This window comes from Prionailurus viverrinus, chromosome B1, assembly GCF_022837055.1.
Source record: "Prionailurus viverrinus isolate Anna chromosome B1, UM_Priviv_1.0, whole genome shotgun sequence".
Lineage (NCBI taxonomy): Eukaryota > Metazoa > Chordata > Mammalia > Carnivora > Felidae > Prionailurus > Prionailurus viverrinus.
The window spans coordinates 35627565-35687518 of NC_062564.1; the positions used below are offsets into that span (position 1 = coordinate 35627565).

At 45.1% G+C, this 59954-nt stretch overlaps 1 protein-coding gene across 3 annotated transcripts; it reads right to left on the reverse strand.

Moving 5' to 3' along the window:
• Positions 1-13814: 13814 nt before the first annotated feature.
• SLC39A14 (solute carrier family 39 member 14) lies at positions 13815-57204 on the reverse strand. Of its 3 annotated transcripts, none has more exons than XM_047856496.1 (9): positions 57055-57204; positions 25237-25517; positions 23286-23472; positions 20148-20317; positions 18055-18177; positions 17126-17314; positions 16800-17007; positions 15578-15762; positions 13815-14087 (listed from the first exon to the last, which is right to left on the reverse strand). In XM_047856496.1, the coding sequence occupies exons 2-9, from the start codon at positions 25501-25503 to the stop codon at positions 13941-13943; spliced, it is 1476 nt and encodes a 491-aa protein (XP_047712452.1). In that variant the 5' UTR covers positions 25504-25517; positions 57055-57204; the 3' UTR covers positions 13815-13940. The 3 variants fall into 3 exon arrangements, with proteins under 3 accessions (XP_047712452.1, XP_047712454.1, XP_047712453.1); XM_047856498.1 differs by lacking the exon at positions 20148-20317 and adding an exon at positions 22323-22492; XM_047856497.1 differs by lacking the exon at positions 18055-18177.
• Between the last annotated feature and the right edge of the window lie 2750 nt (positions 57205-59954).

Genomic DNA, 59954 nt, shown 5'->3' on the forward strand with positions numbered 1-59954 from the left:
CCTCTCTCAAAAACAGATAAACATTTTTAAAAGAGAAAGAATCTTTAAAAAAAAAAAAGTAAAAGTAAAAGAAAGTAAAAAAAGCAAAAAGCAAAAAAAAAAAAGCAAAAGTAAAAGAAAAAAACCTGGAAGATGGGGCGCCTGGGTGGCGCAGTCGGTTAAGCGTCCGACTTCAGCCAGGTCACGATCTCGCGGTCCGTGAGTTCGAGCCCCGCGTCGGGCTCTGGGCTGATGGCTCAGAGCCTAGAGCCTGTTTCCGATTCTGTGTCTCCCTCTCTCTCTGCCCCTCCCCCGTTCATGCTCTGTCTCTCTCTGTCCCAAAAATAAATAAACGTTGAAAAAAACCTGGAAGAAAATGAAGTTATCCTACTTGGTTGATTGGCGTAACTCCAGAGCTAATAGATGCCAACAGAGACTGATGCTCCCTCCCCCCATTTATCAGATCAAAAACAACTTAGTTAATTCAGATAAGGACTTTCTAAGCTTAAAAGTACTGAAAGGAATCACAAAGGAATGTTTGACTACTTGAAAAAGATAAACACAATTAAAAGGCACAAAAGCAGGAAGATATTTGCATCTCGGAAGTCAAGATAAAGAACTTTCACTATTCAAAAGAACTCGGCAAGTATGGGTAAAGGCCATAAGCAAAGAGTTTATAAAAGAATAAACATTAAAAATGTTCAACTTCAGAAGAAATTTAAAAAATCAATTTAAAACAAGATGCCATTTTTCACATAGCAAATAGGAAAACATTTTGAAAAGGTGACACTGTTAGCAGAATTACAAATTAGCACAACTTCTCTAGAAAGGGATTTGTCAGTATCAATAAAGAAGAGATTACATATGGCCAATGAAAAGATTCTGTCAACATCATTTGTCATCAAGAAAATGTAAAATAGGCCATATTGAGATACCACTTCACTAGCCTACTAGAGTAATTGAAACTAAAGATTCTCAATACTGGGGTGTCTGGCTGGCTCAGTCGGTAGACCATGTGACTTTTGATCTCAAGGTCATGAGTTAAAGCCCTTTAAAAATAAACAAATAAAATACAGCAGTTAAAAAAAAAAAACTTTTTATTTATTTAAGTGATCTCTACACCCGACAGACATGGTGCTTGAACTCATGACCCCAAGATCAAGCATCGCATACTTTTCAGACTGAGCCAGCCAGGTGCCCCACCAAAAAAAGATTCTCAGTGCCAAGTGTTGGGCAAGGGTGAGAGCAACTGCAACTTTCCCACGTTACTGATGGGAAAGTAAAATGCTATACCTACTTTGGAAAACCGTTGGGAAGTTTCTTATAAAGTTAAATATACACCTACTCTATGACTCAGTAATTCTGTTCTTAGGTGTTTTACCTGACAGCAGTGATTATTCAAACAATGAAATACTACTCAGCTAATAAAAGAAATAATTACTGGTACATACAACAATATGGATGAATCTCAAAAACATTATGGGGAACAAAAGAAGCGAGATACAAAATAAGACATACTATATTATTTCATTTGCATAGGAAAATGGTTAAACGAAATATGATATCGGATGGAACATTATGTTTTAAGAAAAACCAACATATTTTTAAAATTTTGGGGGAGTGCCTGGGTGGCTCAGTCGGTGACTTCGGCTCAGGTCATGATCTGGAGGTTCATGAGTTCAAGCCCCGCATTGGCCTCTGTGCTGACAGCTCGGAGCCTGGAGCCTGTTTCAGATCTTGTGTCTCCCTCTCTCTCTCTCTCAAAAATAAACATTTAAAAAAATGAAATTTTTTTTTTTGTTATCTGTACATCGCATGTGGGACTTGTACTCACAACCCCCGGGATCAAGAGTGGCATGCTCCTCTGACGGAGCCAGCCAGGCACCCCCCAAAAACAGCATATTTTAGACTACAAAGATATTTGATATGAGAAAAGCCTCAGGAAATAATAGAATATAATAATGTACAGTATGGACCCCCTTTGTTAACAAACAAGCAAATGTATGCATAAAAAGGCTAGAAGGAAATATTTGTTCGTTCAATAAACATTAATCAAATGCCAACTGTGCCTGCTGGCCCTATGCTAGGCTGTAGGATACAGTGATGAACTAAAATTGACACAGTTCAAACCCTCATGGAGCATTGTCTGTTGTGGAAAAGAATGTTAATAGTAGCCATCTCTGGGTAGTGTGACTTAGGAGAAGGGTGGCTTAGGAGAAACAAATGAACAATAATTTCTGCATTTTACAAATTGTCTATGCTGAGGAAGTATTACTTTATAACTAGATGAAAATAAAGAGCTCTTTTCTTTCAAAGACCTATTGTCCTGGCCTATTTCCAGTAGTGTTACATACTCATTTGGGGTATTTTCTGACAGATTTCTCTGATCAGAGCCACTCAATGAAAATATGAAAAGAAAACTCTAAGCTCCTTCCCAAATAATTTTTTTAAATAAATGAGATTCAAGCTTATTGGTAGTGGTGATGATTTTTTTTAGTCATGACTTATTAAGAGTTTCCAGCAACAATCAAATGTTCTATTTCATTCAGTTTGTACACCCATTCACCTGGCCAGGGTGTGTGGTATTTTTATATAACTAGCAAATCTGGTTCTCTTTCTTTTTGCTTTCTGCATTGGTTATGATTGACTATTAGAAATCACCAAGTTCCAGGGCCCCTGGGTGGGTGGCTCAGTTGGTTAAGCATCTAACTTCAGCCCAGGTCATGATCTCACAGTTTGTGAGTTTGAGCCCCGCATCCAGTTCTGTGCTGACAGCTCAGAGCCTGGAGCCTGCCTCGAATTCTGTCTCCCTCTCTCTCTGTTCATCATCTGTTCATGCTCTGTTTCTCTCTCTCTCCTTCAAAAATAAAAACATTAAAAAAATTTTTTTTAGAAATCACCAAGATCCATGTGTAATTGGCATTTCTACTAATCTCTTCAAATCTAGGTTTCCATTTTACAGAGCTTGTGAGATTTGGTGTATTTCCTTATGAAACTCCCAAGACACTTCATAAATCTTAATTAATTACCAGCCCTTCTGAGAAATAATTATTAATGCTTTCAATTTAACAAATGTACAGGGAATCCTAGTTTCCATTGTTGTATAAAAGTAACCTGGTTTCAGTTTTGATTTGTATGAAGCCATTAAATATTAAACTTCTGTGTTAAATGCAGGTAAGAGAACTATAGAATTTTTTTAAAATTAGAGTAAAATGAAGGTTTCTAAAATGGCTACACAAGGGTGCCTAAGTGGCTCCATCAGTTGAGTATCCAAATTCAGCTCAGGTCATGATCTCTTAGTTCATGGTTTCGAGCCCTGCATGAGGCTCTGTGCTGACAGCTCAGAGCCTGGAGCCTGCTTTAGATTCTCTACCTCTCTCTCTGCCCCTCCTCCACTCATGCTCTGTCTCTCTCTTTCTCTCAAAAATAAATAAACATTAAGAAATATTTCAAAATGTCTACACAGAAAAGGTCTTTTATGGTGTATACTTCCTAAATTTATATGAAAAGCACTGCATAATTTTTTTAAAGCAGTCTCTATGCCCAATGGGGGCTCAACCTGAGATCAAAAATTGCATGCTCTACTGACTGAGCCAGCCAGGCACCCCAGTTAGTAATACATATGGTATAGACATCATATACTGTATTATATTTAATTCATATCTTCCTGAGTATGCTTAGTTTCGATTAAATTACCTTGGTATGGAAACTCCACAGTCTTGATGTCTAAAAAAATTAGTGAATCAAAAAATATATATATTTATATATTTTGTAATGGAAAAAACACAGTCCAAAGCAACATCCTACTAATTATGATAGCCTGATATCAAATTAGGAACCCCTCTAGACAGCTGTAAGTAAAATCTCATGAAAGTTCTGCTGACTGTGTAATGTGTGATATGTATTCATAGGTTGATATTCAGCCCATTTTGGGGGGCAGTATGCAAACGTCTTAGCAGTGGTCTTCCTGGACCAAGGTCTCCCTTGGTCTTCCTGAGAGACTCCAACACTGTGAGAACTGTGATGTGACAAGGAGCCCCAAAGCTGCCATCATTCCCTATTACTTTTGTTTATATCATTACAAAGCAGGAGATAATGGTGATAGTCATTATTGGCTACATAATACAATCGTCTAGGAGAGCGGAATTTAATACCTCTCTCACATCTGGGCCCCACAAGGGAAATGACACTGACATTCATCAAGTCACTTGTGCCAGAAATGTAGAATGGGCGGGCTGTTGGAGGAGGAGGCAAGGTCCCTCACAGGACATATCCTGTCAACTGATGCCCTCTACAGTCCATTTTGCCACACAACAAATCTTCCCAAACTGAAAACATAAATCTGATTTATGTCATTCCTCTGCCTGAAACCCTCAAGTGCTTCTTCCTTTCTCCAAAGTGGCCTGTCTCTTTGAACTCAGCTCCAACCTCATTCCCTATGGCTGCTGAAGTTCAAACATGGTGGCCTTGTTTATACTGTATATACTAGATTTATACAAACTGGCCTCACACAGACCAAGCTCCTTTCTGTCCCAGAGCTGTTGCATTTGCCATCTCTTTTGCTTAGAACATTCTCACAAAGCTGCCTCTTCATTGTTTATGGCCAGCTCAAATGTCTCCTCTGATTATGGCTAGCTCTAATGCCCCTCCTCTGATCACTGTGCTAACTAAAGCTAGGGCACCTCCACCACTCTCTTACCTCATTACCCTAATTTACCTGTAGCACTTGTTTCTTTGGGTCTACCCTCACTCCTTAAGGGAAGCGCCTTCTTCTGTCTGTTCACTGGCACTGCCATTGTCATTGCTGTGGCATGAAGTCGGAGCTCAGTAATTTGTTGAGTGGGCGGATATCTTACTCTTGCCTGGAGCAGAAGTTCTTTTTTATTTTTTGAAGCTTATTTATTTGGAGGGAGAGAGACAGAGAGAGAGCAAGCGGGGGAGGAGCAGAGAGAGGGAGAGACAGAATCCCAAGCAGGTTCTGTGCTGTCAGCATAAAACCTGATGTGGGGCTTGAACTCACAAACTGTGAGATCATGACCTGAGCCGAGATCAAGAGTCAGACGCTTAACCGACTGAGCAGCTCAGGCACCCCTGTAGCAGAAGGTCTTAACCTGTGGTGCAAGGCTTTCAAATCATTCCTTCCCAACTGTAAATGAAATTAAGGGTTCGAGTGCATTTGCAAGTGCTTTTGGGAGTGTGTGAGAGAAATGTTGGAAAACCTTTATTTTTCAGATTCTCAGAGGAATCCAAACAGCAAAATGTTAATTACCACTGGTATAGAGTTATAATTTATAAAGCACTTTTTCATATGTTTAGTTCTCATTCCATCTATGGAGATAGATAGGATAGAAATGGTAGTTTCTACTTGACAGATAAAGGCATTGAGGTGCAGTTCACATAGCTGGTCAATAACAGAATGACAAATCCATTCTTTTGGCCTAAACATCTTGTGCTCTTTCACGTGAAGACAAAGACAGAATCCAGAATCCTGGGCTAGTAGTTTTGCATTCATTCTTGCTCATCTTCATTGGCTTTAAAAAGCACCAAACTTAACGCTTTTTTAAAGACTTCCTTATTTAAACTAGCATATGAGGCTGCATTAAAATTTTCAATGAAAAATTATTACCATCAGCTAGATCAAGGCAGTTTTCAGGGAAAATTTTAATGTATGAACCAAGGAATGCAAAATAGTTTTCTGCTAGGCTAAGTAGAGCATAATTAGGAAAATCAGTTTGCAGGAATAAATATAACAACCCTTAAAATCAAATGAAAACAATGTTGAGATCTCTAATGTTTCAATTTTATCTACTCTTTTAGTTATGATACACAATTGAACCATCTATCTTGAAAAATCAGTTTAATCTAATTTTTTTTTAAATCAGTTATTCCAGGGGCACCTGGCTGGCTCTATCCATAGAGCATGTGACTCTAATCTCAGGGTTGTGAGTTCAAGCCCCATTTTGGGTGTGGAGCCTGCTGGAAAAAAAAAAGTCAGTTTTTCTAGAAAAAAGGCAAATCTGAATTAAAAATTTTTTCAACGTTAATTCATTTTTGAGAGACAGAGACAGAACACAAGCGGGGGAGGGGCAGAGAGAGAGGGAGACACAGAATCCGAAGCAGGCTCCAGGCTCCGAGCTGTCAGCACAGTGCTTGATGCAGGGCTCGAACCCACAAACTGTGAGATCATGACCTGAGCCGAAGTCAGACACTAAACCAACTGAGCCACCCAGGTGCCCCAGGAAAATCTGAATTTAATCTCTTTTCTGCTCACGCAATTTTCAAGAGAAGGGGTGGGGATGTGGAAACTACATTATTTGGAGAATTAATACAAAATGTTTAAACTATGTGAATTTAGCAGCCTGAGAGAGTTCTTCTCAGGGGCCACGTCTCTACGATGCAACCAGCCACTGGCTTCAAAAGAGCTTGTTTTATTAACCCCAAGAAGTTATAGAAAACATGCCACTTGAAAGAATTTCCTATTCTGGGAAGATACACTAGATCAAAGAAACTTTTTTCCCTCCTCTCTAGCATCTGTAATTAAAGACCTAAACCTTTATTTTAAGCAACAATAACAAGAAGTCTTTATTGAATTAGTTGTTTCCCTTAAAACCCACAGGGTTAACATCATGTTTGGCAGGAATTTTCATTTAACCGGCTTGGGTGTCATTCTTAGATTTTGTTGCATTTTAAACGGTTAGTCAAGCAGAACACACGTTCTTCCCCTGGGCCCTGCCCCGCTCTGTGTCCAGTCTCTGCTTTCCGGGCAGCCTGAGCACAGCGCAGGACTCAAGCAGGACACTCCCATCTTCCATGTTGGCAGCCATGGAAGGGAGAAGACCAAACCTGCCAGCTAGCAGCAGCAGCAGCATCGTGGTAGCAGACAACCACCACCAAAGTATCCAGATTTTCTCTGGTGAAGGCCAGTTCTGGGAAGATGTGCTCTGGGATTTGAGAGCATCACCTGGGCAGCTTCAGTGCCTTCTACTGTGGCAGTGGACACCAAGGGAGATGGTAGTGTGGCTGTGACAACCACTGGGGCAGCATCTTCGTTTAAGACAAAGATCAGTGCTGGCTCACAGGCCCCCGGAGTGGCCGCCGCATCGTGGCCGGCAAGTTCTGTCTTTACCTCCCAGCCCAATGGCACTTTGTAGGGCCCCATCTTGTAAACAGGAATGCAGTTGTAGTGAAGGATTTCCAGTCATTCATTGGGGGTGTACAGTGCCAGTGGAGAGTTCCTTTTCAAGTTTGGCTCCCGTGGGAGTAGCTGTGGACCCCAGAGGGATTGTGGCTGATCCAAGCATTCGACAGCTCCTTCTGCTCCTAGATCAACAAGACTGCAGAACCAGTGCAGGGGCCATCGGGATAGGCACTGGCCACATGGTAGTGGCTTCGGCTGATGATCACTGATTTAAGACCTAGTAGCTACATCGGGGTCCTGCCTGGCTCCAAGGGATGGAGGTAGGGGTGGCCAGTCAAGAGGGTCTAGGCCAGGAGGTGGGCCAGACCCGGCAGCACTGAATGTGGGCTGCACATGTGTCCGGTGCCTTCCCTTTCCTGCCTCCCAACACCGGGGTTGCACTTGTTGTATTCGATTCTTGCTTCGGTGACAGAGTGGGCCTGGACTGTGGTCCAAGGATGTGTGCGGAGCTTTACCACCCTACCCACCCCGTCCCCTCAGTCCGCATCCTTCTCCCCAGCCTGGGGCCAGAACAGCTTCTTACTCTCTGGTTGTCTCCCTACCACCCTATACACACTGACAGAGACAGTAGTACCCCACTCCTCATATTAAATGTGCACACACAGAAAACCAAATGCAGGGCAATATGTATTTTAAGAGCACATCTCACAGTTACAATTTCTTCATCAAAAGAGGTCTTGTCAGGGGTCTCCAATAAGAATTGCCTGGGGGCGCCTGGGTGGCGCAGTCAGTTAAGCGTCCGACTTCAGCCAGGTCACGATCTCGCGGTCCGTGAGTTCGAGCCCCGCGTCGGGCTCTGGGCTGATGGCTCAGAGCCTGGAGCCTGTTTCCGATTCTGTGTCTCCCTCTCTCTCTGCCCCTCCCCCGTTCATGCTCTGTCTCTCTCTGTCCCAAAATAAATAAAAAGCGTTGAAAAAAAAAATTAAAAAAAAAAAAAAGAATTGCCTGATGGCTTTCTAGGATGTGTATAGTCTTTGTAAAAACCCTTATGGATTATTGCCTGAGTTTATTCTTAGTGTTCCAAAACAACTATAAACAAACCACAGACAGAGAAAAAAAATCGAGAGCCCAGTGGAAGAAAGAACTACTTCTTGGCTTGTGATTGCCAGAGTCAGAACACTTTTGGGTTATTCCTTAACTGTAATTGATGCTACCATCACGGAATCCCACCTACTGCCAGGGTCAAAGATTGCTGTTATACAGGGTGGATAGTCTCTATTAACTTCCTTCCTTCATTTAAAACAAACCGTGAGTGGGGGCACCTGGGTGGCTTATTTGCTAAGCATCCAACTCTTGATTTCTGCCTAGGTCATGATCTCACAGTTAGTTCATGAGATTAAGCCCCACGTCAAGCTCTATGCTGACAGGGCAGAGCCTGCTTGGGATTCTTTCTCTCCTCCCTCTCAAAAACTGTTTAAATAAACATTACAAAAATTCTAGGTTGAAAATAAATAAAAATAAACCATGATGGGTTCCTGGCTGGGCCCGGTCAGTAGAGAATGAAACTCCTGATCTTGAGGATGTGAGTTCAAGTTCCACGTTGGGTGTAGAGCTTACTCAAACAATTACAAAACAAAAAAACCACCATGAATGGGCATCTGGCAAGAAGGTGCTGTGATGTTGGTAAGAAAAATGATTTTTTTGACCAGCAGTTCTAAACATACTTAGCCAAAGGCCGATAAGGACCTATGAATCTTTTCCAACCACTAATATTTTTTGCTGTAAATGGAATGTTAACCCATTTTATTCCCGAAGGATGAAAGGGATTCACTTCTGCTGGTATTTGAACCTATCATTCTTCATAAGTTTAGGTATTTCACACTAAAGCATTAAGAATAATAAAAAAAAAAATCTTAAAAAAAAGAATAAAAAAATCTTTAAAACAGATGAGCATTGGGGTATCTGGCTGGCTGGAGCATATGACTCTTGATCTCGGGATTGTAGGCTTGAGCCCCATGTTGGGTGTAGAGATTACTTAAAAACGCTTTGTCCACATTTGGTGTCTCTATTATTTCTTAAAGGGGGCTTTGCTCAGATCACATCTCAGCATCACTGCATGATAAAGAGTGTGCTTCTAGAAGCAAGGCAATAGAAAAGCATTTACCTTCCACCAAAAATGTCCCAAATGGCCTAGCTGGTTAAGAACATTACAAAGAATGGTCTAATATCTAACTTTTAACCTCCTGAAGGACTTGTTTACTCTGCTTAGCTCTGTTCCACCTGGGTCACAAATTCATCTCTCAAACTTGTTTCTAAATGAAGGAGGACCAGGGGTACCTGGTTGGCTCAGTTGTTACAGCAACTCTTGATCTTGGGGTCATGAGTTTGAGCCCCACATTGGGCATGGATATTACTTTTAAAAGTAAAAGCTTAAAAATGTTAAGGAAAAAAAAGGAGGGGGGACCTGGGTGGCTCAGCCGGTTAAGCATCTGACTTCGGCTCAGGTCCTAATCTCGCAGTTCACGAGTTCGAGCCCCACGTAGGACTCTGTGCTGATAGCTCACAGCCTGGAGCCTGCTTCTGATTCTGTGTCTCCCTCTTTCTCTACCCCTCTCCTGCTTGTGTGATCTCTCTCAAAAATAAATTAAAACATTAAAAAAACATTAAGAAAAAAAATGAGTAATAAGAAGACATAAGCAAAACCAACACCAAAGATAGAAAAACACCAATGGAATAGCTGCTGGTGGAAAAAGATTGTTTTCACAGACCTTTGAGACGTTTCTTTTTTTTTTTTTTCCCATTCATTCCTATGTGGCAGGTGCTGAAATCACAACAAGAAACCAGATATAGCCTCCACCCAGTAGGAACTTGGTGTCTGAAGACAGATTACAGCGCAAGCCCACTGACTGGGATATGTACAGGGAGGCACCAATGCCAACCCAGGAAAGCTTTCCACAGGAGGCATACAAGCTGAAGAGTGGAGTGAATGTCATTTTGAAGAACTCTGGCAGATGGCAGCCCCATAGAGTAGCTGGTTAATGCAACTTAGAAGACCAGCATGAGCTACATAATTTTTGAGTTTTAAATAATGGAAGGGTTGAGCAATAGGCATTTGGGATTTTCTAGTGTGGTAATAAGGTCACATCAATTCTTATACCTTACTGCTCATTTTTGTTGTGGAAGAAAAACAACAGCCCTGGCCCTATGACTAAACTGGAGAACAGGTTTAAACTTTTAGGTCCCATGACAGGATTTTTCCCTGTTAAGACATACAGGAGGTGTGGTCTAAATGAACCAAGCATACTCTATGAGTTTCAAATCGTACAATTACACATGGGGAAACAGCATTGACAGAAAGTTCTTCTTAGGAAACACAACAGTTCTATCATGCAACAGCAGTCAAGTCATAGGCTCCATAGAAGATAAATTAAAAATTATTTTTTAAGATTTTAAATAATCTCTACATCCAACATGGGGCTCAGACCTACAACCCCAGATCAAGAGTTGCATACTCTATCGACTGAGCCAGCCAGGTACCCCGCCTAAATCATTTTAAAGTGAGCAGGTTATACCTAAGGTTCCTCCTAAAATCTCCCCTCCAAATGTAAGGCGGGGCAGTAAAACAAAGCTTTAGAAATCAGTGAGACACCATCGCCACCTTGTGTCCCTCAGCCTCCATTACACCCACATTCCTTTAAAAAAATCACACTTGGGATTCAGCAGTATAGAATATAGCTTTATTTATAGAATCTTACAAATAAAACATTTACAGTCCACATAAGTTATTTTCTTTTCTAATTTATCTCATAACACCTGAGTTATTTAAAAAAATACTGTGATGGAACTGCAGAACTGTAAAAGGAAATATGAATAAAAACCTCACCTCTCTTTTGCAAAAATCAGACAGCTTTTAGTCTTTTAAGCAGATTTCCACAATACTACCATCTCTTTGGAAGAGGACTTACCAAAAACAAGTCTTAGGATACCCAAACAGAGATGCATTCTCTTTTAAACCCAGGGTGAAGGACCAAACGAGGGAAAGCCCCAAGCTGACACTAGACACAAAAGACACTGAACACCTCAGGGGGCAAGGACAGAAGGCAACCCGCACTCCAGGGCAAGAGTAAGAAGCAGCACAACCCTGCTCCTGGGTCACTGCTCCCGCATGGGACATGTGCTTTCCTTGCTGATGTTAGGAGCTGGTCATCTGGGGAAAGACGCTGAAGAGGACAATGCCGGGGGCAAACAAGACCTCACAACTTGCTACTCCTCAGACTTCTAATATGTACAAATGCTTAAAACAGCAAATCTAACACTTAAAAGTCAAAAAGGAATCGCCACAAACTTCTACGCCTGAGGCAACTCTGCTGCCAATGGCAACATTTGCTCGCTTGTACTAGCTTGTACTATCCGAGCGCCTCCACCCCTGAGTTCCAGCCAGCACTGGCCTCTGGGCCAACTACAGTTTAAAGAGAATTTCCCTTTGAGGCAGCGGTCTATAAAAGGAAAGTTCTTAAGTTAACATGGATGTGCATGAAAAGGGAAAGCACCCTACTACTTCGTATTTTATTTTTTAATTTGTTAAAGATTACATTTTCAAGCTCTTCTCCTAAAACTAGAAACCCACTAACTCTAACTTAGTATTTTACTCCAAGAATAACGGTATTTGTTAGGAATGGCAGATCTACAGGGAATGCTAAAATTATACATTTCATCTATCAATGTGAATTAGGGAAAGAAAAATCTTGTAAAGTCTGAAAGTTTGAGGGTTATTTGCTACTAGCTCCTGAAAGCAATGTCAGACACTGAGGAAAATAAAACAGAAGACAAAGAACCGTTTTAAAACAGTAACAACAATAATAAAAATAATGATAATATAAAAATTAGATTCCAACATTCAAGGAATTGGTTCTTTGGTAAAATTGGACCATTAATCCTATCAGGAGTCAGTCCTGATATTTACTCTAGAATCTTGAGAACTCAAGTTTTCCTTCTTCTTCAGCCCATTCTCAAATCTATCAAAGTCAACAGCAAGAGAAGGAGACAAACTTATAAAGCATCACCAGCAATTTTCCCACGCATACTCTTTTTCAAGACTATTCCTGGTTTGAGGGCCATTTCCCAAGAAGAAAAAAAAAAACAAAATAGATGCTGCTTTTAATTACTGTATAGTGGAAAGTCTTCCTGTGTAAGAACAGAAAAACTCACAGGTGTTGGCCACGACCAGCACTCGTCAGTCATGCACACAAATCAGTCAGTGAACACAGCCCCTGGGCTGCAACTGTGGGCACCACTAAGAAAGGCTTCTGGAGAGACTGGCTCCCCAAAGTGGCTAAAGAATCTCACATTATCAATATGATAATAATAAATCAATTCACCTAGTGAACCTGGAGATGAGCTCCCCTTGAAGCCAGAGTTCTGAGGAGAGGGCTCCACAGTGCCTGAGGCTGGCCTACAGTCTCTCGGACAAGTCTAAAAATCCATCTTCTGAAGAGGGTTAGAGCAATTAATATTCAGTTCGGTACAGGACCCGCCCTTTCTTGTTCGGGGTGAGGAAGGAAGGGGAACCCAGGCCATGCTGCTAACACGTACTCTCAGCGTCATCAGGAAGCCCCTATTCTGCAAGCATCTGCAGTGCCCCACCCAAGTTCTGGACCTTCCATCTCAGAATTCTATTGCTCATACTTTTATTTATGTAATTAGCAGATCCTAAATTGTGCCCACACCGATTCCATTGCTGATCACCTCTGTCTAAGAAGCCCATAAGCTGCACTCCATAAGTGCACAAGTAAACTTGCCACTTTGCAGCGGAAGTGTTGACTGGGGGAGGGACATTTGTGCAGTCTCCCCTCTAATACAAGATTGTAAATGTGCTCCAAATGTGCTTCTAGGGAGGCAGCTAAAGTTGCTCAGAAGATGGGAGAGGGGAAGGGGAGGTGGAAATGACAATGAAACCAATGGATTTCTTGCAGGTCTCCATTCTCCACCTTCCATTCTGTCAGTGTCATTGTGAAAGAAGGGGACGTCCAGGCAACAGAACCCGCACAGCAGCTCACCAGCAGCGAGCCCTAGCTCACCCATACAGCCGTGAAGCGCCAGCTGCAGCCACAAAATCAACATCACAGCCCAGTGGGAACAAGTGACTGCCACAACAGGACACACACTGTCAGTTATCCTCGTCCCCCCCCCCCCCCCCCCCCCAACTTCGGGATGATCCTTGCCTCCTCTTGCCCTACACATGTGTTCTAACTTTCAGGTCTTTTTGAGAAAACAGGCAACTGAACAGACCTTGAAAAAATAGGAGGGATTCTTGTCTCCTGTACCTTTTCTGTAAAAACAGGTGAATTTATTCCAAAATGGGTCATCTTGAGGTCTAGGACACACATTTAGATTCACAGGCCCTTAAACTACAGATTCACCTCCTGGTATTTCTAACCAAGTCATGAGCACTGGCTATATTTTTGCATTGTAGGGCAAGGATTAAAAAATTTCTCAGTGCTGGTTCAAAGAGAAAGAGGCCAGGGTAACCAGGGAAAAAAGTTAGGCTTGTCTGCTAAGTAAGCTGCATTCAGGTTCCAGGGTCACTCTGAGAAAGGGGGAGGAAAGGCAGAGAGGCACTATCTAGAGACTGGTTACCGGGGCAGCTTATTCCTAGGATTGAGCATGTTTAAAAACAGCTGACATCTGAATGCGGGAATACAGTCTGTGTCACAGTTTTTAATACAATTGCCTCTTCTGAGGTGCGTCGTGGTTGCCGAGTCCTTGGGCCAGGGATTGGGCAGCCAAGGGCCAACTTCCAATCCCAGAGGCTCCTGGCAGGGCCCTACCCAATCTGGATCTGCCCTGAATACATAGTGAGGACCAGCATGATGGTGAAACCAGTCAGGAGGCCCAGGTTCTGGATGACAAAGGGGATCAAGATGCTGCCATTTCTTTCATCCTCCTGGCAGACCTCATTCATCTCAGGGAACTGAGAAAGAGGAGAAAAACAAGAGAGCTGCAGTTTTTCTCAACCTGGTACATCCAGGACGACTCAGCAAGAGAGAGATAGTATACCGAATCATCGTTATGAGACGTATCCTAAAAATATTTGTTAGAACATTAACACAACAATTGCCATATGATTATAACTTAATATATACCATTATATAATATACAATTATTATATAGAGACTATGTAGTTAAGATATATGACTATTAGCAGCAATAGCCTTCACAGCGTTTGCCCACGGTGGCTACCACTACTTTTCAACTATTGAGGTAAAACAGTATTATACGTGCATGTAGCCCTGTAAAGGTTTAGATGCTGGCTAAAAAATTACTGCTTTGATAAAAATAAATTTTTTTGCTGTTGACTTTAAAAACATTTGAGAAGGTCTTTTTGTTACCAAAATGCTGCTGCCACCTCTTTGGGAAATTGAGCAACTGTGGAAGGAACCAGAGCTTGGGGCTGTAACACTCCTAGGACTCAAGGGCCCCACTGCTGGCCAGTAAGGCAGGGGACAGAGAGCGGACCTGCTCATTCAAGCAATACAGAAAAATGTCTTAACCGTGGGGGTGGGGGGGTCGGGGGGTGGGGAGCTCCCCACAAGAGAGGAGAGAATCTAAAATGCTTCCAGGGAGTGAGAATGGGTCATGGTGGTCAGCACTCTTATCACTGCAACAAAAGTATTATTTTCGAGGGACATGGAAAATAATTCTTGCAAAATATGACCTCAAAGAACAGGTCATGCCAACAAACAAGAAGTCAACCTCGTTATGCAAAATATAATGAATAATGAAATACCAATCAGGTATTTCATTAGCCAACTCAAAGCCACTTAACGGGGCTACACCAAACATCAGCAGGTACCGTTATAATGCATGCTTTCAGGCACCGCTGACACTGGCAACACTCATTAAGAAGTGTTGAGTTGGGTTCAAGCATCTTCTTTAATAACATATGCTGGTAAGTTTTTTTGTCCTTTAAAAGCTAATGTCCTCCAAATGAGTGTGCTTCAATCCTGAGGCAAGGTAATGAAATGTTTTTCATCTTATCAAGAAAATAACGGACTATTTTAAGTTTTTATTCTACTCTTATATGCTGGACCACATTTATACACAGCATGAGGTAAGTCAGGTTCTTTACAAATGGTATTTTGATAGATACTGTATTATGTCTGTGCCATATGTGTGCCTACTTTTTTAAGGACAATGTTATATTATATTCATTTGGATAAAATGTGATTTGACAACTGATTTAAATAAAATACTTGCTTCACTTAAAAAAATAAAATAAAATCTAATGTCCTCTTAAAAAGCATTGAACTATATGCCTTAAATAGGTGACCTGTGTGGTATATGAATGATTCCTCAATAAGCTATTATGAACAAACTAACTCATGTCCTCTTAGCTGCCTCCCCTCCAAAGAATAACCTAGTGCAATTCTGCCTACATGGCATGAACTATGGAAGACTTACCATATCAGCCAGAGCAATATACAAAAACATTCCTCCAGCCAGTGCAAAGATCCAGTTGGCAGAGAAGTGGCTGCCAGCCAGGATGCCAAAGGCCAGACCCACGTAACAGCAGCAGGCAGAAAGGAAGTTGAAGAAGAGAGCCTGCTGGATACTCATCCCAGCATTCAGCAGGATGACAAAGTCTCCTAAGGCGGGATAACAAGAGGGAACGGGTGTGGAAGAGTTACACCAGGTCACGGACAGAGAGCACAGTGAGGACAGACTGCTTGAACTATACATAACATCTGGGTGAAAATCAAGACAGCCTCAGACCTGAGAGCGCAGGGACAAGTCTAAGGCACCCCTCTTCTTCACCTCTTCACATCTAGGAGTGGTCTCCATTTGCAAAACTTAGCCGCATACTTTCAGCCTAGAGGCTGAAAATGCACAGGATTTTCAACATAGCCAACCAACTAGCAGTTGCTAGCAATTGCTCTTTTGCTTGATGGTGAAGTAGAAGTTTTTTCCTCACAACTATACTGAATGATGTTTTTAGGAAACAAAATGGAGACTGAGAGAAGTTAAGTAATTTGCCCAACGTTACAAGCCAGTAAACTGGCAAAGGTAGAACTTGACCTTGAGTCCCTGAGCCTCCAAAGTCTAGGTCTTTTATACTCTTGCTCTGCTAAAACTAACCCCCTAACTCCAGGTTCATCTACTTCTTCCACCCACCAGACCTCTAACAGACATCTCAGCCTCTGGAAGACTAATAGGATGAGAGCTGCCTGGGTGGCTCAGTCAGTTAAGCGCCCCTCTTCGGCTCAGGTCATGATCTCATGGTTCATGAGTTCAAGCCCCACGTCAGGCTCTGTGCTGACAGCTCAGAGCCTGGAGCCTGCTTTGAATTCTGTGTCTCTCTCTCCGTCCCTTCTTCGCTCACGCTCTGTCTCTCTCAAAAATAAATGAAAAATCTATGAGGTAAGTATTGTTATTAACCCCATTATAGAGGTGAGGAAATAGCACAGGATATGGACTGGGAAGGGAAACAAACATCCCAATAAAAATCTTCATCATTTTCAATGATCAATTTTCAATTATGAATTCAACTGGTAAGAATTGGTGGTTAGATTTTACCACAGAGAATGTGTTAAGCAGTTACAACAAGCATTCTGAAGTTGGGGGCGGGGGCAGTGGGACACATGAAGGGTGCTGCAGGGGACGCCAGCAGTGCAGGCACACTCACCTAGCTCATGTGGGAACTCCTCGCACAGGATGGCTACCGAGGTACTGATGCCTTGGAAAACAGACACGGTGAAGGAGGCACCAATAGCCAGGCCATCGATGAAATTGTGGAGGCCGTCACTCAGGGTGATCATCCAGGCCAGAGTGCCAATATCAGAGTAGCGGACACCTTTCAGCCAGTAACAGGCACTCTGGGAAGCCTGTAGGTCCTACAATAAAGCCCATCCCCACGGCCCCAGGTCAAAGGATGAATGATGGACCTTCAAGGTAGGCCCGAATCATCAAGGCCATTACTGGTTAAAGGCCAACAGCAGATGGCCCACTGACCTGGACAGAGAGTGAGCCCACGATGACCTTCTCGTCCATCATGGGGGCCTTCCCATCCAGCTCACTGCTGCAGTGCTGAGGAATCATATGGTCCAGATCCCCGTTCTGCAGCTTCTCGGTCACCCCCTCCTCCTGGTCCTTCTTGGAAGGAAGCGTCTCAGAGGCATAATGGCTATGTCCATGATGATGCTGGAGGAACCATGGGGAAGGGTCAGCATGACACTCACCAAAACCACAAAGCTTCTTGAGCACTGGTAGGTGCTCCCAGCACTGGGAAGACCTCATTCCCACCATCAGAGAAAACATAAGCAGGCAATGCACACAGAAACCAAGGCAAAGCTGTTATAGAAAGCTGAACTAAGGTGAATGTAAGGGCTTAGTGTAGGACAGAAATCAAAACAGTGACCTCATGGCCATCACTTGGTCCAACGAGGTGGTATTGCTAGTGAGGTTTAGAGCTCCTCTGTTGCACTGGATAATGTTATTCCATTCGGCAACTGATCACTGTGTGCCAGGCACCCAAAGATACCTTTTTGGAACTATACCGCAACAATCATTCCTCTGTTCTCTGTGGTGGTACTTCCTATGTAATGACTATGTACCTAGCCCCTCCTTCACCTCCTAAAGTACAAAAGGTATATTAAAAAAATAATCTAGAATAAAATGAGGGGATACACCACTGCCTAGCAAAAGGCACACAGGGCCAGATCGGACTTCTGGTCTGTCCTCAGCCTTTGCTAATATCCTTGTGAGGGGAGATGGGAGATCTATTCCTGAAATCTGTCGGTTATAATCCACTCTTGGGGGAAGAGGGGGGACAGCAGGTAAGCTCACTGCATTGGTGACACCACTACCAAGACATACAGACATTTCTCAGATGGATGCTTTCCCTACAAGCACTTTTCCCTTTACTAACAATTAGGCCTCACCTCATTTTTCTGTTTAAGAAGCATCTTCAAGATCTTCTCTGTGAAAAAGAAAAGATAAAAGCCCCCAAACACCACCGCAGACTTGGAGACATAATAATCTTCCAGAGGGTTGAAACCAAAAGCCTGTGGACCCAGGAAAACAAAATGAGTTTAAGAAAATAAAAAAATCTCCATGGGTCCCCTCTCATCTCTTAACCACTTCCTTGATTCTAGGAAAGGAAAGAGACGCACTCATTGTGATAGCTCTGCCACCTTACCCCTTCCTGCCCTTCCAGCAAAATCGAGCCCTTGACTTTCCTTCATGCCATACCACCAGGGCCTGTTAGGTTCTCTCTAGCTCATTTTCTGATGCAAAAGATCAGTCCCCTTTAGAATTATACTCCCAAGAACAGCCTTGGATATGGTTTTCTACTTTTAATTAGGACTCTGTCTTCATTTTTCCTTTGCTACAAGGGCAGAACCTGCCTGCAAATTCCATACTTAAGGAGACACTTATGTTTATTTCCATTCCTTATCTAATGTTCCCAGCTGATCTGCCTGTAAACACAAAGAGAGATGGTGTAATTATACTTTCTAAAATGGGAAATCCATTCCCCAGTTAAATAGTAAGAATTGTGGCATCTTCCTGACCGCAGACCTTCCAGTGACCACAAAGCCAAAAAAGCAGACTGTGTCACTGCACATGTCAATTTTGGGGGTTTTGTTTTGAGTTATTTCTGGAAACTTCACTTATCAAGGGGGGCAAAGAAGAATCCATTGGGAAAACCACTGGAGTAGGAATCAGGACAATCCCATTCTCAGTGATATTCCTGACTTGTGATGGGGCCTTGGGTAACTGTCCGGTGACTTGCTCCCTCCATTTTCTGACAGGAAGCAAGCCTCTCAAATAAACCAGCCTTCTCATGAATAGGTCAAAGATAAAAGTGACCATAAGTACCAGGAACGCTGGGCTGCTTAAAAGATGTTTCTCCTTTCTGTTTTAAAGGGACAAAATCCATCTCTACTCGCTTGTGTAGTTTTCTAAGAGACATAAAGGTCAAGTTCTAGTATGTCAAGAAACAACACACACAGGCCCAATTGCCAGGAGAGGCAAATCATCTTAAGGAAGAGTGGAGTGAAAACTGTCCATTGACAGTTCTCTGCAGGAAGCCATGAAGAATGGCAGAGTACAAAAGCATGGCTTCAACAGTTCTAACACCTGGCCTCTAGGATACGTTTTCTTGTTCTCTATTAAATGGGTAAAACCCTACTTCTCTAGACATCAGCTGATCTAAGAAGTCAACTAGGAAAACACAAACCCACAGCATGGAAAACATAAGGTACTATCAGAATGTGGCATCGTCTCTGTGCTTCAACTCTGGCTCGGCCCAGGCCTGTCAGACCACCTACAAGGAGACACCTCCTGCATATACTCATTAGCAGGTCTACTGCAGAGATTACACCAAATCAGATGAAGCTTCTCCAAGGCTGCCTGCCAAACATTACAAAGACTAAGCTCCTCCTGTTCTGTGGAGATTTTCCCACTAACCTTGGCAAAGGTGCCATCAATGCATGTGAAACCAGGCCATTTTATTTAGGTTACCTTTGTCCCAAAACAACCTACTGCTGAGAACGGATCGTTTTTTTGAGATCTAGGGATTCTGTCGGTTTTTCTGTGTGTGTGCCTGCAGCCTCAAATCGGGAGCCATCAAGTGATCTAACTGCACTACATCTTTTCACCCAGCAGTCAGAGAGCATGAACCAGGCACCAGGCACTTTACAAATACTAACTCGTGTAGCCCTCACAATGTCAATGTGGGATCAGTCCTATCATTTCCCCCATTTTGCATATGAGGAAACAGAAGCACAGAGAAGTTCAATGACTTGCCCAAGGTCACAGAACTTGTAGAAAGGTAGAGCTGGGATTCCTACCCAGCTCCCAAACCTATGCTATGCTGCCTCTTAACTCATGAGTCGATCTCAACTTCACTTTCCACAAGGAAGGGACCTCCTTCCTATGCCTTGTGTAGAAGTGGAGGGTGCTCCCACTATGCCCCGCGGTCCCCCCCAGAGATTGGCATGCTCCTGTGTGAGAAAGCCCTGGCTTGCCATACCTCGGGGATGAGCTGGAAGAGGGCGTTGGAGTAGAGGGTTCCAATCGCCAGAGCTATGAAGTAGAGCAGCAGCCTCTTGTAAAAAGTCTTCTTCATGAAGGGCACCACGCTGGCCCCCATGAGGGAGCAGAGGGAGATGACGGTCACACAGAGGAGACCGTATCCCCACACTGCCGTTGGGGGAGAGCCAGCCCCACCCAGGACAGGGAGAAGGGCAAATGCCCCATTTCACAGCGACCACCATTTAGGGGAAACATGGGGTGGAAAGGACGGGGAGGCAACGAGGAAGGTTTTGGTGGATATTAACAAGGAAACAAAAAAGGAAAAATCAGAGAGACAAGTAGGGAGGGAGAGAGAAATAGAAAATTTGTTAGTGATTCAAGTCTGATGAAATTTCCTTCAATCAGTTCAGAAGAAATGAAGAGGAATTCAAGGTGGCCTTGGAACCCGTGGCTCCCACCCCAGCTGCTGCCTTTGGTGGCCCAAGTGACACCTGGAGGTGCACCTGCCAGCTGGTGTGGCTGCAGGGCGGGGCACTGCCTCCTCACACAGCTGAGGTGTGCTCAGGCCTATCCACAGGCTGCCCATGGCAGACTTTGGACTCAGAGGGCTCTCTTCAATAGGAAACAAGATCAAGGAGACAAAGAGAGCTCATTGTACTGGCTGCCATGTTTGCTTTTCACATCTGGCTTATACCATATAGGCACACGCACTTCCACCTGGACTTTGTTTTATCTTGCAAAACCAGACCAAGTCAGACGTGCAGGGCAGATGGATGGAGAACCAGTAAAACCCAATGCCCGTGTAACTTAGTTTCATAACTTCTCAGGTTTGTTTGTCTCAAGTTTGTTTCCATTTACTCCGAGAGAACTCCAGCATGGAGGACAGAGTTCCAAGATCACCTTGTCACAAAAAAGATCTCCTCCATCATTTCCCAGTGTCACACACTCCAGGTAGGACAAAACTGAGCCAGGATGAGGCACTCCCCTGGGAGCCCCAGGGGCGGAGCATGTACAATTATTGTTTTCCATTTAATAAGCAACAAGGCATTTCATTTTGAATCTTTAGAAAATTAATAAATTCAGTTTCTGGAGCTGAAAAAAAAAAAATAAAAGCCCAAGATGAGGTCTCCCCTGGAAGCACTTGTTAGATTCATGTGGAGTTTTGAGATAACATGGAGATAGTTACTCTTAAACCAGATTTCTTCTCTCACTTAGAAGGAACAGGCAAGGCCTGGGCTTTGCGTCTGGCATCTATTCTGGTGAGAGTCTTTTGATTGGCAAAGGCTGGGCAGCCACTGACATGGGCTCTTTATGAAAGGCAGCTGCCACCAATCCCCAAGGGGGTCCCCACACAATCACCCCTACTGCATGTGCACAGCCCTGCCTGAGCTGACAGAGTGGGCAGACTATCAACTTGGGTCTTTTTTTTTTTTTTTTTTTTTAGCTCCTCAGTGGTCACAATTAAAAAGCAAAATTAACAAATATTTCAAACAGTCAAGTAAGGGCACCAGGAAGTCAGTCCTATCCCAGGAAAAAGTCAAGATGCAAGGTATGAAGGCCTGAGTGCCCCTTTCATTTATCTTGGAATTCTAATTTGTTTTCGTTAAATAGTTTTTGTTCTATTTGGCTCTCTATGCTACGAATTATGGCCTACTTGGGGTGGGGCGGAAGGATCCCTCACTTTTTAGGCCAATTCTATTGACCAGTTGGTAACCTCTTTTCCTTCCACCTCATTCCAGATGGGTGATCCCTTGGTGGCCACACCTGAACACTGTCAGGGCCTCTACTTAAAGCACGTACAGAGTACCAGGACTTGGACAGTGACCACCAGCTGCAGTGTTCCTCCTGAGCCCTGCAAACGGGGCAGTGGAGAGGCAGGGACTGGGAAAGGGAGGCTGAGAGATCTCCAACAGCGAGGGCACATGCGAAGAGCCTTGCATCTGACATCACCTGAAGAGGCCACAGGCCAACCTAGGTGCCCCAGGAGGGAGAGAAGTCCCTTGAGATCCAGAGTCAGAGTCATTTGTGTTCCCTGATATGAGGGAGAAGTGAATGTTCCAGGTGGCAGTTGTCAGGAGCCTCAGAACACATGGTAGGGGCAGGGCCATTAGGTAGGGGCTCAGCTGCAGGACCCCCAGGGAAAGAGGACGCGCAAGTTTCTGTTCTACTGCACCTCTGGGATGAGCTGGAAGAGCGCGTTAGAGAGCAGCGTTCCAATGGACAGGGCGATGAAGTAAGTGAGCACACGGCTGAAAAATGCTTTCTCCGTGCACGGCAGGACGAGGACTCCCAGCAGAGAGGCCAGGTTAATCAGTGAAACACTGAGGAAGCCAAAGCCCCACACTGTGGAGGAACAAGAACAGACGAGGGCCTCCATTACTGAGGGTGGGGGTGCTCTTGCTGCCTGGGGTGGCCCATTCTCAATTCAGCTACCATCTGGGCAGACAGAGAGCACCAACCCGTCAGTACATTAATGGTTGAGTCCATCTCTTGCTGGGTGCTGTGGAGAAGTCTGAAAACAACCCAGCAAAGTCGCTATCCAAAGAAGCTTACCTTTTAGATGGAGAAGCAAGTGAAAACAGTAAAGTCCAAAAAACCATAGGAGTGAAATGGTGATAGCAGGAAACAACAAAGGCAGCAAATGCTAGGTACCAAAGGGTGGGCAGCGCACATCAGTGCGACAGGATTTCAGAAGGGCAACCCAGGCCCGCAGGAGTCACAGATACTCACAGACTGTGGCTGGAGCAGAGGTACTGGGCAGGGTGGGGGAAAGGATAAAGTGGGCTGGGGGCAGCTAAACTGAAAACAAAACAAAACAAAAACAAACAAACAAAAAAAACCCAAGGCCATTAGTCCTTTGTAGTTTAATAAAAACAAGAATGAAAAAATAGCCAAAAAAACCCCACCAGGCTGGTCCAAAAGCCCAACACTGAACATTGAGCAGCCGGTCTGACAACATGCTGGAGCAGTCTTGGGAATGCAGAAGGTATCAGTGTAATCATTACTCTGATTCACTCCCCTAGTGGTGATGAGCTGGTCACTTGTGAGACCTTCCGTGAGTGGCACCATCTATCAGCCCAGGGATCCACGTGACATGAGCACAGCCCCAGGCCCCTGCCTTCCTGTCTCAGCTCACCTTCAATTGCGCTTGGCTTCCCCTCTTCTGTCTGCTCATCCTCCTCATTCTCCTGGTTCTCAGAGGAGCAGGCTCGGGAATCCAGCTGCTGGAGGATGGTAGGGCAGAACTCCTGGAACTCTCTCCTTCCAATCCGTGACTGGTTGCTGAAGTTGTGGGCAGCAAAGAGGTCTCCAGAACTAAAACACTGAGACAAAGTGGGAGAGGCAGGAAGCCTCTCAGAACCCAAAGTCACACCTCACCCCTTGTAGCAACCGACAGCCTTCCACGAGGAGAAAATGAAGATGGAACCCTTCCTAATCTTGGGGAATCTGCAGACTAATCTCTAGGAACGAGAGCAAGGTAGTCCCTAAACTTGAAAAACTGATAGGTAATCTCAGAGATCAGCCATGCAGTGAAAGTCACACACTTTACACACACCCATTCATACAGGGCTGCCCAGAAGGTCTGGGAACAACTGAATTCCAATCTTTGTGACCAGGGTGTGGTTTGTGGAAAACATGATCTATTTGCATACCTGAAGAAACAGCTTCATTCAGATACCAAATCTGGCTGCACATCACAATAGCCTGAGGAGCTGTTATATTAAAATGCAGATTCCAGATACTTGTCCAGAGCTGTTATTGAGCACTGGCATCTAAAGAAGAACATCAGTCCCCAAGACCCTATACATGGTGTCCCCAGTCTGAAGAATGTGTTGACAGAGATTAGCGGAGGAAGGAAGGAAAATCTAAAGATGCAGTGTACGTTGGAGCAAGTATGGGCTGGCCAGAGGACATGAACGCTCAGTCCCCTTGGGAGGTGTTAGGTTAGTACTCTCACATACCGTTCCTGTGAAACACTGCAGTTTAACTTCTAATTATACTTTATATACTTACACATCAGTCTTTATCTGAGGCGGTTTTACATGGAGCCGTCTTAACAGCCCTCTGGGTGTGGTGACAAGTGAGAGCTTCTGGGCCTACAAAGCTGAGGGCTGGACTCTGGTGACCCCAAGCTACTGCTGCCGTGCCAAGGGGCCCTCTGGGGTCAGTCTGCAAGAGCCTGTCAGGGCAGCCTTCTCCCCAGCTCAGACATTACCGCGTGCCTGTGGTTCTGCATCCAGGCTGCCTGGCCCCCTGGCTATGTGGCCTCTCCAAACTGTTCTCCTTCAGGCTGAAGCCCCCGGATGCCTAACCCACGAACCTCCCTCGATTCCTCTAGCATACACTCCCCTCCCTGTCTCATTTCTCAACTCTATGAAGACTATCCAGCCCACAGAATTTAACACTTCATGTTATTATCAGATGACTCTGTTCTCAGTTGGTTAAGCTCCCCATCGTGACAGCAAACTCTTCAACATGACTCATTTTTCTCTTTCTCACAGTCCTCAGCACAGGGAACAAAGCAGATATATAAAGACACTGCTGGCTGACTTACATTTGGCTGCCACAAATAGCCTCAGACTAGGATTAGCAAAGATGACATGGAAGAAAGAACAAAGAACCTGGGTCCCAGTCCTGAGCTCTCCAGGAGTCACCGTGAGACCCTCAGTATTGCTTTCTAAACAATGAAGACTTTCCACCTGCACCTGAGGTAGTGTGAGGTTCACCTGGGATTGCAGGCAAAGGGCCTTGTAAACTGTAAGCCCTATGAGAAATGCTAGCTGTCAGGGAGCTCCAGCTTGCCAGCAGTTCCAGGTGATCCCAGTGCAGCTGCAAGGAAATTTGTGGAAGGCCGAGAACCCCCACTGACAGCTCCCTCCGGTAAGGGCTTCAAAACAGCCATTTGGGAGGGCAGGAGGTGCTGCTGGGGACTCAGACTCACTGACCCAGACAACAGGAGGAAGAAGAGTTGGCCCCTCTGCTCTGCCATCAAGGCTCACCTGCTCCAAGCTGCTTGGGCTCCCCATGCCTAACCAGACTGTGACCCTAGGAGGGCAGACAGTGTTCAGCAACACTGGGAGCCTTACCGTCGAGAGGTTCCTCTGTCCCTGCAAAGGCTGGGTGACATTGTCCCGGCCCACTCCCACATCCAGGTGGTTGAGCAGGGCCTTCAGCTCCTGCAGGGTAAGGCTGTTCCCCTCCCCATATCGATGCAGGAGGTCCTGTAGGAAAGAGGCTGCGCTGATGGCTGGTGTCCCCGTGGACATAGCATGAGCTTCAGGAACAGCAGCACTCCATAAGCTGAGCAGGATCAGCAGGAAGCAGTCAGGGAAGGATGGGTGTAGCAGCTTCATGGTGGCAAATAAGCCTGTAAGAAGGAAAAGCAGGTGAGTGAGAGGCTCCAGAAACCGACCCTCTCCTCTGGCTTCCCCACCAGACATGGCAGCCTTACTCCAGACAGCTTTCCCTCCCCCTCTAACTCTTTACCCTTCCCTAATGCCTCTACCAAGCTTTTGAGAAAAACACTTCTCTTCAAAGCATGGAATAAAAAAATAATAAAAGGACAAATTCAACAGGTTTGACTAAACTTAAAAATACACAGTAAAAAACTACTTGATTATGCTTAAAAAGTTTTTATCTTTTAGAGATTCAGAAATAATTGTGGATTAAAGGATATCTTACCTGGAACTTGCTTCAAAATAACAAAGGAGGGAGTAATTTGCATTGGGAGCATAGATGAGACACAATCAGGCATCAGGCAGGAGTTAATAACTCATGAAACTGCTCAATTAGGTGAATGGGAATTTATTACACTATTCTAGTTTTGTTTTTTTTTTAAGTAGGCTCTATGCCCAATGTGGGGCTTGAACTCACAACCCTGAGATCAAGAGTTGCATGCTCTACCCACTGAGCCAGTCAGGAGCTCCTATACTATTCTACTTTTGTACATTGGAAATTTCTCCAAAATAAAAAATTAAATTATAGGGGCGCCTGGGTGGCGCAGTTGGTTAAGCGTCCGGCTTCAGCCAGGTCACGATCTCGCGGTCTGTGAGTTCGAGCCCCGCATCGGGCTCTGGGCTGATGGCTCAGAGCCTGGAGCCTGTTTCCGATTCTGTGTCTCCCTCTCTCTCTGCCCCTCCCCCGTTCATGCTCTGTCTCTCTCTGTCCCAAAAATAAATAAACGTTGAAAAAAAAAATTTTTTTTTTTTAAATTAAATTATAAATAAATAAATAACAGGGTGGCTGGGTGGCTCAGTTAGCTAAGAGTGCAACTTTGGCTCAGGTCATGATCTCGAGGTTCATGAGTCCGAGCCTTGCATGGATCTCTCTCTCTGCTGTCAGCACTGAGCTCACTTAGGATCCTCTCTGTCCCCCTCTGCCTGTCTCTAACTTGTTCTCTCTCTTTCTCAACAACAAACAAACAAACAAAACCTACAACTAAAAGAGGGGAAAAAAAACAGACCAGGGGAATAAATACACCATCAAACAGGACAAAGGTTTACCTATACTGCCTAAATTAGAGAACACGAAAAAATACTGAGATTCTCTCATTTGTTAAGAATAGAAATTTAAGGGGGTAGAGGGATGGGCAAAACAGGTGAAAGGGATGAAGAGGTACAAACTTCCAGCTATAAAATAAATAAGACACAGGGATGAAAAGTACAGCTTGAGGAACATAGTCAATAATTCTGTAATAAATTGGTATAGTAACAGATGGTGACTACACTTATCTTGGTGAACAATGTGTAACGCATATACATATTGAGTCAATATGTTCCATACCCAAAACCAATACATTGTATGTCAACTACAGTTCAATAAAAAAAGAATACAAGTTTAAAAGATGGACAGTGTTATATTGCTGCTTATTAAAATAGCAAAACAGATTTACAAAAGGCACACCTGAATGTTAGTGAGGTTAAACAACAGAGTAAGATATGGCTGGTGGCTATATAAATCATGAGACTTGAAAAGTTATATGATAATAAAAGCATTTCAATCCTTTGAATTATTAAGTCTACCTTTGGAATTTATACTAATAGAAGCAATCCAAAACTACAAAGGCTGTAGGCAGAAAATTATGATCAAGCAAATTATATCCATTTCATTGAATAGTATGCAGCTATAAAAACGAAACCATGAGTTTCATGTAAAGCAAACAAGCAGAACAATTATGTAACAAAAGTAGGAAGTGAGAAGGAACAGGGAAACATACACCTAAAGTAGCAGGGCTGATGATTTTCTTTCATTAATCACTTCCTCAGTATAGTTATAATTTAATTAGTGAAATAAACAAATACCAGGTAGGGAAAATGAGCCTCCTATTTAATCCAGACCCGGGAACCCCATCACTACAGGTGTTTCCATACCTCCCAGGCTCCCGGGGCCCTGGCACTCTTCTCATTGGATCACTCCACCACAGGGTCTTTGCTTGTGACAGAGGAGCTAGAGCAGAGTGGTTAAGAGTAGGCTTGTTTGGTTTGCATCCTGGTTCTGCCACTTGTTTACAAAGCGTGCGATCTTGGGCAAGATATTTAAACATTCTAGAGTCACTCGCAGTAGTGATGCAGGGGTGCCTGGCTGGCCCAGTCAGTGGTGTGTATGACTCTTGATCTTGGGGTTGTGAGCTCGAGCCCACATTGAGTGTAGAGATTACTTAAATAAAACTTAAAAAGAGGAGTGATGCAGCTTACCCTGGCCTTTTGTGTCAGAAAGACCTGGCTTGAATTTCTGCTGGCCAGATTAGTGACCTTGGGCAAGTTACTTAGGCTCTACCTGTTTTCTCATCTATAAAATGGGTACACACCTCACTGAAAATTTAATGACATGAGCTACAGCAAGTCACCAAGTGCCCGACCTACATACAAAAAGCACTCAATCAAATGTTGTGATTTGATTATAATTAATCCACTTTGACTCCCTCCCAGCCCAGATACTGAGCTGCTAATGGAACTACTGGGAATATCCCTATGGCTAACTTTATTCCAGGCCTGTAGCACACATATCCCACAGGTCTCCCCAACAAATATACCAGGGGACATTCCAGGCTTTAGCTGCCACACATGGGGCATGCACAGCATCTGGAGACAGAAAAATATCCCTCTTCAAAGGAATGTACTTTGAGTCACACAAAGAGATGGATTAGCCATCAGCCAAAATAGGAGTGAGTAAAGTGTTACTTTGAGACTAACAACTCTCAAATCTACACTGAGAACCAGAAGTTAAGTTACAGTCAGCAGGTGGGATCTTAGGCTGAAATGGCTAAAATCCACTGTACAAAGAAAACCGTCCTCTACCTGGCCACACTATAATCTGAGGCATCAGAGCGATGGAGAGGAGGGCCGCGTGGATTTGGCAAAGGAGGGCAAAGAGATGATGAAGTCAGCAGCTGGTGGCACCAGCACCAACGCCGCTAAGCCCGTGACGGTTATGGATTCCTTGAAGAGAAGCTGGGATACTTATCTTCACCTAATAGATGAGGAAACCTGGTTTCAGAGATTAGGAAACATGATCCATAGGCAACAAGTAGATTAAATTTTTCATGAACTGAAGCCGGTCTGAATGATGGGAAAGTCAGCGTACTCTGAACCACTTCACCGCTGTATGGAGACATAAAATACGCACCCTGGGTCCCCAAGGAGGTCCGCAAAATCCTGCAGGTCTCTAGGCAGCTCTTCCTAATTTTATTTGTTTACTTATTTAAGTAAATTAAGTAATCTCTGCATCCAACGTGGAGCTCGACCTTACAACCCAGAGATCAAGAGTCGCATGCGCTACTGACTGAGCCAGCCAGACACCCTAGCTCTTCCCAATTTCTATCAGCCCAACAAGCACCCCAAGTCCAGGCATAACACGCGCTGAAGACCTGTGCAAGGGACCCCACAGGTACACGTTAGAGGCTAGCCTGTGTTACAGGGTGCCTTCTTTCTGTACAATCACTTCAACAAAACAACGGTCCCCACTTCAGCTATATTTCTCAAATTTATCTGCAGCAACTCCAAAACATCCAGGACAAACAAACAAAATCACTTCAAGTGTGAGACAGCCCACATAACTTGAAAAGCTTTGCCTGTCTGGGCATTCATGTCAAAGTAAGCATTTACAAAGAGTATCTGTTCTCCGTTAACTCCGCGGCCCCTTGGCCCCTCGGTGTGGCCAGGAGAGCCTCCTGAAATGCACAGGCAGAACCTCCTGCCTGACCCAACACTCAAGACATGACCCACTCCCCCGAGAATCTAAAAACAACTAGGAGGGCAGTTCAGAAGTCCTGGTCCAGGGATCTTGGCATTGCTAAAGACACTTCAAATTCAAGTGACCCTGGCCTTTTGGCAGACACAAAAGGGGAGCTTTCTGCTCCAATGGAGATTTTTTTCGTTAGCTACTAGTTATTCATAGGGGAGAAAAAGAGTTTATAGAAGATTGTCTGGAGGAAAAAAAGGAGAGAGGAAGAGAACACATACAGCTCTTGATGCAGCTGTAGGGTGAAGCTAGGCAGGGGTCCTCACCACATGGGCCCAGCTGTGGGAGGAAGCCCGGGTCTATTAAGGCTGTGGAAATGGGCGGGCCCCTGGGTGGACTCCTCCCAGTCCCAGGGAGCCAAGCCAGCTGCCCTCAAGGACACCTTCCAGGAGTAGTAAGAAGAGTGAACAGGGCAGGGCATGAAAACAAGCTGGAAAGAGACAAAGGCTCGAATGTGCTCTTGGCTCAGAGGACCAGGCCCTCCCACTAAAGACAAGTTGGAGTCTCTCCACTCCTTTGTTCACCTGGCTTGGGTTCAAAGAAGTAAATTATTTTAGTGCCTTTAGGTCTGCCTCCAAGGCGCCACAGCCAATCCTCCTAGGGGGAAATAAAAATCCTAAAAGAAAGTCAGCAACAGATGCTTGCTCTCAGACCTTCTGTGAAACTTTAGGTTTCCTCACCATCTTGGAGGCTCCTGAATTAGGATTCCACTTGCCTGCCATCCCTTCACTGGATCCAGAAGTATCTCATCCTAAAAATGGCACTTCTGTCCTGTGGACATAGTTTAACTATCGTACTTAACAGGCTGCTGGTTATCTATGCCCATTTACTAGGAGCAAAAACATTTACTTCTAGCTAGAGTGTCAAAGCAGCGACTGATTATGACACTTGGTGCAGAGGTTGGACATTGGGACCCAACGGGCCTGGGAGTGCCAGGCCTCCAAACATCCACTCCCTTCCCCGACTACCAGCTGCCCAAAGAGACCACCATTCTCACTCACTCTTGGAGCCTTCTGGGTTGAGGAATGAAACACGAAGACTGAATGCTCCAGAGACAAACATGGGTAAGGAACAACTGTTTCCAAGGCCACTGGTAAGCCACAGGAAATGGGTGAACAATGTTGCCTGTAAACCCACCTACTTGTGCCTATTCTGTGCCCCTCAAGGCATGGGCTATGTGGGAGCACAACAAATTATAAAGCTAGAACTCTTAAGCTGAGGTCTTACCTGCAGGTCGAAGGGCAGCAATCAGAGGAAGGGCAGCCTCAACTAGGTTTTTACAAAAAGCACTTTACTTAAAATTGAGAAAAGGTTGATTGTCTATACAAAAGAAAGACAGAAAGACAGTGACCATGGGGGTTGAAGGGGTGGAAGAGGAGGTGTGGGTGGAGGGAAGGGGAAACTATAGTGATAGAAATGATGGCTCCCCAGAACCCCTGGCCTTAATGAATCACCTTAAGCTTTCCCCTCAATTGTTTTCTCCCCCACCTAAAATCCAAAGGATGTCAAAAGAGGTGTCTAGTTCTCTTATGTTCCTCTTGGGAACAGACAGCAAGGACACTAAGGTACCTATGACCTCAGTACACATTCAGGGCTCCAGGCCTGTGACTAGCTACAAGGCCCCAACTAGCTACAAGGCCATTCCCTGCCCCTCGAGGGTTCTTTCCTGGTCAACAGTTCACTTCTGTAGAACACCTTCAAATAGATTGGTCTTTCTCCAGTCTCTACCCCCACCCCATTCTAAGGCTGTGACCTGTCAGCCCAGTAGGAATGTCTCCCCAGGAGACACTCCCCACTAATGGTTAACTATTGCAGATGGGTCCAGGTGACCCAAGGGGGCAACATTCCTGAGCCTCCATCAGGAGATGTGCAAAACCCTGAAACTTGCAGACAAAAGACAAAGCCAGGGGGAGGGGAAGAGGAGGGGGAGGTCTTGAGGAATCAAATCCTCCCTCCCGCCCCAGCGTTCAGTCTTAGTGGGTCCAAGTACCAACGAAGTGTACTTCTAGCTTTGGCAACAGAAGGACCACTGGACCTGGTATGAGAAGGCCAGTTTGCAGCAACTCCAAGCAACGCACTGAGCTCACTAGATCTGTTTCCTTAGTTCAGAAAGAGGAAAATAAACATGCAGAGTTTTGAGTATTAATATAAAGTATGTTGAAACATTATATGAAAATAAAGACTTCTGAGTTAAGATGGAGAAATGAAACTGGCATCACAATTTTCCTTCCCCTGATCATTGATTGATATTTGAGTACCAAGAGGCACCTGGGTAGCTCAGTCAGTTAAGCATATTCTTGATTTAGGCTCAAGTCACTATCCCAGGGTCACGGGATGGAGCCCCATTGTCGGGCACCATGCTGAGTGTGGAGTCTGCTTGAGATTCTCTCTCTACCCCTTTGCATGCTTTTTCTCTCTAAAATTTAAAAAAGAGGTGTGCCTGGGTGGCTCCGTTGGTTAAGCGGCCAACTTCGGCTCAGGTCATGATCTCACGGTCCATGAGTTCGAGCCCTGTGTCAGGCTCTGTGCTGACAGCTCGGAGCCTGGAGCCTGTTTCAGATTCTGTGTCTCCCTCTCTCTCTGACGCTCCCCCGTTCATGCTCTGTCTCTCCCTGTCTCAAAAATAAATAAACGTTAAAAAGTAAATAAATAAACTTTGAAAAAAAATGTTTTTTTAAATAAATAAAATTTAAAAAAGAAATTTTTTTTGAGTAAAATCAGAAAAAAAAAAAAAGAGAGAGAGAAAAAAGAAGACACCAACAGCAACCAAACATAGAGATGGGCATAATCTGATTAGTAACTTCAAAACCAGAGGCAAGTTAAGAAATGCAGGAGGGGGGCGCCTGGGTGGCTCAGTTGGTTAATCGTCCGACTTCAGCTCAGGTCACGATCTTGCAGTCCATGAGTTCGAGCCCCACATCCGGCTCTGGGCTGATGGCTCAGAGCCTGGAGCCTGCTTTGGATTCTGTGTCTCCCTCTCTCTCTGCCCCTCCCCCGTTCATGCTCTGTCTCTCTCTGTCTCAAAAACAAATAAACGTTAAAAAAAAATTAAAAAAAAAAGAAATGCAGGAGGCACCATCCATGGCTTCTCTCCTAGGCCTGGCCCAGCCCTCACAGCCACAGCAAGGACAGAGGAGCCAGAATTCTCACTGACCTCTCCCAAATCTGCAGGCAAACAACTGCCAAATCTTTTTTCTCTTCAATTAAGGAGTAGTGGGAAAAGTTGCTGGGAAACAAACAGGTGACACTGGAACAAGAACAATGAGCGACTCTCCTGGAGGGAAATCAGGGCCCCAAGGCCACATACTGAACTGGGGAAGTGATCCAATTCCCAGTGAGTATTCCTCCCCTTCCAACAGACCTGAACGCACCTCCTAGATACGTGGCCGCCCACGCCATGGGGGCTGCTACCAAAACCCAGAATCTGGGGCAGATCCAGCTCCCCCACCGCAGCTCCTCTCCACTCGCTACAGGCCACAGAAAACAGGACATGAATACCCGGCCCTCAACCCTGCTGTCGTTGTGGTGGAGGGGCAAGTCAGCCTCAATGTAGTGGGAAGAAAGTCTCATTTTAGAGCCGACAGAACCCAAGAGCACTAGCATGAACACGATGAGAATAGCAGGCGAACCATGCAAAAGACGAAGATGTCGACCCAAAGTAAAACATTAACTCCAGAGAAAGCAATTCCTCACAACTGCTTCACACTGCAGAATAAGTTAATTAGAACATTAATGCAATAAAACCAGAGCTCAAAGGTGAAATTAGGGGTGCCTGGGTGGCTCAGTCAGTTAAGCCTCCGACTTCGGCTCAGGTCATGATCTCAGTTTGTGAGTTCGAGCCCCGCATCGGGCTCTGTGCTGACAGCTCAGAGCCTGGAGCCTGCTTTGGATTCTGTGTCTCCCTCTCTCTTTGCCCATCCCCTGCTCACACTGTCTCTCTCTGTCTTTCAAAAAAGGAATAAATGTTAAAAAAAAAAAAAAAATTTTTTTTAAAGATGAAATTACAAAACAAAGTGACATCAAAGGGGATGCAGGCTTACTAAAAAAAAAAAGAACAAAACATCACTAAAGAACCAATAAATAAATAATCATGAACAGAGAACAGAATTCTGCCAGTAATTTAAAATAGAAATACTGACAAAAGAAGGTCTGAAATAACCACAGTGAATGTAGAAGGAAAAGACAGATTAAAACATGTAATGAGGGTGGCTCAGTTGATTGAGTGCCCAACTCTTGATTTTGGCTCAGGTCATGATTTCACAGTTCGTGGGATCGAGCCCCATGTTGGGCTCTTCGCTGACAGTGTGAGGCCTGCTTAGGATTCTCTCTCTCCCTCCCTCTCTACCCCTATCCTCCACTTGCATTCTTCCTCTTAAAAAAAAAAAGTTGGGGCACCTGGGTGGCTCAGTCTGTTAAGCATCCAACTTCAGCTCAGGTCATGATCTCACAGTCTTCGAGTTTGAGCCCACATCAGGCTCTGTGTTGACAGCTCAGAGCCTGGAGTCTGCTTTGGATTCTGTGTCTCCCTCTCCCTCTGCCCCTCTCCTGCTTGCACTCTCTCTCAAAAGAAAAAAAGAAAAAAGAAAAAAGCAATGAGGACACCTGTCTGCCTCAGTTGGTAGAGCGCATTGACTCTTGGTTTCAGGATGTGAGTTCAAGCCCCACAACTTAAAAATCTGATGCAGAATGCTGAACTTAAAAAAGACATTTTTGGGGAAGCTGGTGGCTCGGTCCGTTAAGCATCTGACTCTTGGTTTTGGCTCAGCTCATGATTTCATGGTTTGTGAGTTTGAGTCCCATGTCAGGTTCTGCACTGACAGCATGGAGAATGCTTGAGGATCCTCTCTCTCCCACTCTCTCTGCCCCTTCTGTGCACTCGTTCTCAAAATAAATAAATAAACTTGGGGCGCCTGGGTGGCGCAGTCGGTTAAGCGTCCGACTTCAGCCAGGTCACGATCTCGCGGTCCGGGAGTTCGAGCCCCACGTCAGGCTCTGGGCTGATGGCTCGGAGCCTGGAGCCAGTTTCCGATTCTGTGTCTCCCTCTCTCTCTGCCCCTCCCCCGTTCATGCTCTGTCTCTCTCTGTCCCAAAAATAAATAAACGTTGAAAAAAAAAAATTAAAAAAAAAATAAATAAATAAACTTAAAAAAAAAAAAAGACATTTTCAGGCACCTCAAAGAAAAATTTTCCCCCAAAATATTTTACTACAAAAATTGATACATATTAAATCTTCTCTTAAGTGGCAGAAAATTCAGACAGCCTTCATCTTCACCAGAGCAACCTTCAGTATCAGAAGAAAAGGCAACAATGTTTTACATCATTGAGAGACACAGTGAAGGAGAAACCCACATATATTGTTCCCAGCCAAGATGTCACACAAATCTATAAGGACAACAGGCAGAAATTTTCAAGCATGAAAGATGTCAGAGGCTATAGTCTCCTTCCCAGAGTGAAAAAACAGGAGAATGAAATTAGCTAATAAAAATAAAGGTCACAGGAATGCAGAAACCATGATAATGCACTGATGGTAAACATTAAAGCCCTTCAAAAACGAAATGAAGGTTGAGTGTCTGACTCTTGACTTTAGCTCAGGTCATGATCTCACGGTTCGTCATATCGGCCCTAAGTCGGGCTCTGTGCTGACGACTCAAAGCCTGCTTGGGATTCTCTCTCCCTCTCTCTCTGCCCCTCCCCTGCTCAAAATATTCTCCCCTAAACACACACACACACACACACACACACACACACACACACACACACACACACACAAATACACACACACGGGATTATGGCTACAGGACAGAATCTAAATGCTACAGAAATGGACAAATTCACTAATAACAATTAATACAATCAAAAGATGAGGGGCGCCTGTGTGGCTCAGTCTGCTAAGCATCTGGCTCTTAGGCTCAGGTCATGAGCTCACAGTTCGTGAGTTCAAGCCCTGCATAGGGCTCTCTGCTGTTAGAGTGGAGCCTACTCTGGATCCTGTCCCCACCCTATCTCTGCCCCTCCCCCATTTGCACTCTGTCTCTCAAAAATAAATAAAACATTAAAAAAAAAAAAAAAGATGAGAGGGGTACTGGGTGGCTCAGTTGGGTAAGCAACCAACTCTTTTTTTTTTTTTAATTTTTTTTTTCAACGTTTATTTATTTTTGGGACAGAGAGAGACAGAGCATGAACGGGGGAGGGGCAGAGAGAGAGGGAGACCCAGAATCGGAAACAGGCTCCAGGCTCCGAGCCATCAGCCCAGAGCCTGACGCGGGGCTCGAACTCACGGACCGCGAGATCGTGACCTGGCTGAAGTCGGACGCTCAACCGACTGCGCCACCCAGGCGCCCCCCTTTTTTTTTTTTAAGTTTATTTATTTACTTTGGGAGAGAGAGCGCAAGTAGAGGAGGGGCAGAGAGAGAGAATCCTGCTTGGGGGATTCTCTCTCTCTGTCCCTGCCCCACTCTTGTTCTCTCTCAAAATAAACTTAAAAAAAAAAGTGCAAATGCTAATGTCCTCATCTTTCATAGCAGAGTCAATAAATACTATCTAAAATGGGTAGTTAGAGGGGAGCTTGACTTTGGCTCAGGTCATGATCTCATGGTCTGTGAGTTCCAGCCCTGCTGTCACCACAGAGCCTGCTTTGGATCCTCTGTCTCCCTCTCTCTCTGCCCCTCCCCTGCTCATGCACTCTCAAAAATAAATAAAACATTAAAAAATATAAAAATAAAATGGGTAATTATAGATATGACTCACAAAGTTTTTTAAAACCTCTTTCATGAAATAATCTCTTGGCAAAAAACATTTCTTTAAAGCTTAATAATTCCTTTAATTTTGCTAGTTTTCTTTTCTTCTGTTATATTCAGGGAAACTTTAAATACTTTTTTACAGGATTATTTATTTCTATATGCATGTATCCATGAGTATGCCTGGAGGGTTATCCAGAATAGTATTCATTTAATAGTAGTGATGACTATTTGAATGGTGGGATTTGGAGTATTTGCCTTTTTTTTTTTTCTTTACTTCAACTCATTGGTGGGAGGTGGGGGTATGGCAATACAAGAAAATACGGGTGGTTATTTTTATAATCATGGGGTTAGGGAGAACTTTCTAAGTATGGCACAAAACGTACAACTTGTAAAAGCAATGATCAATACATCAGACTACAAACACTGCCCAGTGTTCTATAAATAATGAGCATACTCCCAGTGTTCATGGTCAAACTAATAACGATACAGTGGTCTGTTTAAGTACCAACAGACCCACTTAGAAAACCAGTCGTCTCACAGAGTGGTCCTCAGGTAAATACCACCCTACTGGCTCTCTGGAGTTCAAAGAATTTTGAGAAAAACTACCCAGTCTGCAGCCCTCCCCACCCACCAGATGAACACCATCCAAGAAGCCACTCTCCTCCAGGGCAAGCTGAAGCCCCTTCCCAAGTACAGGGCAGTGTAGCCAGCAGGCAGCCTCACCCAAGAGGCCCAGGACTCAAAGGGCCCGTTCTTCTGCCCCCTCCGGCCTTCTGCTTTTTTAGCTCTCTTACAAACCCTAAAAGGACGTCTTCTCTTCTCTCAGCTCCCACTACCAGATCCTTAGCCTCAAGCTTTGGCTCAACCAAGGTCACCCAGCATGGGAGATTTCCAAAAACAATGCAGAAGGTCTGGGGCAAGGAGGAGGGTGGTGTTACCAGGAGGCAGTGCCTTTTTTACTTAACCCAGGAAACCCCATCACTGGGAGGGGCAGGATGAGAAAACACACACAAAAAAGTGGGGACACAGAAGCAGGGAACAAAATTAGAACCAGCAGCTTGCTGCTCCCTGTCGGGTAATATTTACTGAGCCCCCACTGTGTGTGTCAGTGCCTGTGGGAGGGAGACTGGGAAGGGCAGAGCCTGGTGTCGGGCCCAGTACAGACAGCTGGAGGTGGGGCAAAGGGGTGGGGGTGGGGTGGCTGGCGGCTGATTTAGCCACCTGCTGAGCCCTGAGTGAAGGAAATGACTGCCAGCCCCAGGCGGCTGGACTAGTAGGGGAGAGAGGGAGTGCATTTGCCAGGCTCCACCGTTCAGCAGAGAAGTCTTCCAAAACTAACTAACTGAGTCACGCAGCCTGGGGAACAGTGGCCAGCTGGGGCTTCCCCACCAGAGGCCAGGGCAAGAGTCACCGCTGTTCTGATCATTCATCCATCACCACTTCCCAGACACTCAGTTGCAAAATTCTGACCTGTTGTCCCTTAAGTCCACTCCTGTTTGTCAGGCCATGTGGCTCAGGAAACATGGTGCTCACGTCCACCACTTACGTCACCTGCTTGAAGCAAAACTCTCTGACTTGTTATTTGAGGTCAAATAAATAAGAAAAATATATCATCTAGTGGCCAAATCATCAGACAACATGACAAGTTGGGCAGAACTGGGTTCAAATTTGGGGCCTGCCACAGGGACACTTACCGTGTGTCCCCAGCACAATTAAGCTATGAAATGTCCCACCTCGCAGGGCACTTTGGTAAATGAGAGAGCTTAAGGGTCATAGCTTTAGGTCTGTTCCTTCTGTTCTGTCCCCGGAGCTCTGAGGCCAATCCCTTCACCCAGAGCTGACTCCTGCCTATTCTCAGAAGGCAGCTCAATTATCTCTTCTTCCAGGAAGCCATCTTGGACCAGACTTTGGGGACTCTTTTCCAACTACTCTGGACTCCTCATTATCTGGTCTCCCAGGGATCCTTCCCAACAGATTTTTGTTCCTTGAAGGCAAGGAGGGCCCTCCCTTTAGCCCTCCCCAGAACACAGTGCCTAGACCAGTGCTGGGCAAACAAGGAAGAAGCAGAGGATTTCTGCTAAAAGGCATGGAGTTATCACTCCTACACCCAGATAGGAACAGTGAACTCAGTGCTTCCTTCCAGAGACATCCTGTCGCCCCCACCTGGGGCCTACAGACACTATCTGAAGTCAGTGGCCAACACCACTCACTCTCTTCCAGACTAAACAATCCCCATTCCTTCAATTTCAGTTATATTCATTGAACTAATCAGCTACCTACACCCATCAGACTCAAAAACTGAGTGCAAGAGTTAACTTATTCAAGACATATTCATTGCATGCTGGCTTCATACGAGGAATAACGCTCGGTACTGGGGATGCCTAGTACCTGTCTTCACAGAGCAGGGAAAGCGAACAATTCAACTTGTAAGAACAATTATGAAAAGGTTTACCTGCTGTTCAGGGTTCAGTTAGGCTATTTAAGCAGAAAGGGATTTTGTGTACCATATTAAATGGCTTAGAGAATCACGGGAAGAGCTGGAGAAACACTGCCGATGGAGGAGCTCCTCCCCCAATCGCAGTACAGAGATGGCTGCTGCCATTGTGTAGCTAAGGCATCAAGAAGCTGCCTGCTCCAGAATTATGTCAACCCTGCCACCGTCTAACACCCATGAAATGGACATCCTGGGATCCATCCTGAGGAAGAGGAAAGCCATACACTTAAGACTGGAGTGCAGCTAACCGGCAAGTCCAAGTCACAATGGCAATTTTAGTGCGAGGATGCCTGGCAAGTTTTTGATTCTCCACTTTCAGTGGGTTGGACCATAGTTTATTATCCAAAGTAGTGGGCTTGATAGTGAAAGGAGGCACCATTAATAAACACATGGGGAGAACAGAAATAAACCACAGACCACGGATGTCTGGTGAAGAAGCCAGTGCACACTACTCATCATGGATCATGACAAGGAGGGGTACAGGAGGCTGTGGAGAACACAGCAGGACAGTCAAATCTAGTGTCAGAGATCGGAGGAAGCCTGCAAAGACATATTACTATAGCAGAGACATGAAGGACATGTAAAAGCAGGTCAGGTAAAAGTAAAGGGAATGGGGGTGAGGTGGAATGTTCCAGAATGTAGCTGAGTTTGGAAAGACTCAGTTAACATAGTGCATGTAAGGACTTCAGAGTCTCGTGGGGCCAAGGCAGGGACAAGGCCTATAGGCCACGTTAAAGTGTCTGGACCTCATTTTCAGTAGAGACGTGATCAGATTTGTGGCTTTAGTTTATCAGCCTGGTTGCAGTGTGGAGAAGGGGCTTGAGGTGATTAAGAACCGAAGTTGGGGGACCAGGAGGTTCTCTGGTGGCCAGCTGAGAGAACACAGCACTCAGTTTGGTCTAAAGAGCCAGGCTTCTTTCTCCCTGTTTCAGCACAGCCTGGGGTGCTTCCTCTGCCACTGCAGCCACTGGCCTCATAGTTTTCCATTAAAGAAATGAATAGGCTCCTCTCTAGCCGCTATTGGGGAGGAATAAGCCACAACATTGTCCTCATAACCAAAGTATCAGAGTGAGTTCGAGAAGACCAACCCACCTACCGCCATCATTTCCTAAATCACGCTGAGACCAGTCTGCTTAACTGTCCTGCTGTCATATGAGGGCCATTTGTAAATGCTAACTCCAAACTCCCTGGCAGCAATGCTGTGGGCAGAACTGGCCACCAACGGCTCTGACAAGAAGTCTCTTATGCTGTCTTCTTCCCGAAATGGGTTAGGAATTATCCTCTGAGCCTCAGGCTCCCTCTGGTAGGTGAGGTGGGCTCTTCTCAGACAGTGAGCCTTTATAAGACCCTGAGCTACAGCCAGCAGAGGCATGCTGGGTTTCCCTGGCGCAGTGAAGCTCTCTCTATAGAAGCCAGGCCCTGGGCAGCTCCACAGCTCGGTCTGAAGGAGCCTATCTTTGCCCTGAGGCCAGCTGCTCCACCCACCCCTCCCCTCCAATGTCCTGCTGCACCACTAACTTCCCCCTTCACAACCCTTCCATCCTCAAGCCCGCTCAAGCCCCCCACTGCTCCTCAAAGACTCTGGACCTTGCCAATCTCTACAGCTCAGATGCTGAACTGTGTGTGATTTTTCCAGAAAAGTGGCTCTCAAAGTGTAGTCTCTGGACCAGCAGCATCACCATCAGCTGGGGAAGTGTGTTGGAAATGTAAATTCTTAGCCTCACCCAAACTTGCTAAATCAGAAACTCTGGGGGTGGGGCCCAGCAATCTAGTTTAAGAAACTCTTCAGGTGATCTCGATGCATCCTAAAGTCTGAGGACCACTGCTCTCAGAGCAAGATCTAGAGCTTTCGTTAGAGTTCCAGAGTTCTTCACCAAAGAGAGCAACCCCTTCCTGCCCAACTACTGCTCCTGCACATGACCAGAGGCCCCAACAGACAGGCATAGGCTCCATCTGGGGTCTTAGATTTCTCAGTGACCATCAAAGTAATTCGTTCTCAGCAGAGTAATAAATGAGCCTTATTCTCATGAGAAAGGGGATTACTGGGGAAAAGAAAGAAAAAGCCCATATTTCCAAATCGGGGAAAGTGGCAGGAAAGGGAAGGGCACTGAGTAATTACATTCCTGAATCATAATTCCTCCATTTTCCCTCCCACTGCCCAAACTGACCACATGGCTCATCACTGGCCCAAGGTTACTGGCAGTCACCATCTGATTACTGAAGCAAAAGGCTTTACCACATCCTCTGCTTCCTCACTGTGGGCCTCGCCATGTGACCAGAATGTCCCTCTTTCTACCATTCCTGAAGAGAAACCAGTGCCACCCACAGCTTCATGCTATCTGCTTACACACTTTGTCCCTCCCCCCACTCCCCTCCCCAGCCCCATGCCACCTTACCTGCTGCTATAGTGCTAACTTTGGGCACTTCCCTCCACCCTACAGCAAACTCAGAGCTCAGTCCCTCCACCAGTAGTTAAGGCTCCGTGCAACTAGGCTCTATCTTTTCACCGTAACCTGCCTCTACTCTCTGGCCTGGACCCTGGGTTCCACCCGGAATCCTGCCTCTGCCCCACTTTACCCCAGCACCTCCTGTCTCTGCAACCCACAGGCTAGGAAGTCTGATTAACTTGTTAGAAATGCCTGTCAGAAAGTCCGCATGTGTTTCCAGCACTTTCTCCACAAGGTATGAGGGCCTGGATGTGTTTTGTTTGTTTGTTTGTTTGTTTGTTTGTTTGTTTGTTTTAAAAAAGAAGGCTGACCTGCAGGCCAAAGCTCCTTCCCTGACCCCAAACCCTCCCCAGCACAGGCCCTACCACCCCAGTAAACACCCTTGCCTTCCTCTGGCTCCCAACAACCCCGTCTTGATAGTATCCTCTCCTAGAAGGCCAGGCTGGTTCTAATGTTTTAGGCTAACTTCCCAGGTCTTTCATAACAGTCCTGGGTTGCTAGGACCTAGAGAAGTACTTGCTGCATGAATATGTAAATATTCATTTGAACTTGCATATGGTATGCAGATATACCCCCACCTTTTCTAGAGATTACAGAATGGCTGGGATAGACTTCACGGCCCGCTTACAGCCAAGGAGTCAAGGGCAGGAGTAGACAACTATCTTCCCAAAGCCCCCTCTGTAAAGAAGCAAAGGAGGGCATGAGGATCTGACCCTTTTCCCTCCAGATGGTCCCTTCTCTGCCAGAGCTCTAGAGAGGCTGTCAAGAGCACAAACAGATGGATTCCAGAGCAAAGGCAAGCAGGTTTCTGGCTCCTATCACACTCCGATACAGACCAGGGCCAACAAAAGACCCAAAGGGTACAGCTCCCCTTCCCCAGGTTAAAATATCCTCAAGACTGTGGGTATGGCAGCAGTCTGGGCATTGTGGTACGAAGTGACTTCCTATTTCCACTTGCCCTTCCACTCCCCTACCTCCTATAACTGCTTGCCTATTAAAGAGGGATCAACATTCTGACCAGACTTAAAGGCTTACTCCTCTCTCGCCAACCCCAACCCCAATGCCAAGGGGCAATCAGACTGCCTCCTGGAAAGGGTTTCTGATTTTAGCTTGCAATTCAGACATGCTGTAGTTTGGGTAACTTTCCACCCCAAACAGAGAGAAAAAAGAGAGTAATTCTTAGGGCTGTATTGTTCACAATAACAAAAGCTTTGGAGGCAACCCCAAAAGCCCATCAGCAGGAGTGGATGAATAAACTAACCAATTCTCACAATGGAAGAATAGTAAACAAAAGTGAGTCAGCTACTGCTACATTAACACTGAGTGTACATTACAAGATGTTAATAACAACTGCCTTGTGAATACCACTCATTCTTCAAGATCTCTCCCCTCCAGGAAGATTTGGAAGGACTGTCTGAAACTGAAGACACTACACTGTAAACTCCCTGAGGACAAGAGCCCATTCCAGTTTTCCTTGTAAAGCCAATGGAGCACAGGGAATTTGAGTGGAGGAAATGTTGAAAGGCTGGTTGAAATGAAACCTCTTAGCCAGCCTTCCAGATTCCACTGAGCACCTACCCCCATGCTGTCAGTCCTTTCTTTTTTAAGTACACACATGTAAAGTGCCCAAATCTTAAGTGGATAGCTCAATGAAAGAAGTCATCCTTTTAAAGTAAAAATCTGATCACAGCACTTTCTTTGCTTTAAACCCTCTGATGGCTCTCCAGTACAAATGGAATAAAACCTAAACTGTCCTCTGGCCCTTGCCAACCCCACTGACATTTTTGAGGCCTCTCATTCACTAGGATCCAGCCACCCCAGCCTTCTTTCTGTCCCTTTAACGTAGCATATGCATCCTGAGCTCAGGGCCTTTGCACTTGCTGTTTCCTCTGCTTAGAGTGCTTTCCCCCTAGATTTTCATAGGCCTCAGTTCAAATGTCACCTCTACAAAGTGGATGGCCATATGACTCAAAAGGAAAAAAAGTCCACTTTCAGTCATTCAGAATCCCAACACACATTTTCAGTTTCTTCCTAGCGTATGTCACTATCTATAAAATAGTCTTCTTTCTCTGGTTTTGATTACATATTTATTTTCTGTCTCTTACTACTACAGTGTAAGCTCTACAGTGGTGCAGATTCCAGGTCTATGACCCTCCCAGAGGGTGGAGGAATGAGTGGCTGGCACTAAGTCAGCCCCAAAAAGTACCTGCTGAGTGAAAGTGTTAATTTCCCAGCTGCCAACAGTTTAGAATCGTATTGTTCTTTGGTCTCTATCCACAGTTGAACTATTAACAACCTTAGGGACTGGACCCCTTCTCCTGTAGCTTAAGTAGAGATGAAGACCCCTAGAGAGCCAGAGAAGTTTGTCTGGAGCTGGAATAAAAAACATAAGGCAGAGAAACTGAAGAGAAACATCAACTATAGTGGGGGATCCAAGAGGAAGGTGGTGGGGGAGAAACAGGCACAGGCAGGCAGCCGCCCTTCCCTCCAACTCTGTAGACAAACGTGCAACGATGGGCAACCGTCTGATAATCCTGCCGAAAATAACATGATAACTTTTCCCCCATGGCAGGGGAAGAAAAGGACCTAAGGAAACTCCACAAGTACAGGCTGTTTCTAGAATTTCTCAGCTGCTGATGGAAACTGTGAGTCTCAGCCTAGTTGCACATAACCTCTAAATGTGCCAACTGCACACATCCTGAAATGCAGGGGGAGGGGCTCATGAGTGGCTGCCAAGAGGGAGTGGTGTGAGAATAGTCAAGGTCACAAGCATAATCTGGCCGGCAGGGCTGTGCACACACCACAGTTTGGCCGTGGTCAAGGCCTCAGCCATGGGAGGCATCCCCACAGTGTCTGCAAGATGTGGGGGTGGCTGAAGAGAGAGGTGCAGGGCCTGGGACACAATCTCTGTTCCTAGGGCTGGTCAGGTTACTCCAGAAGCCACCTTGGCTAGTGGCCCAAGTCCGGAGGAGTGGGTGACTTTGTACTTTTTGCACCTTTCTGGGAAAGGTGATGACAACAGTCGTGGCTTGCTGCCCCTGGAAACTAACCAGGGGCCTAGTATCCTGAGAACTTGCCTGGCCTCTCATATGGAACATCTCCAACATTGGAGAAAAATGGTCAGCACTGAAACATATACTTGCCAATCAATGTCACCTGGGCCTGGGATGGCAGAGCACGGACACATGCCATTGTGAGCAGCGGGAAAGAAAGAGGCAGCAAAGGATTTCAGGGCCTAACACCTCTGGCTCATCCCCTGGAAGAAAAGCAGAGCCAGCTTCCCCAGGCCAACATGGTTCCACCTCGCCCCAAGCCTCATGTTCTCTGTGCTCTAAGAAAACTGGAGTCCACAGGGCTGGCTGGGAGCCGTCTAGTTTCCAGGAAAGGATGAGAGTGCCCTGCCCCCCATGATTTACAGGGCTTTCTTGACTAGCAGGACACAAACATACCCCACCCCCTTTCCTCACAAACCAACCTTTCAGGCTTCCGATAAAAAAGAGAAAAAAACAGCTTTTGGGTCTGTCCTCCCCTTCCTCCCTTTGGGAGGACAGCTCAGTAATCCTGGGGCAGGGGAGGTGGTGGAGGAGAAAGGCCTTCAGGTAAGCTGACTGCCTCCTCCCTCAACCTCCATCTGGCAGCAGGGCACACGGGAGAGGCCCTAAGGGGTAAAGGGGGTCTTCGCAGAAGGAAAGTAATCAGTGAGATCCAGGAGCAAGTTGTGCCCCAGAGTGGCAGTGAGCAAATATTTATTAAGAACTTACGTGATATGCTAAACCACCCTTCTGAAGGTTTAACTAATTTAATACTTCTAATATCTGTGTACAAGAATGCCTATTTCCTAAGATACTCACCAATATTAACTATTAAAATAGTATTCTAGGGGCACCTGGGTGGCTCAGTCGGCTAAGCGTCCGACTTAGGCTCAGGTCATGATCTTGTGGTTTGTGGGTTTGAGCCCCACGTCGGGCTCTGTGCTGACAGCTTGGAGCCTGGGACCTGCTTCAGATTCTGTGTCTCCCTCTCTCTCTGCACCCCCCTGCTCATGCTCTGTCTCTCTCTCAAAAATAAATAAAACATCTAAAAAATTTAAAAAAAATAGAGTCAAAGTAAATATATCACACATATCCTTTAAGGTTTCTGCTTTAGGTAGTATGCTTGGAAAAATCCTTCCCCACTCTGAAATTATAGAAATATATACCTGTATTTTCCTGATTTATTATTATTTTTTTTAATGTTTATTTTTATTTTTGACAGAGTGCAAGCAGGGAAGAGGCAGACAGAGGGGGACAGAGGATCTGAAGCAGGCTCCACCCTGACAGCAGTGCAGTGATGTGGGGCTCAAACTCAGGAACCACGAGATCATGACCTGAGGTGAAGCCAGACGCTCAACCAGGTACCCCATGTATTTTCTTGCAGTTAAAAAATTTCAATCTGTCCTCTAGAATTTGATTTGTCACAGTGTAAGAAAGAAAATTTAACTTAAAATACCCAATTATCCAATATAACAGTCTATTCTGTTTATAAACCTCAACCATAGAGTCTATAAAAGATAAAAGAACAGAGATAAAGTCAAATACAGGTGGCTGTTGTAGCTAATAAAACATGGGTGCCATCTCTTTCCCTTCCTTCTTCCTGCTCAAGGGGACAGGCTGGCAAGCGAAAACAAGAACAAAGTCCTACCTGCAAAAGGATGGTGAGCAGAAATATACACAGAGGAGAGCCTGGGACTCCCAGGCAGCACCAAGCAGGAACATGGACCTCCCACAGATAATTGCCAGATGCTTTATATGTTATCTGCTAAACCAGCATGGATTGGACTCTGTCATTTGCATCTAAACACCTCTGTAACTTACCCACAATCCTTTCTTCCTTAATTTTACAGTAAGAATTGCTAGGATTTATTGTTGTCTACTAGGCACCATGGCTAAGCAATTTGTTCTCATGCTCATGTAATCTTCTCAACAAACTTAGTTACGATAGAGCCTACAGGACTTCCCTAATTATAAAAGGACCAAGGGCAGCTTTTCAGAATAGGAAAACACACTGCATGAAACTCCCTATTTTGGAAACATAGAATATTTGCTCAAAATCAGACTGCAACTAGTAAGAAACAATGTCATTATTTGCTAAATTCCTACACGTATTGAGGTCTGGTTTTGGATATTTCTATTTTGTTCCATTTACCTATCCTGTCCCAATGTCACCAAAAAAAATTTTTTTCTGGTAAAGCAAGTCTAACTCCACTACTTTCTTCATTTTTTATTTTTTAAAAGATTTTATTTTAGGGGCGCCTGGGTGGCGCAGTCGGTTAAGCGTCCGACTTCAGCCAGGTCACGATCTCGCGGTCCGGGAGTTCGAGCCCCGCGTCGGGCTCTGGGCTGGTGGCTCAGAGCCTGGAACCTGCTTCCGATTCTGTGTCTCCCTCTCTCTCTGCCCCTCCCTCGTTCATGCTCTGTCTCTCTCTGTCCCAAAAAATAAATAAATGTTGAAAAAAAAATTTTTTTAAAGATTTTATTTTATTTTGAGAGGGGGTAGGGGAGAGGGAGAGAATAAGAGGGAGAAAGGGAGGGGTGCCTGGGTGGCTCACTCGGTTAAAGGTCCGACTTTGGCTCAGGTCACGATCTTGTACTTTGTAAGTTCGAGCCCCGCGTTGGGCTCTGTGCTGACAGCTCAGAGCCTGGAGCCTGCTTCAGATTCTGTGTCTCCTCCTCTCTCTGCCTCTCCCACGCTCATGCCCTGTTTCTCTCTGTTTCTCAATAATAAATAAATGTTTTAAAAAAAATTGTTTTAAAACAAGAGGGAGAAAGTGAGAGAAGGAGCCTAGCATAGAGCTTTGATGCAGGGGTCCATCTCACTACTGTGAGATCATGACTTGAGCTGATACCAAGAACTGGACACTCAACTGACTGAGCCACCCAGCGCCCCTAAAGATTTTATTTTTAAGTAATCTCTACACCCAATGTGGGCCTCGAACTTATAACCCCAAGATCAAGAGTTGCAGTCAGACAGGTGCCCCACTATTTTCTTTCAATTGTTTTTGTCTATTCTCATACATTCATTCTTTCAGAAAAAAACTTTTAAGTCATCTTGTCTAGTCCCAATACTTCCCTTTGGGAATTTGTCCTATGGAAATCATTTTGAAAGGGGGTACTAGGCTTTAAGGACTGTCTACCTTCGGTTCAGGTCATGATCTTGTGGCTTGGCTTGTAAATTTGAGACCCGCATCAGCATCAGGCTGTCTGCTGACCCTGCAGAGCCCACTTCAGATCTTCTGTCCACCCCACCCTTTACCCCTCCCCTGCTTGCGTTCTCTCTCTCTCTCAAAAATTACTTAATCATTTTTTTTTAATAAAATAAATAAGTACACAATAGAAGGGGACTACTAGAGTAAGGTACCACAATCCATATAACAAAATGTTTATAGTTTGAACACAGAGGTTAGGAGCTTCAGTTCTGGGTGAGACAGACTTCAGTGTCAATCTTGAATCTGCTTTTACTAGTTTCAGGGCTTGGGTCAAGTCAGAAATTCAAGACTTATTTTCCTTATACAGAAAAACAAAGCCTACTGACAGTCCCTCCTGAGAAGCAGGTAAGAGAAGTAAATGAGGGGCACCTGGGTGGCTCACTAGGCTAAGTGAGTCTTGATTTCGGCTCAGGTCATGGTCTCATGGTTCTTGAGTTTGAGCCCTGCATCGGGTTCTGCCCTGACAGCGGAACCTGCTTGGGATTCTCTGATTCCCTCTCTCTCTCTGCCCCTCCCCACTCATGCTCTCTCAAAATAAACATTTAAAAAAAAAAGAAAGAAAGAAAGAAAGTAAATGAGACACTGAATATAAATACATTGCCCAATCCACAGTAACTGTTCGATAAATGCTAGCTATTTGGGGAAATATTAACATGGAAAGATGTTCATGATATGTTAAGTGGAAAAAAATAAACAGAGCCTATAAAACTATAGGCACAGACATTCCTTAAAATGTATACATTCACAGAAAAAAAAACTAAAAATGCATAATTGTTATCTCTTGATGGTGGCTTTAATGGTAACTTCTGTTACCTTTTTATTCATCTGCATTTTCTACAATGAACATGTATTACTTTAACAAGAAAGTTAACTTTAAGAGTCCAGTTAGGAAATGGGAAAGGCTTAATGATGACCAGGTGGGAAGGCTTTTCCCTCCCCTTTTTAAAGATCTTCACTTAAGAGTGTGGAGATAGATTGCAGTCCTCCTCTGCCCTGGGCTTGACTACATCTGTACCTGGTTCCCTAACCTGGCTGCCCCAGTGAGCAGGGCTTCAACCTCAGTTCTCTGGGATCAGAACTTCTTGGGCGAGATCCAGGTACCTGTACACCTAGTTCTGAGAGATCATTTCAGGACTGCCGGACTAGACGCAGACTAGTTTTAACATTCTGTGATTTATCTCAACTCTTTGAAGTCAGATCCCCCTCCTCTGCCAAATGGGTCCCACAATCTCTGCCCTGTCTTTCCTACAGGGAAACTAGCACTCAGTGAGAGCTCCTTGCAAAGGCAAGTTGTTGGGATTACAAAGTGTCTGGATTCCAAGCATGAAAAGCCTCTTAGGGCAGCTTTATAACTTATACTTGGTGGGGTGCCTGGGTGGCTCAGTTGGTTGAGCGTCTGACTTTGGCTCGGGTCATGATCTTGAGGTCCATGAGTTCAAGCCCCATGTGGGGTTCTGTGTTGACAGCTCAGAGCCTAGAACCTGCTTCAGATTCTGTGTCCCCCTCTCTGCCCCTCCCCTCCTCACACTCTGTCTCCCTCTCAAAAAAAAAAAAAAAAAAAAAATTTAAAAAAATTTATATAATTTATACTTGGTTTCCAGATCTGTGTCAACAGGATGGGAGCAGGCAGGCTGAGGCCAGGCCCTTGCCTCAGTATCAAGGCCTGCTTTCTGTCTTGATTTTAAAAAGAAACCTCCCTTTTCTTTTGCAGCTCTGTGAATGACAGTCTACAAAGGACATTTCCCCCCATTGTGAGTGTAGTGGGTTGAATACTATCCCCCAAAATCCTTATCTACCCAAAACTTCAGAATGTGACTTTATTTGGAAATAGGGTCTTTGCAGATATAATTAGTTAAGGATCTTGAGATTAAATCATCCTGTATTTAGGGTGGGCCCTAAATCCAATGACTGGTATCTTTACAAGATAAAAGAGGGAGATTTGGACAGAGGGACACAGTGGAAGGAGATCTGAAGATGAAGGCAGAGACTGGAGTGAGCCAAGGAACAGCTGGGCCAACAAAAGCTGGAAGAGGCAAGGAAAGATGGCCCCCTCAAGCCTCTGGGGGGAGTGTGGTACTGCTGACACCTTGATTTCAAACTTCTGGCCTCCAGAACTGGGAGAGGGTACATTTCTGTTGTTTCAAGCCACCCAGTTTGTGATAATTTGCTAGAGCAGCCATTGGAGACTAATATTTTGATGCTAGAATTAAGGCCTGATCACTTTTATCTGGGGTTCTCTTGGGCTGGCAGACAGAATTCTAAAATGACCCCCAGGAACCCTCACCCTTGGTGTGCGGGCAGAACCTACAAACAGGAGATACCACTCCCGTTATTATGTTACATAATCTGTCGAAAGGGATTTTGCTGGTGTCAGCTAACCAAATTCATTGATCTTAAGACAGAGAAATTGTCGGGGCACCTGGGTGGCTCAGTCGGTTAAGCATCCAATTTTGACTCCAGTCATGAGTTGCGATTCATGAGTTTGAGCCCCTCATAGGGCTCTCTCCTCTCAACACAGAACCCACTTTGGATCCTCTGTCTCCCTCTCTCTGCCCCTCCCCCACTCATGCTCAAAATAAAATAAAATAAACAAACATTAAGAGAAACTAAAGAAAAAAAAAAAAACAACACAGAAATTACCTTATATGACCAGAACTAATTAGGTGAGCCCTTGAAAGAGATAGGCTCATCCTGGCAAAAGGGATTTGAGGCATAAGGAGTCACCTTGGGAGAAAGTAATCTTGCCAGTGCAGAAGTCTAGCAGACACCAGTTTCACCAAGTGATCCAGGAAAACATCACCAGTAATAAGACATACCGGCATCATGAATGCTTTGACAGGATGCTCTGAAAAGGATGCAACATCATTTTTGTGATGTTCTTGCCCCAAATGCACAACCCCATTCTAAGAAGAAAAGACACAGGAACTGTTACACACTAGAGGAGATTGAGGAGAAGTAACAACTAAATGCAACGCGGGATCCTGGAACAAAAAAAGGGCATTAGCGAAAATACTGGTAAAATTCAAATAAGGCCTGCAGGTTAGTTAATAATATTTGCCAATGTTAAAAACTTTTTTTTTTTTTGCCAATGTTGATTTCCTGTTCTTGATAAAAGCACTATAGGATGAGGGATAGAAGGAACTGTTACATTTTTTGCCACTTTAAATCTAAAATTAATTCAAAATAAAAAGTTTAAGAGGAAATGGTCACCTAGGTTATTATAGAGCCATAATGCAGACCCAATGCTTAAGGAGAAATTTTGATGCTAAGGTTAGGATCCCTGCAATTGTATCATGAAAAAACAATTATAAGGAAATGTGCAATACGTTAACAGAGGTTGCCTCAGGGTGGCAGGATTACAATTCTTTTTCTCCAATACTTCTTTATACTAAGCATGCATTACTTTATTTTTTTTAATGTTTTATTTATTATAAGAGAGCACAAGCAGGGGAGGGGCAGAGAGGGGGGGAGAACAGAGGATCCAAAGCAGGCTCTGCGTTGATAGCTGGGAGCCCAATATGGGGCTTGAATTCACTAACTGTGGGATCCTGACCTAAGCCAAAGTTGGACGCTCAACGGAATGAGCCACCCAGGTGCCCCAAGCATGCATTACTTTTGATAATCAGAAAAAAATAAAATTTTCTCTTTTTTTTTTAATGTTTGTTTTTGAGAGAGAGGGTGCCAGCAGGGGAGGCGCAGAGAAGAGGGGCAGGGCAGAGGATACAAAGCAGGCACTGACAGCAGTGAGCTGAATGCAGGGCTCAAACTCAAACCAAGAACCGCAAGATCGTGACCTGAGTCGAAGTCAGACGCTCAACCCACTGGGCCACCCAGCCGCCCCCAAAATAAAATTTTAAAAAATACCAAACAGTTGCTTGGGGATGCTGTGGTAGAGGCTTTTAAGGTAGAGAGGGCTGTGTTAAGATGGGATAAAAAGGTGTTCCCTGCCTCTGGAGGGCTAGAAGGAGGCAGGAGGTAGCAGTGGACTGGTGCAAAGGATATAGATTTGGGGCCACAGAGTTGTTCTAGGTAAGTGCAGTCTGAACCCCAAGAGAGAGGGCGGGCTGCTGAAACAGAGCAGTAAGTCTTTGACATGGTAACAGCTAAGTGTTCTGGGAGAGTATCAGTACCTTAGAGCCCAGAGCCCTCTAAAACCCCTGTATCCAACCTAAATTTCCAGCCATGCCTGTCACCTGCTCTTCCCTCTATCAGCCCCTGCCCTAAAATGATCGCCCCCTGCCTCAGGATAATACATCTTTCTGCCATTATTCACACAGCCCTTCTCTCTAGGACTCCTCCTCCTGTTCTCCTTTCTCCATAACTTTCTTTTTTTTTTTTTTTCAACGTTTATTTATTTTTGGGACAGAGAGAGACAGAGCATGAACGGGGAGAGGGGCAGAGAGAGAGGGAGACACAGAATCGGAAACAGGCTCCAGGCTCTGAGCCATCAGCCCAGAGCCTGACGCGGGGCTCGAACCCACAGACTGGGAGATCGTGACCTGGCTGAAGTCAGACGCTTAACCGACTGTGCCACCCAGGCGCCCCTCTCCATAACCTTCAAAACGTGGCTTAATTCCACCTCCAGGAAGCCTTCCCAGACCACTCCTGCCCTAATCACTTCACCTTCTCCCAGCCTGCTTAAGTAGCTCACCTGTTCCACTCAACGTCACTTAACAAACCCACAAGATAGTACATAAACTTCCACGTGTTCTTAGAGCATCTCCACATGGGTTTACAAGCATCTTCAGAACAGAGACAGTGTTTTGCCCGTCTTCCCCGAGTGGAAGCTCTCAGCTGAGCTCCACTGGCTTGTCCCCCTCCCCCACCCATCCTTCAGCAAACTGCCCCTCTGCTGCCACCAGTCACAGTCACATTTACCAAGTCAGCTGTGCCTATGCCCAAGCCTCTTCATGCTGGTTCCATTTATTTTTGTGGTTATAACTGAACTGAACAGCAACTGAAATGTAAGTGCAGAAAGGAAAAGGTTTGATTTCTATGAAAATTAAGTGATCTAGAAAAGCAATTCTGAAATTCTGGTCTTTGAGGACAACCTGGGGTCCCTGAGACCGTTTCAGGACGGCTGTCAGGTAAAAACTATTTTTATTATAATAATATTAAAATGTTAAAAGCCTTTTCATGCTCATGTTTCAGAGGCTAAATGAAGTGTGGTGAATATAGTGGTCTTGAGTTTTTTAGAGATTTCCAAGGTAAAAGTTTAGGGTATAAACATGTGTGTTTTCAGAGATTAACTCAGTTTGTTCTCAGGACTTCAACTGAATATTTACCAGCAAACTTACATTAGACTTATTATAATCTATCTCATCATGTAATAAATCACTATTTTGAAATCCTGCAGATCAGCAAAAAAATGTAAAAGCAATGCCATTCTGTTCTCTCCTTTTTTAATTCTGGAGAACATTTTCATTAAAATATGCTTTTAATGTTAACATGTAATAATGACCTTATATTATTTTAAATGAAAACTTTTTAAATTTGCTTTAATTTTTAAAACAGTAAATATCAATAGATTTGGCACATACACAAAAGACAATAATATTAAAGAATCCTAGATCAAAAAGTCTGAGAACTGCTCATCTAGAAAGACAGGTTATAAATGAGGGGAAAAAAGACTAAGTTAGGTGAGTGTATTTAAAAAGTAGATTTCTGCATGTGGAGTCATATGTAACGTCCCTATACAGTTGCTAGGTGAAACAAGCAAGGTGCTAAACAACATGTCTAAAGTGCTAACTTGAACCAACTATAAGAAAAAGGGGGCAGGGGTACAATGTTTCACTGCCTGCCCGGTATGTTGTGTGTACATGTATTGTTGGTTTTTTAACCTTTTGATTTTTGAACTATGTGAACATATAGCCTAGTGAAAAAAATTTAATGAAAGGAAACGTGAAATTGCAGGTGATATGTGTAGGTGTGATTTTTATATACAATTTGCAAGTTTAATTAGAGTACCTAGAAACCCAAAGAAAAGGCCTCTCAGCCCTAAATCAGTTTTGGTGAATAAAGAAAAATAGATGCATATGTTTTTAAAGTAAAATGAATTGTTTAAAACATGGATTGTTTTGGGGCACCTGGGTGGCTTGGTCGGTTAAGCGTCCGACTTTGGCTCAGGTCATGATCTCACGGTCTGTGAGTTCGAGCCCCGCATCGGGCTCTGTGCTGACAGCTCAGAGCCTGGAGCCTGTTTCAGATTCTGTGTCTCCCTCTCTCTCTGCCCCTCCCCTGTTCATGCTCTGTCTCTCTCTGTCTCAAAAATAAATAAACGTTAAAAAAAATAATAAAAATAAATAAATAAAAAAACATGGATTGTTTCAAAACTCCCTACTTTCAGCTGACTTTTTAAAACTACTGAGTGCCTTGACTAAGAGCCCCTAGGGACCCAATGGTAACAAATTCAAGACTGTCACCTTGTTCCATCAAACCCCAGCACTCTCCTGGAGGAAGGTAGTTAGGAGGCCTGAGAACACAGTCAGATCTGGACTTTCCAAGGCAGGGAATGTGGTTTCCCACAGCTGGGCATGCCAAGCTGTCTCCAGGCTGATTCTGTGGCCACTCTCCCTCCTGCGCTTGTGGGGGTCCCAGAGAACCCACAGGGAGTTCTGTCTCTGGATGTCAGCTGGGCCCAGTAAGGGGATGTCTCTGGGAGCCTTGGTGACCACAGTAAGGGTAAGTGTCAGAGACCCTGTGGTGAGGCTGCCCTGCTGGCTCCCCTGGAGTGCACAAGGCCCCTGGCTGGCAGCAGACTCTGGACTCCTTATCTGCTGGCATGCCGCCAATCTGCCAGCCTCGAGGTCAGAAAAGTCCCACTGTAGACATCTAGTGAGTCCTGGCTGGGGCCCCAGTGGCATGACCCTTCCACACCCCATCCTCGCATGTCTCAAGGCATTCTGGAAAGAGAAGCAGGACTCCTCCAGAAGAAGATGACTGTGCTGTGACTTCTATCTACAAAAGCAAAGGACCTTCCTTCCCCCTAAATAAGCACCAGAGATAACTGGCTCCTTTCCTCTTCATGTTTTTAAGGAAAAGACTAGAATCATCATCAATTTCATCATTACACTTAGGAATAAAAACAGAACCTGTCTTTGGTCTTCTCCATCAAGCTTCTTGGTCACTAGCAAGCAATGTGACTTGGGAATACCAATTAACCTCTCTAGACCTAGTTTCTTTAGTTGTAAAACAAAGAGACTAGACTGGAAGATTCCCAAAGTCCCTGCAGTTCAACATCCTATTGTCTGTAGTTCTGCAAAATGCCTAAGCATTACTTTCTTCAGGCATCCACTGCAAATAGTTTGAATTATTTTAGCACAGTAGGGAGAAGGAAGTCCCGATTCCCAGACATATACAATCTATTCACAGCACTACCATTTAGATCCCAAGAATATTGTACACGGATTCAGGTTCCTCTGGAATAAAGTGGGTTTGAGCAGGTAGGGAAAAAGGAAGACTGAGCAGAGTTTGAAAAGAGAACGAGCCCAGTGACTGATATATACCCAGTGCCCAGACCCCCAACTCAATGTTAGTCCTTCCAGCCTATTATCAGCGCAGAAAAGGAATACTTCTATTACCTGAAGAAATCAAGAGTAGCTCCCAAAACTAAAGGTGGAAAAAAAAAATCTCTTTTCCTTTTGCCCAGTGATTCTGTGGGACAATCTCCAGCAGGGCACAGAAAAGTGGCCTACTCAGAAAGGCAGGGAAATTGTATCCATGTTCCTAAGGAGGAGATGAATCAACACTAAGTCTGAGCTCATACCACTCCTACAACCCAACCTACCTAAAAGCTTCTGGGACCCCTAAATAATCCACCCCATCCCACACAGATGATGATAATGATGACTGTGATGATGACAAACCTCTACCATGTCCCAGGCACAATCACAACATGCTTCACGGCAGGGAGAACAGGCTCACAGAGGTTAGGAAACCTGCTGGAGAGTGACGGAGCCAGGATTTGAACAGATTCATCTAGCTCAAAAGTCCAGAATTTTCCTACCACCTCATACCATCTTTAGTAGAGTGCTGTCTTCTCTGAACTTAACGGAACACAACAGCGTGGCCTCTCTTGCGTTGCTACCTTATTCTTCGTGTCTGGATGTTCTCTCTCCCCATCAAAAGTCTACAGGAGCCAGGCCTCATCCCCTCTTTGCACTTGGCAGTGGCTACTCCAAGGGCTGAGCACAGACCAGGCCCTGTGTACTGGCTAACCAGAGGGGTGAGGATGCATCTGAGAGTCATAGAACCTGCAGTTCTTATTCTTCTTGCCTAAATGACAAAGCCAGTAATTCCGGTTGGTGCCCTTTAGTCATACTTGCAGACCAATGGAAGAAGGGGTACCACTAGTCTATCTCCTAGCTATCACATGATATATGAAAATTCACCTCTGAGCCTCCAACAAGAAATGGAATATTAGTTTTTAATTCCACCCTATAAAAGTCACAATTCTGGACATTCTTTCTCTTGCTTCATCATCAAGATCCTCTCAGTTTCTCTGGCTCTTGTTTAAGACTTAAGGATTAATCACAGATGTTTTGGATAATAGATCTATTCTGACCTTAGCACTTACCCCTTCCCAAGGTCATAGGGCAAGTTAGAGGCAGAGCTAGGACAGAGACCAGGGTGGCCAGGCCAGTCTCCAGTACATACTACCACCACCACTTCCCAGCAGACTACCCACGTGGCCTGGGGTTTCCAGGGAAAAATGACTCTAAAGGCAAATCCAAACCCAGGGTAAGTCCAGGAAGAAAAGTCAGGTGCAAAGTTGCTCCTGCCCCTATGTTCCTTATCCCCCAGGTGAGCACTCTGCCCTCATCAAATCATGCCTCCTATTGGACACCCAGGCCCTGGCAGACACTAGAGCCTCAAACCCAAAGCCACAACCCCGAGCTGGGAAATTTTTCTTTTACTTTAACTGAACTTCAGAATCATATCCTGAAACTGCTTGGATGGCTATTTTGTCCCATTGCCCTAACCCACCAAGAGAGGGCAGCCTGAGCCATAGCTCCCAACTTGGTCGGTAGGACCAAAAATAGCTATAAAAAAAAAAAAAAAACAAAACAAAAAAACAAAACAAAAAACCGTGCCCATGGCTAAAGCCAGCTCAAGGTTTATCAGAGTGGCTCCAGTGCCATTCTCCAGCTCCTGCTACTAGTCGGCCGGAAAATCCGCGGCATTTTTTTTCTCCAGCTGGTAGGTGATCTGGCCAGGGTAGGAACACAGTTCCCAGAAAGCAAAGTCCGGAGACCAGTGTCCCATCGGAGCTGTCCCGAGAACTGCCCACCAGATTTGCCCATCTACTCCCTCTGCTTTTTCTGTCCTCCTATCTGCGGGTTTCAGGAAGCCTCTCGGCTTTTTAGTGCGGCTGTCTACGTGCCGAACACCGTTCTCTATCTAGCTCCCACATCCCGCGATCTCCAGTCGAAAGGAGTGCAGCTGCGAACCCCCTCCCCTCACCACAAAGTATCCCCCATCGTGGCACCCCAGCCAGGTGTCGCCTCCATCCAGCGTCCGGGCCCATGTGCTGATCCTCCCGGGAGCCTCCCTGCTCTAACCCGAGGCTTCGGAGTCCGGAGACGGGCTCTAGGTCCTCGGCGCCGCCAGGCCCCCACTCCCACCCCCACCCCCACCCCCACCCGGTGACCCCAAGCGCTGGAGGCGCGCCGCTTGTCGGCGTGATGCCGCACTGTTGGGCACTGCGCGGTCCCGCCGGTACGCACGCTCTCCGCCCTCACCTGAAGCTCAGGCGGACGCCACCGGGGCCCCGCGCAACCTCACAAGCCTGGCCCTCCGGCGGCCCGCAACGGCAACGGCAGCGGCAGCGGCAGCTCGGTCGGTGCGTCCGCGCGGGTAGCCCGCGTGCCCTCGCCCCCCTGCCTGCGTCCGTCCCCGCCACGACGCGCATGCCCCGCTATATAGCCTGCGCGTCAGCGACAGGGCCCACCCCCGTCCCTGGGCCCCGCCCCACCCTCGCCCCACCCTGCTCTCCCCGGGGCCTGCCACGTGGGGCCCCGGCCCACGATAGGGCGACGTGCGCGAGCTGTCAGCCCGCCGCCCGCTCCACCCGGCCCAGCGCCGGCACCTCGCCGGCCCAGGCGGAGACCTAGCTCTCCGGGATCCTAGGCGGACCAGCTTCATCTTGTAACCGTTCTGCGAATTCCATGCTTCATTCACTTAGGCCCACAGACTGACTCCTCCTTCCTCTGGAAACTCCCATTTAGACCTTTCCCTCTCCACGTGGGAACCTCTTACAACCTGGCCTCCATCCCTTAGCAGTAAGACTGCTACTCACCTAATATGTATGTCTATATTTTAACACTTTTGATTAATGTAAAAAGCTTCTCAACCTCCAACTCAATTCTGAAATGTGCCCTAAAAGGGGACGCCCCATAGACGATGTTTCTTCTCCATATTTCAACCAGCCAAAAGAACAAAAATTAAAATAATTTCCTGTTCAAGTTCCAAGTAAACCATACTATACTCACTTTCCAATTAAATGTCGCACAACCCCCCCCCCCCCCCTCAATAATCAGGCTCTTTAAGGGAACCACATTTCTGAATCCCAGTCAGGGAGAAATGTTAATTTGGGGGTGAGGCGTGTCCTAGGAGTCTCCTCCGTTGTGGGATAGTCCTATTGAGATGGATATCAAGCCTCGGAAATGGAAATTTCTTGAGAAAATAAGCCACCCATTAAACGCCCACTGTTCTATTCTGGTGGACATCAGGATTATTTCCTCTACAGCTAAGCCAGTTGCCACCTGGGTCTAGGGGACCCACAGGAAAGATCTTCTAGCAGAACTGTAGCCCGTTGGTATCCAGGTACCAGTTGTAGCTCAATGTCTGGTGCCTAGCTGGCACTTAGTGTTTCTGTGAATTTGCACAGGGAAGGGGCCCTATATCCCATGCTGCAAATTCTGGAGAGAAGAACCCTCATGTTGGCAGTGCAGACAATCCCTGGAGCATGTAGCAGGGAGAATCCAGAGTTCAGTGGCAGCTTGTTCCTAAGGACTGGGTAAAGAGGGAAAAAGAAAGCCTTGAAACAAAGCCAGAAGAGGCCAGATTGTTTATGCCACTCGTGAAGAGACTAGCCCGGCCCTGGTTGTTCTAAAATTGAATTATTCGCATCCTGCAATTACAGTCAGTGCTCCAGTTGGGTAAGGGGTGGGGTGATAGTCCTCTCATTTTCCAAGTGATTTCAAAGTAATGGTATCTCTTGCAGAATTTCCCTCAGAGCCCCTTCATCTTTGTAACAACCCTTTATATTTGTCCTTCTTGGTTAAACTCAGAGTATTTTTCAGACATTATGTCATCCATTGGGACTTAATCCCATCTCCAATGGGCTGTCAGAAATGGTCCAGTCTATACCATTCCTTCCTTTTCTTAAAGTACTGGAAAGGGAATGAGCAGCTGAGCCAGAGATTAAATCAAACAAGAATGCTTCTAACACATACAGCTCTGAAACATTTTTAAGGCTATAAATGCATATTACACAGGGGTGTTAATCTTTTCTTAAACCTGAGGTCCAAAAATAATCCCATGGCTTTTCCAGGCAAGGTGTCAGCACTACACACAGGGAAACAAAGCAAGAAGGCTCCTGTCAGACAGGAGGAGGCAGGACAAGACACCCCACCACAGGGCCTACCACAGCATTTCACTTGTTTGCAACCAGACTGAAGGGTAGAGTTGCCAAAGTCCACCAAAACTGATAAGCTATCAGTAATCCATTAGGGGAATACAATTAATTATTAACATAGCTTAAAATCAAAAGGTTTTAACTCTTCACATCCAGCCCCACACAAAATTCTTCATGTGAACCGTAAGTCTCTCCTTGCTGCTGAGTAGTACTCAATTTTTTATGCCTGGTGCCATGCTTGGGCCCACAATTCTATATTTCTTTCTGCATAATATGCCTTTTTCCTCTTATAAGCCACATTTCCACTCATTAAAATTCTAACTTTTCAAAGCTACTTCCCTTCAGAAAGCTTCTTGATTCTTCTGTGGCACATTTGACCTATCCTTTCAAACTCTTTTGACTGTAACCCACATTAAAAAATATTTTACACGGCAACTCCAGTATAAATAACATTATAGCAAACAAATGTTTTCCAGAATTTCCCTAATACAATAATACCTTGGTTTGTGAGCATAATTCGCTCAAAATTCCGGAAACATGCTTGTAATCCAAAGCACTTGTATATCAAAGTGAATTTCCCCACAAGAAATAATGGAAACTCAGATGATTTGTTCTACAACCCAAAAATATTCACATAAAAATGATTACAATAATATAATACAAAATAATAAAGAAAATACAAAATATAAAGAAAAATAAATTAACCCACACTTACCTTGAAAACCTTTGTGGCTAATATGAGGGTTATTGTGTAGGACAACTTTCACTATCACTAACTGAATCACTGCTATCTATTGACTCAATGGAATCTTCTTTTCAAGCAACTTTAACAAGGCACTTATCCAATGACACTTGCTTTTGCCTCCTTTTGAGGATTTCGTGGAAATGTGACATTGCGTTGTCGTTAAACAGTTTCATCACTCACACTGCTACAGACTTATTCAGGTGGTGTTTTTCTACAAAATTTTGCAGTTTCCCACATTTTACACACCTCCCTAATAT

Bases quoted from the DNA above. Each gene is read 5' to 3' on its own strand.
- SLC39A14 (XM_047856496.1), bottom strand. From the start codon at position 25,503: ATGAAGCTGCTACACCCATCCTTCCCTGACTGCTTCCTGCTGATCCTG. The intron at 17,008-17,125 runs GTCAGTGGGCCA...GCTTTATTGTAG, and splicing joins TGGGCTCACTCTCTGTCCAG to GACCTACAGGCTTCCCAGAG. The intron at 14,088-15,577 runs GTAAGTCTTCCA...CCTCTTTCTCAG, and splicing joins ATATTGCTCTGGCTGATATG to TTCCCTGAGATGAATGAGGT.